We start from the raw sequence: 72,089 nt of genomic DNA on the forward strand, positions 1-72,089 counted from the left end.
CATGGAAACCTAAAATTTGGAATTAAGATTACTGATGGAGTGAAGGATTGAGGTAGTTTTGGTAATTCGTACTTATGAGTACGGAAAGTACTAAATGGTACTAAATTTGGTACAATTTAAATTTAGTTGAACGGATGGAGCTGCAATCCTGAAATTTTGATTTAAGATTACTATTGGGGTGTAGGATTGAGCAAGTTTTGGAAATTCATACTTGTGGGAACGGAAAGTACTAAATGTACTAAATTTGGTACAATTTATATTTGGGTGAACGGATAGAGTTGGAATCCTGAAATTTCGAATTAAGGCTACTGATGGAGTGTAGGATTAAGATAGTTTTGGAAATTTATACTTATGGGTACGGAAAGTACTAAATGTACTAAATTTGGTATAATTTATATTTGGGTGAACGTACAGAGTTGGAATCCTGAAATTTCGAATTATGGTTACTGTTGGAGTGTAGGATTGAGGAAGTTTTGGAAATTCGTACTTATGGGTACGAAAAGTACTAAATTTGGTACAATTTGGATGTGAGTGAACGCATAGAGATGGAATTCTGAAATTCAGAATTAAAACTACTTTTGAAGTGTAGGATTGAGGTAATTCTGAAATTCGTACTTTTAAGTACGGAAAATACTAAATTTGGTATAAATTGCATTTGGATGGAGAGATGGCGCTGGAATCCGGAAATTATAATAAATAGTAAATAATAAATCATAAATAATAAATAATAAATAATCTATATATATAAAAGAGCTTAGTGAGTGAGTGACTGAGTTACTGAGTGAGTGACTGACATATCATCGCCCAGACGAAACCGCTGAAGCTAGAAAGCTGAAATTTTGACTGTAGGTTGCTGTCGGTGTGTAGGGGTGAGATAAGGCTGGGTTTTTGGAAATTCGACCTAGAAGGGTACGAAAAGTACTAAAAGGTACTAAATATGGTACCCTTTGTATTAGGCAAACGGGAAGAGATTTGGGTGAACGGCTAGAGCTGGAATCCTGAAATTTGGAATTTAATTACTTTTGGAGTGTAGGATTGAGTTAGTCTTGGAAATTCATACATATGGGTACGAAAAGTACTAAATGGTACTAAATTTGGTACAATTTAAATTTAGTTGAACGGATAGAGTTGGAATCCTGAAATTTCGAATTAAGGTTGCTGATGCAGTGCAGGATTGAGGTAGTTTTGGAAATTTATACTTATGAGTACGGAAAGTACTAAATGTACTAAATTTGGTACAATTTATATTTGGGTGAACGGATAGAGTTGGAATCCTGAAATTTCCAATTAAGGTTACTGTTGGAGTGTAGGATTGAGGACGTTTTGGAAATTCGTACTTATGGGTACGAAAAGTACTACATTTGGTACAATTTCGAATTGGGGGAACGAATAGAGGTGGGATCCTGAAATTTGGAATTAAGATTACTATTGGACTGTAGGATTGACTTAGTCTTGGAAATTCGAACTTATGGGTACGGAAAGTACTAAATTTGGTACAATTTAAATTTAGGTGGACGGATAGAGCTGTAATCCCGAAATTGGGAATTAAGATTACTTATGGAGTGTAGGATTGAGGTAGTTTCGGAAATTCGTACTTATGGGTACGGAAAGTACTAAATGGTACTAAGTTTGGTACATTTTGGATTTGGGTGAACAGATAGAGCTGGAATCCTTAAATTTATAATTAAGATTACTTATAGAGTGTAGGATTTAGGAAGTTTTGGAAATTCATACTTATGAGTACGAAAAGTACTAAATGGTTCTAAATTTGGTACAATTTATATTTGGGTGAACGAATAGAGCTGGAATCCTGAAATTTCGAGTTAAGGTTACTGTTGGAGTGTAGGATTGAGGAAGTTTTGGAAATTCGTACTTATGGGTACGATAAGTACTAAATTTAGTATAATTTGGATTTTGGGGAACGAATAGAGCTAGAATCCTGAAATTTTGAATTAAGATTACTGTTGGACTGTAGGATTGACTTAGTCTTGGAAATTCGTACTTATGGGTACGAAAAGTACTAAATGGTACTAAGTTTGGTACATTTTGGATTTGGGTAAACAGATAGAGCTGGAATGCTGAAATGTATAATTAAGATTACTTATGGAGTGTAGCATTCAGGTAGTTTTGGAAATTCGTACTTATGGGTACGGAATGTACTAAATGGTACTAAATTTGGTACAATTTATATTTGGGTGAACGTATCGAGCTGGAATCCTGAAATTTCGAGTTAAGGTTACTGTAGGAGTGTGGGATTGAGGGATTGAGGAAGTTTTGGAAATTCGTACTTGTGGGTACGAAAAGTAATAAATGGTACTAAATTTGTTACAATTTAGATTTGGATGGACGGATAGAGGTGGAATCCTGAAATTCGCAATTACTGTTGGAGATAGTTAGTTACGAAAAGTATTAAAGTATTACGAAAAGTATTATGTGTGCAAGGCGGGTGTGCATACCATTGCACCACGGTGGCACCCAATACCGTTAATACTTTTAGTTAGTTACGAAAAGTATTAACGGTATTGGGTGCCACCGTGGTGCAATGGTATGCACACCCGCCTTGCACACATAAGGTCGTGGGTTCGATTCCCCGGCCAGGCAACATCAAAACACTTTTCAACGGTGGCAAAATACCCCTCAGTAATGTTGGCGACATTTCCTGAGTATTTCAGCCATGTAAAACTTCTCTACAAAAGTGGTGTCTTAGACACGCCGTTCGGACTCGGCGATAAACTGTAGGTCCCATATCATTGAGCTAATATGAATCGGAGTGCACTCATTGATATGAGAGAAGTCTCCCTTGTCCCTTATGGGATGTTTGTGGAACAATTATTATATTATTATTATTAACGGTATTATGAATAGAGGTGGAATTCGGAAATTTGGTATTATAGCCGCTGTTGGTGTGTGGGGTTGAGATATGGATGTGGTTGTGGATATATGTACGTACAAGAAGTGTACAAAAATTACTAAATGTCACAGAATTTGGTCCACACTGTTATTATGTAAAGGGGTAGAGCTAAAATTGTGAAATTCGGTATTAGTATAGCTGGAGATAGAGAGGAAGTTTTGGAAATTCGCATTAATGTAGATGAAAAATACTAAATCGAGGTTAAGATATAGTTTTGGATAAAAGAAAGTAATTTTTGAAACTTATATATGTATACTATAAGTACTAAATTTGGTACGAGTTTGGTGTTGCATGATGGGATATAGTTGGAATTTTGAATTGTTGTATGAGGGATTGTGTTGGTGTTTAGGTACGGATTTTTTGAAATGCATACAAATTCTAAAATTAGGCTGAGGGCTGGATGATTTATTGAGAAATACGAAATGTACTAAATGTTTGCGCTCATGCTCCCACTGAAGAAAAGGATGAACAGACCAAAGATATATTTTACGAGCGCTTAGAAGAAACATATGACCGTTGCCCTGCCCATGACATTAAAATCATTCTAGGCGATTTTAATGCCAAAATTGGAAAGGAGAATATCTTTGGCCCAACAGTCGGGAAATTCAGTCTCCACAGTGAAACATCTGACAATGGTATGAGGCTGATAGACTTTGCAGCTGCAAAAAACATGGTAGTTAGCAGTACCAGATTTAATCATCTCGATATTCATAAGGGCACCTGGCTGTCTCCAGATCAGAAAACAAGAAACCAAATTGATCATGTTGTGATAGATGGAAGACATTCATCGAGCGTGTTGGATGTACGATCGTTCCGAGGCGCAAACATTGATTCGGACCACTACCTTGTTGCAGCAAAGGTACGCACCCGCTTAAACGTAGCAAACAAAGTACGAACAGACACAACACGAAAGTTAGACATCGGTAAGCTGCAATCACAACAGATAGCCACAGCATATTCCACTCAACTAGCCCAATTGCTTAATCAAAGCCCTCCTCATCCCGATAACATATCAGCGCAATGGCAAAGCATTGCCCACTCCATGCAAACAGCCGCAAAATCCATACTTGGATACCAGAGACCTCCACCAAGGAATCCATGGTATGATGAGGAGTGTCGTGCTGCCACCGAAGAGAAAAATGCGGCATATAAGGCTACTTTACAATCCGTAGCAACGCGTAGCGCACGAGAGAGATACAGGGAGAAAAGGAGAGAGGAGAAACGTCTTTTCCGCAGGAAAAAGAGAGAGATGGAAAAGCGGGAGTGTGAAAAAATCGAGATGTACAGGAGCCAGAATGAAGTCCGAAAATTCTACCAAAGAGTCAAGCATCAAACTGATGGCTTTGGTACAGGCACATCCTCCTGTAGAGACCAGCAAGGTAATTTGGTAACTGATACAGATAGTGTACTCAGGATATGGAAAGAACATTTTTCAAATCTGTTGGTATCCAATAGCAGCGAAGACGACGAAGATACCACAGTCCCAATCCCAGAAGATGGTATTGAATGTATACCGCCCAGCCAAGATGAGGTAAAGACAGCAATAAATCGGCTGAAGAATAATAAGGCAGCAGGGGCCGATGGCTTACCAGCCGAGCTGTTCAAAACCGGAGGCGACACGCTGATAAGGCGTATTCATCAAAGCTCATCCGCAAAGCTCATCCGGCTTTGTAAAATGACTTTAACTGACACGAGGTCCTCAGTTAAAATAGGAAAGAACCTCTCCGAAGAGTTTGGTACCAAAAGAGGTTTCAGACAAGGAGACAGCCTTTCGTGTGACCTCTTCAACATCCTGCTAGAAAAGGTTATACGAGAGGCAAACGTCAAAAGAAGTGGCACAATCTACACCAATAGTCACATGTTACTTGCTTATGCTGATGATATAGACATCATGGGTCGATCAGTAAAAGAAGTAACTGATACCTTTATAAAAGTCGAAGGAGAATCTGCTAAAGTGGGTCTGGCGGTAAACGGTGAGAAGACCAAGTTGATGGTGTCGACGCGCAATGCGTCCATTGAGCTCGGACCGACTGTGGAAGTTGGTTCCTATAATATTGAGGTAGTAAAAGACTTCGTCTACCTCGGCACCTCCGTCAACACAACAAACGACATCAGTTGTGAAATAAAAAGAAGAATTATATTGGCCAACAGATGCTACTTTGGATTAAGTAAGCAGTTTAAAAACAAAGCCACATCTCGTCAAACAAAAATAACGCTCTACAAAACACTGATACTACCCGTGCTGATGTATGGCTCCGAAGCCTGGGTACTTGCGCAAGCAGACATGGCAGTGCTTGGTGTGTTTGAGAGAAAAATTCTTCGAAAGATCTACGGACCAATCTGCGTTGACGGTGAATATCGACGTCGCATGAACCACGAGCTGTGTCTGCTATACAACGACATCAATATTGTTAAACGTATCGAGATGCAGCGATTGCGTTGGCTAGGCCATATCAAAAGAATGAGCGATGATGAACCCACTAAAAAGGCGTATGAATACATGCCACATGGCGGTGCACGCAGAATTGGCAGGCCAAGGAATAGATGGCGCAAACAAGTGGATGATGAGATGACAAGGCGCGGTATTCCAGAGTGCAAAGCAACAAATAGAGAGGAATGGAGATCTCTTCTTAGTTCGGCCTATAGAACAAATGTTCTGTAATGGGCCAGCTAAGTAAGTAGTAAGTAAGTACTAAATGTTATTAAATTTGACGTTGGGTGTGGCAGTGAAGATGGAATTATATCATTAGTGCGTGAAAAGTACAAAATTGCAATAAATTTGGTACTGGGCTAAGAAATAGAAGTGAAATTCTGATATATTATTGAATATTTATTTAAATCCGCCTTTAAATGTATGAACGGTTTATACATGTAATACCATTGACATTAGATGAACAAATAGAGCTAAAACTATTACATTTGAGCTAAGATCTTGGATTTTAAAAATTGTACTGAACAATGTACTATTGCTTCTAGGTTAACAGGAATTCGGTTTCTAAAAAATGTACTAAAATCAAAAGAACAAACGTATGTACCTTTTCAACAAAATTGTTTTTATCTTTGTTGTCTTTTCTAAACGTTATAGTAAGTTCATTTGAAAAGGTAGATCTATGCGGCTAATGTTTTACAAGAAGGTTTTTACATCCTGAGAAAAAAAGGCCTAAAATAAAATGTCTCAAAAATTAACTGTTATATAGGATAACATCTTCTGTGGATAATATTTTCAAAATACCCATACCGTTCTAATAAAACATGGACTGAAATTTAAAATGTAGGCCGCTGTTGAAGTGTAGAGGTCTTTTTTTTAATTATAACAAAACGTATACGAGCAGTACTTGAAAGAAATTAAATATCAATTCATATAGGTATTAGTACATCAAAATTTTCTGTTTTCTCCATATTAAATATTTTTTATTTGTATATTATTCCTTTTTCGCTTACGAAGTAGCGGGCATTTTGCTAGTGCTTTATATTTTCAATTTGAATGATTCCTATCATTCCACTAAATGCATAATTTCTCGCAGAAAGTAGAATACTTGCAAAAATGTTTCGGGTCGCTGGTAATTCATTGAAAAAAGAGAAGCTGTTTCAAACGTTTGCTTTTGAAAACAAAAAAGCACATGTTTATTAGGGCTTTATTCTTCTCAAGTTTTACAAGTTTTGTACCGCCTCTATAAGCGGTGTTTAAGTGTGCGGCATGTCGTTCGGACCTGGAGGAGTTTACATGTCAATGATATGAAGCCGTCTTTATGGGAAATAGTTATTTTCTGATTAATAAATTTGTTCTTCAAAAATATATATCCCTAATATACATAAAATGTCGAATGGAATTTGACACTAACTCTACAACCCAGTTCAGTAAGCTGGGTATTGCTGCTACCTTTTCTTGTTCTACCATGAAAATCGCCAGTCAAAACTGATCGCGTGTACTCCGCTTAACTTTCGTTGGTCCCGGTCCACACTAGCGTGAATTTCATTAAAAATGTTCATGAAATTAGGTGTTCTTAAATCGAATTCCCCACTACAGCAATTTTATGATTTTACTCTACTATGGACGTCGATCTAGAGATGCATAATTTCATATCAAAATTTCAGTGAAATTACTGTAGTGTGGCCCGGGACTTGCTGAGTCCCGGTCCCCACTAGAGCGATTTCATTGATAAATTTCATGAAATTAGGCGTTTCTAAATCGCTACGGCAATTTCATGATATAAGACCCCCTGTAGAGAGTGAAATTAATTTCATGAAATTATGCGCTCTTAGATCGAGTTCCATACAAAAGTCACTTTATTATATTGCTTGTAGTGGGTAATTCGATCTAAAAACCCCTGTAAAATGTGAAAATTTTCAGTGTCAGTTTCACAGTCTGGCATTAGTCTATCTCTAATATGTCCCGGTCCACACTAGAGGGATTTCATTGAAAAAATTGCATGATATGTGTCTCTAGATCGACCTCCATAGTAGAGTAAAATCATAAAATTGCTGTAGTGGGGAATTCGATTTAAGAACACCTAATTTCATGAAACTTTTTAATGAAATTCACGTTAGTGTGGACCGGGACTATGGAACTCGATCTAGTGGCTCGTAATTTCATGCGTTTTTTTATGAAATCGACTTAGTCCCGGTCCACACTAGCGTGAATTTCATTAAAAATTTCATAAAATTAAGTGTTCTTAAATTGAATTCCCCACTACAGCAATTTTATGATTTTACTCTACTATGGACGTCGATCTAGAGACGCATAATTTTATATCAAAATTTCAGTGAAATTACTGTATTTTCTCACTACCGGTTATCGATTAAATCCAATGTGTCTGTTATCATATAAATGTGAATGAATAGCTGGTGTATATTAAGACGTCAAGTTTTTTTCGTGTCAAATCACAATAAAAACAAAAGTTTCAGTTTCCTTTTATAGAAAAGAAATTCCAAGAAATATATAAAAAAAAACTGAAATCATATTAAGAAAAAGATTTTTCTTGAATATTAAGTGAATCCTGGATGAAAGTTTCATATAAAACCTAAATGTTTACAACAAAATAGCAATTAAAGTACCAAAAAGACTAATCAGAAACACAAAGCCAAGAAGAATTGGGTACACAAAAAGATAGAGGAAGCCCGAAAGAGCAAGTTCACATTCAGTCTGTTGTTTTCAATGGGAGGAGGTTGTAAATGACATTTGGTGTAATTGTGTGCCGGTTTATCTTCATGTTGACATATTAACAAATAGTTGGTGTTGTTGCTCTTGTAACTAACGCAAAATATTAGAGGAAGAGAGAAAACATTCTAAACGAACTATACTTGGAAATAGACAATCTAACTAGATCCCGAAAAAATGAATTCTGTATTAAGACCATTTTGTAATTGCCGTAAATGTTGCGCTTTAAATGTCCATCAACGTATTGCCGTCATTAGGGAATACGAATCATCCCGCTCCAAAAAGCCTAGCATTAAAAGTTTGGCTTCCAAATTTGATTGCTGTTATTCAGAAGTTAAGAAAATTCTTCTTAATCGTTCATCCATAATTGCAGCCTACAAATCACTTAACAGCCAACAATCAAAACATTTTGAAAGGGGCGATCTATCAGATACTCGGGCTTTGGAACGTAGAGATAAAATTGCTTTTTTGGGTAAAGCCATGTATGAATACATTCAGCGTGTAATGTATGCCAACTATAGCATTGATGACGAAAAGGTTATACAAAAAGCTTGGGAATTTAAGTACCAAATAGATGTTGATTGTTTTGAACCGGATAAACGATGGCTTCTGAATTTCAAGCGTATGTATGGTATATGGTCTTTTGATTTGAGTACACTGCGAAAATGTATACGACTGAAGGAAGTAAAACAGCCACATTTAAGTGCTGTCGATATAATCGAATATGTTAGAAGCGGAACGGAATACAGTCGTAGTAATGGTAGTGGAACAACGAACATGACTGGACAGAGGAATAACAATCAGAGCAACACCTTCAGCCGTACTTTTGTTGAGGAACATATACTGCCTGATGATGATCATTCTGAAGTACCAAAGAACAACCATCACTATTCGTCCCAGGATGAAAGTTTGCATTTACTTGAACCAATAGATGCTGCACCAAGCAGTCCTTCGGAGCCAACAATAGTCTATGAAAATGCCCATGACGACGACGATGATGATGTTCAACATATTGATAATAATAACGGTAACAATGTGTCTCCAGAAGAAAATTTTAAGTCAAAAGTAAGTGAAAATGTGCAAACCCCTGTCAAGCGAACATCAAAACTGGACAGTATTGAATCTGTCGAGGAAGCCTTGGAACATTTAAAACTTCTAGAAGAATATGCCATGCTGCAAGACAATTTCCGTGCAATTGGTCTGCTAACACAGCTGGAACAGTGCTTTAATAAACAATCAAAAACGACATGAATTGTTGAACCCCAATGAATGAAGGGTGAACATTTTGTAAATTGTATATTTGCAGCTGGCTGCTTCAATGGAAAAATACGTACATTGAAATTGAGAATATGCCGTAGCATCCGCAGTATATTGTGGAAAACCTACATTTTAGATCATAATCTGATATATCCAAGTCTTCTAATCCTATTGCTGATGAACTTTTATTCTGTTCACTTGGAAAATAGAGTGGAAATAGTGAAACTTAATATGTATGTACTACAAGCTACATACGACATGTAAATATTCACATAATGATATTGATTTAGAGTATTTTTATAATTGTTAATTTTTAGTTATTTAATACAAATAAAAAAACATTCCCAACTAATTGCTGATCAGTTGTTTGAGAATAAAAATAATAGCAAAAAGAATTCAAAATAACATGGAACGTAAATTTTAGATCTATGATCCAATATTGGGAATAGCATATTTAAAAAGTATGAAACTACTGCAGAAGTTGGGTTAGGTTTAAGGATGGCCTACAAGAAGAAGATGAAGAACAGTAAGTTTCCGGAATATTGCTGTGATGTTGATCGATGGTTTTTGCTGGAAATAGAAGTAAATTGAGTAGGTATATGTATATTGTTGCCAAGCAATGATAGGTTTTTGGCAAATTTGAAAAGGATATCTATCTTGCATCTATGTTATAAGTCTCTCTTCTTGTGCATCTTCATATAGCTTATAGTAATCAATATTAGTGTCATCCCATTTTGAAGTTTGACATCTAATCCTGCAGCTACCCGTAATTAATCCAATAACGATTTGCATCCTTAATTTATCGAGTTAGATGAGCGGGGTCATTCTAAGACAGGTAGGATTACTATGGATGTTCTGAATCAGGTATACCGGTTCCAAGTAGATCTCACGAAGTTTGCCGATGTTGTAGCACATTGATGGCCGGACAGACTTGTTCTGAAACTGGATTTTTGGTCTATGTCCTCAACTTTCCCCAATTATTGCCCGAGTACAATGTAAGAAACTTTTTTCTTCGTCCGCTTCCCGATACTTCTTTTCCACCACTTATTTGGATTTCGGGGAAAGTACCAATGCAACCCCGTCCAAAAGTGGAGGCTGGAATTCGGGAATTTTTCGGGTTGACTCAAATGCCATTGTCTTGTGTCCAGTTTGCTAGTTGTGCCAGAAGACCTTGCATACGGTTAGTAAAAATTCATGACTTATCAGCACTAATACATCATCAGCATAAGTCACCACCTTAGTTTTCGCTGTGGTGACAGTTAATTCACGGCCCGACACATCCTTCAGGACTTCAGGTGCTTTCGCGAAGGCATCTAACACGTCATTCCATCGCACGTTAACCGATTTTCTATAGCGAACTCCATGAAGACCGTGAATCAACAGACGGCCTCCGAAGTCTTAAGCGCCTATAGGTGCCATAAAGTCCTAAATCGACATCTTCCAGCAATTTCGGAAAGATCACAGCAACTTCCCTGGCAAACACGTTCCATTTTGGCACATCGGTCCGGATAAGGCAGTGGTCTCAATTCCTATATTCACGTATTGATACCTTAAACAGGTGCTATTCCTGCCTTCAGAAAGCTCACGATACTTTGCATTTGTTTAATTACGCATCTAAACCAATGAATCTACGTTCCACAGATTTGTGGAATGAACCCTCGATTTTATCTTCCTGTAGATATGGGATTATTAGGTCTATCTTTCTCCCCATCTAGAGCAGGCACAGGCAGGCTCTCACACACACAACTTTATTCATCAAAAAACAATACACTCACACAATAACAACTACGCTCTTTCCGATTGTTATTGATCTATAGCAAGGGTGCTCAGAATAGTTTGTGTATTAGTAGTGGTTAGACACTCTCCCCATTACTAAGCAATGACAAATGAGAAATAAAGTGAGACTACGTGTGGTTTGTTTTTACGCTACCGTAAGGAAGTGATCACCAATGATCTATAGCATAGCTGAACAAGATGAGCTCTCGCCTTAACGCTTTCGTACAATTCATCATACAAATGCTCTCTTCGTGTTCATCGCTGATCTATAGACTCACTTGACATCACTGTTGTACTTATTGAAATAAACCTTGTAGGCATCCCAATCCGTACTGAGTTTTGTCTTACTTTATTACATTTACCTTTATTATAGTAGGAGATTCAACCCTACTTTACGAAGATTAGCTAACTGTTTATTCCACCAAACCGGTTGAGATTTTCTCCCGAATCCGCATAGCACGTCAGTGGTGTATTGGTTAGGGTATCCACAGGTCACTAGACTTCTTCAACTGTGTGAAAACCATTGTTTCCGCACAATTATGAAGACTTCGGGGCTTTTGAATTTACCCCAATTCCTTCTCTTGGGATTTCTGTGAGGACTCTGTTTACGTCGAAGTATAAAGATTTTAAACAGTATCATCCTGTGATGCAAGAAGAAACCCTTTTCTAATATCTCCATTTCTTTATATCAGTGTCGTCCATATTGGTGAGGGTTATATCAATTACATATTTCTCCCTTAATCTGTTTTGAAAATTACATATTAAATATTGTTAAATTATATTGTAAAATAAAATTGAATACGGACTCACCTCTGACATTTCTGTCACTAGTTACCCATTACCATTCGGAAACCAGTGGGGAGTGTAAACTCCCCCTTAGTTGTGTCTCTCTGCCGTTGTTGATATTCATGATCGGCCGGAATAGTTCCATTATTTTTGCTCGCCCCCAAATACGTAAATTGGTGTGACCTCTTAAATCCCACTAAACTTTGTTTTAGTGACTCAAGCTAGGCATACAGTCCACAGCAAACATAAGTCATTGGCTAATAAAAATTGCGAAAATCCAACATATTTTAAAGCATACTTTTCATATGACAATGAGCAAAAGTAGATACACACAAAAAACAGAAGTGACATTCAGAGAGAGTGAGAAAATATTCTCATTTTCATGCCACATTACTCTCCCATAGAGAGGATCATTCAAATTTACACAAAAAAATGAGAGTGAATAGCCCCGCTATGAGAAAAACACGTAAAAAATTTTAAGATTTTAAGATTGGCTCTCAGATGTGTGCGTTCTTCAGTTGCATTTTACCCACGACAACAGAAGGAAGAAGACATATTTCGGTGTTTTGGAATTTGTAAATATCTGGTCTGTTCCTTTACTTTTGAAAATGGTAAAACCGGCAAAAGTAGTAGAAGTTGTAAACTGCTCCCATATGAATGGTATGGAGTCTGAAGTAAAGGAACGCTTTTCGAGTAAAAAGTGGTAAAACTTGAAGATTCTTGCACGTAAAGGAACAGAGCTATCATTTGTATAATTTAAACGGAAATAAAACATTTTCAAATTGCCGTTCATCATATTAGTGTTGTTGTTGTTGTCAATATACGATTAACAAGAACAAAGCGAAACCCACTCAGCCCGACATTGTTCAGACTTTCAGCGTGCTTGAGACACTTGTGTGCCTGCGTTGTGACGTCAAGGTGCAACGATCGATTTTGGATTACACATCCTTTATCTCCCACTTCCACCATCTGAAGCGTTTTAGCAAAAACAAAATTGCCATTGATAAATAAGAAGACCTTATGGTCAACAAGTAAAAGCATATAACAAGCATTTGCCGGTTGTGTTCTATTTGTTGTTACCATCATCATTGCACAGATAACACCAGCGTGTGTGCCTCCAACAATTCATTGAATAAAAATAATAACAAAACAGCTGTTATAGCACTTTCCCAATGCAGCATTAGACCAGAAACCAAAAAGAGAATTATATACTACTAGGCCAAGCCGACAGTCCAATAGTCAGACAAATTGTAAGGTAATTTTCTTAATAAACTGGTTTAATCCGATGACACCCCTTCTCAGCCCACTTGCTATGCTTATTAACGAAACTGGTTTTCTACGTTTTTATTTCAGTTGATATGGTTTAACTCTGCTGGCCCGTAGTTTGGTGAACATGGACAACAAGAGGCAACGTGCTCGGTGCTACTTATTATTATTATTACTGCACAAAGTACTGGGTTAAGCGCGGCAGCGGCTCAGCAAATCTTTACGCCGATTCAAATTTGGATTTAGCAGCCAACCAGCCCACCGCTGCTGCTGCTGCCTTTGTCGTCATCTTCTCCAGTTGTTGTTAATGGCATATTTTGGAATTTGAAACTGGTTTTTTCGAAAACAAGTTAACCCGGTTTTTGCATATTCAACTTGGTAACTCACAGCTCTGTTTTAGTTAGACTTGTTTGAAATATCAACTTTTTATTCGATGTTAATGGTGATTGCTGTTGTTTTTGCCATCAACACGTCTTAACCACTTTGACCAACAGCAGCTGTAGACACTTTAGTCAGTCCGTACGTTCATCTAATATGGCTCAGGTGAGGAGTTTGTTATTTTTGTTATAAATTTATTAAATAATTTTATTTATTATGTAGATAATGTGTGTGTGTGTGCGCGGTATTGTGTTATGATGATTTCGGTATTTTATTAAACGGAAATAAACGAAGACGAAATAGTGTGAAGAATTTAAGTGATTCTCAGAGAGAAAGAAGAAATTTGAACATAACATTTCATAACGGTAATTTATTGAGGTTTCGTTTTGGGAACTTGACATTGATACATAATTGGAGATATGTATTGTTGACTGTATCTTGGCCTTAAGTGCAGGAAGGGTCTATCACTAACCCATTTTTGCTTAAGATTGGATTATCCAAAACTGGGTCAAAAGATTTTTTATCAATAACTTAAAATCATAGTGTTATACAGGTATGTGATGGAAACCTTTTTGGCTGGATTTGCCTAAAACGTAATCGTATATTTTAAAATTTTAATAATAATAATAATTTTTCCACAAACATCCCATATGGGACTAGGGAGACTTCCCTCATATCAATGAGTGCACCCCGATTCATATTAGCTCAATGACATGGGACCTACTGTTTATCGCCGAGTCGGAACGGCGTGTCTAAGACACCACTTTTGTAGAGAAGTTTTACATGGCTGAAATACTCAGGAAATGTCGCCAACATTACTGAGGGGTATTTTGCCACCGTTGAAAAGTGTTTCGATGTTGCCTGGAATCGAACCCACGACCTTATGTGTGCAAGGTGGGTGTGCATACCATTGCACCACGGTGGCACCCTATTTTAAATGTTTACATTTACGAAATCCAGTGAATTGTAGCTGTCAATTCCGTTGTATAAACGTCAAATAAACCCTCATCTGAAATGGAGTGGATGTTACTTGACGTATACGCAATGGAATTAACAGTTGAAATCCAATGTATTTCTTTAATGTGACCGGTTGTATCGGAGATTTGACCTCCACCTATATCGGTCCACGTTTTCATATTGCCACTACAGAACGGTACCTCCCAATTTTCGGTATTTTGAAGGTTAAAGCCTCATTATCTCACCGATATGACAGAAATTAGGTATTCGTTTTGGCTTCAAAAATGTATCCGGATCCACGTTCTAATATGACACCCATAAAACGGTACTGTCCAATTTTCCAGTATTTTTATGGTCGTAGCCGCTTTCTATTACCGAAATGCCTAAAATATGGTATATAGTTTTCCTATGGGTATAAAACATTCCCGCGGAGAATTGTCGGTGTAGGTCCGCTTTTTGATACAGTATCCATAGAACGCATAGAACGGTACCTTTCGATTTTGGAAATTTTGAACATTTAACTTTATCCAACCGAAATTGCTGAGATTTGGTATTTAGTCTTCGTTATGGGTATAAAACATTCCCGATGAGAGCGGTTGGAATTTTTTGTAGGTTCAGCCACATTATCCAACTGAAATGGAACACGACCTACCTGGTTTTCGGTATTTTAAACGTTTTAGTCACATTACCCAAACGAAATGGCTGAAGTCTAGTTTCAATATAATTTATGGTTGAGGGTGTAAAAAATTCGACCCGTTTTAACGCCTTTTCACTTGCTACAGTAAAGGCCTGCGTACATAAGCTGCTTTGCCTGATTGCCTTGCTTACCTGCTTCATTTCTGACGTAATAAAAATAATAGAATAAAGACGAAATTTCGAACTGGGTTGCCATCAGTTGGAAATTGGGTCGGCCTTCTTTGTTCTTTTATTTTTTTATTGAAGCAGCAAAGCAAGGCAATCAGGCAAAGCAGCTTATGTACGCAGGCCTTAAGTTTGATGTTCTCAGAAGATTTGTATACCAAAAATTTGTATAATAAATTCTTTTTGAAATTTAATTAAATTAAATCCTGTAGCACGTATGAATGAACTATTGCCTAGTAATCACTAAAACAACGTTTATTGCATTGAAATATAAAAAAGTCGATTTAAAATATTTTTTTTTTGAAAAAAATTATGAATGAAAACATTTTTTTTCAAAAATTATTTTCTGAATAAACTTAAGCCCAAGGTACATTTGTAGAAGGTAGAAGCGACAATCAGCTGTATTTTTACTTTTTTTGTAAATTTACCCCCAGTTTTTGTAAAAAATTTTATTCTTCTCACACGAATTGTCAAATTTTGTAGATCGATTTACTCGCTTTAGCGCAAATGTAGAGCTCTGATTTTTAAATGAGGAATCCTTAACGATATATGGAACGGATATACGAAAAATTAGATGTGTATGTCATCTGGGGGCTGAGCTATGAATGCCTAAATTATTACGAATATAGACGAACGAACAAAAATAAGTTACAAAAACTGGAGGTTAGTTTTCAAAATGTAATAGGGTCTACTCATGAAATTTGAAACATCGAAATTTGCCTCCATAAAATACTGTTTTTCTTCCTAAACTTGTAGTAAAAATGACCTACGACAGTTCTGAATGATTTATATTTACATTGTCATTCAAATTTGTTCTATTTTGGAGGATTTTCAAAATGTATTTATGTTTTTCCTGAGGAAATTTTTGGAACGACCCTATTATTCAATATTTTCTTTGAAAATTAATTTTCAATACCAACAATGTTGTTTTTGTAAATTTGTTAGTTGTTGTAATTCATGCACATACCTTCTATAAGTCCATATTTACATTAGGCAATTTTCCTTGCGGCAATTGTCAGTTTGAAGGAGAGAGAGGTGAATCATATGGTAACCCTTTGCCTCTCAACACCCTCTCTCACCCACAAACTGACAATTGCCGCAAGGAAAATTGCCTAATGTAAATATGGACTTAATTTACCTTGCTTAAGCCCATACCATGGCACAATTACCCAGGTAGTGGCATCGTAAAATTTTGAATATGTTATGTCAAAACTTTCTTTATGTTGTTGGGGAAATTACAACAAAAAAAAATTTTATAAAGGGATTTGACTTTTCATATTCGATAAGCTGGTGTGATACCACTACCTGGTAGTTCTGTCATGGCCCATACATGATACAATAAGAAGGTAGCAGCAACTGCCGTTTTTGGTAACATAAGATGTCAAAATTTGACATAAATTCAATGCATTATGTTACCATCAGCTGGGCTGATAATGCTACCTTCTTATTGTATCATGAGCCCATACTACCATTGGTCTGTTCCAGTACTGCAAGAATCTACTAATTCTTACTATTTTTTCCGATAACATAAAGGAAGAAATGTTATCGTAGTAAAAATAGTAGCTTCTTGCAGGTTCTGGAACAGAGGACATGCTTAAGCCTACTAATAATTAAAATATCCTTTATTCCATTCAAATATTGAAAAAGGTCATGCACAAACCATTTCGAAAATATTTTGATTTTTTCTTTAATGATGTCTTTGAAAAAAGATTTTACGACATTTTTATGATTGTCAGAGTTAAGAAAATTAGTGAGAACCAATTCCAGTTTGGCTGTCTCTTGTGGCTCTAAAGTTTATTTTGAATTATATATGTATCTGCTTACAGCGACTTCCAAAAAAAAATGCCCATAATTCTGATAAATTCAAATTTAGAATCATTTTGGGCGTGAGGGTTTTTCGCCGAATCAGCTTACAATTAATATTTTATATAATCTTATGTAGAAAGTCATCACGCTATGATACAGGGATATGAGGTTGTAAAAAAGTCATAACCCTAATGCACGTAACGTATGTGTAGAATATGCAAATATCCGCCACTAAATCTACGGACACTCTGTTTACCATATCGACGCCTCCAAACAATAGTATGCTAAGTCGACTTAGCATGTTTTCAAGTTCTTTACATTTTTATATGTAACGTCCTTTAACTTAAATTCTGTCAAATTTTGGTAATAATCGGACAATCCGAACAGAAGTTATAAACAAATATTTACTTAGCATAGTACTGAAGGTCAAAGAAATTTCCAAACTTTTAGAGCTTGTCCTGCAAAACTCACTGCTCAGAATTAGCAAACTATTATTTGGAGGTGTCGAACGTTTTTTAACTTAAATTCTGTCAAATTTTGGTAATGATCGGTCAATCCGAACATAAGTTATAAACAAATAATATTGACTTGGCATAGTACTGAAGTTCAAAAAAATGTCCAAACTTTGAGAGCTTCTCCTGCAAAACTCACTTTTTAGACTTAGCATACTATTATTTGGAGGTGTCGATATGGACTGCAGAAGTTAGCACTGAGTACAGTACAGTGTCTCATGGTCGATGATAGTAGTATTCCGACCAATTACGACCCCAAGATTCTAGGGGTCATATTCTATAGCATGCTCACGTCGTTGGCGCATATCACAACTATCTGCGACAAGCCCGTAGTCGGCAGCCTCTGAGGTGCACACAAATAAACCTTGTTGACTACATATGTATGTATAAAGTGATAGGTCGGTCTGTGGCAAGCCAATGTGGTCCCCAAATATATGTAAAACGGGATGTAAAAATATTCAATCCTGCCAGAATGCAGCCCATCATGCGCATGACACACTGGTCTTTTTCAACTGGTCTTTTACCAAGCCTACTCAACTAACGCCAGTAGCTTTGTGGTTACAACTTATCGAAAATTACTATGGAAACAAAGATCGCTCTACTGGTATGGGTTAACGTTAGACGATCGCCATAAAATTTCATATATAAGGTTTTAGGATCAAATGGAAAAAATTAGAGGTTATGCGTTCCAAAAAAAAGTCATTATTTGCGCCGCCCTAATGTTCACTACTACTTTTAGATAATTCTTGATCGAATTTATTTGCCAATCTCCACATAAAAGGTCAAAAGATCAATGAAATAGGCACTCATCCCATAGCGCATATTCTATCGGTATGGTATAGGCACATATTCCTGGATATACAGGCATGTGATGGAAAACGATTCGACCCATTTTCCATAAATCGATATCGTATATTTTGAATTTTGGTAAATATTTTATTGAAAATGGATTTTAAAAATGTTATTCAAATAAGTGGCGTTTGCGAAGACAAACTATCAGGGCAATCATGAATAAAAATTCCGTGCGGAATTTGTTCCCTTTCCCCAATTTCATAATTTTTTATTTCCGTATTTATGTCCAAAAAGGGAATATTTCTGTTGATTAGGCAAGAATATTCCATAATTATGAGATTCTAGCAGTTTTCCACGTTTTAAAATAATGATTTTTCAAGAATTTCACCTTTTTAAATTATTTTCCGTGCGGAAAAATTCCGAGGGAAATATTCATGATTGCCCTGTATGTATATCATCAAAGGCATCCCGAATATATACTATTTCGATTCTGCAAATCGAGTCGATTGGGTGTTCATCACATATCTGATAGTATAGGCACTTATTCCTACGCCTGTGTTGATGCCCTAATTATTTTCCCACAAACAAACCCGAAGGGACAAGAGAGACTCATATCAATGAGTGCACCTAGATTCATTATATGGGATCTACTTTTTATAGGCGATTCCGAAGGGTGTGTCTAACGACACCACTTGTATAGAAGTGCCCTACACTGCATTAATGTACTCATTATTTAGACATATTGCTATTAGAACGTTTTATAGTATGGAGGAGTATCGATATATTCAGAATGTAGTTGAGTACTTACTTGCCAAACTTTCAACAGTACATCGTACTTAAAGATTAAATCATAATAACTTATTTTTAAGATATTATTTTATAAATGTCATACAATATGCACTTTAATGTTAATTGCATTGAAATAAGGAATTTATTGTGCGTTTAAAAAATAGTTATATATCCAAATTTTGTTTTGTTTAACGGGTTAGTTGTGGCCAGGAATGGCAAGATCTCCCTCCACTGACATGACAAGAATTTACCAACATGAAACCCCCTCAAATATGTTTTCACCAAAAAAACTTTCAAAACAAAACATCCTTCCATTAAAAACTCAACAAAATTAGAGATTACTGGAATACTTTTTTATTGGATGATAATTTCGGCATTCAATGCGAAAAATACCATTTTAAAATACATACAATATATAAAAATAAAATTTAAGAATTTTCATAAAAAACTAGAACGCTCTTCAACGAACCTTCTTATGAACCACATGACATACAAGCATCCTTATTCTCCAATGAGCATACCATTTCAGCCATTCTCTTTTCCCTTTCAGCAGCATCCGCATCTTCTTTTTGTGGCGACGACGCAACTCCATTCTGTTTTTCAACTCCGTTTGTTGTGGCAACTGTAGCGGCAACACGGCTACGATCAACCGTAAATTGGATAGCATTTGCTGCTGGTTTTGTACGTAAATAATACATTCCTGTTTTGAGACCAGCTTTCCAGGAATAGAAATGTATAGAAGTTAATTTTCCATAATTCGGTTCGGCTACATGAATGTTAAACGATTGACTCTGATCGATGAATGCTCCACGATCGGCGGCCATTTTTATGGTTGTCTTTACAGAAATTTCCCATACCGTTTTATAGAGCTCCCTTATCTCCTTTGGAATCTCTTCAATATTTTGTATGGAACCACGGCTGGAGATAATTTTATTTTTCATATCTTCATCCCACAAATCAAGTTCGGTCAAATCTTTGAGCAAATGGTGATTTACAATGTTGAATTCACCAGATAGTACACGGCGTGTATAAATGTTGGATGTGTAGGGTTCAAACGACTCATTGTTACCCATAATCTGAGCGGTGGAAGCAGTGGGCATGGGGGCCAATAGTAAAGAATTGCGTACACCGTGTTTGGCAATTTTTTCCTTTAGGGCAGCCCAATCCCACAAGTCAGTGGGTACTTTGTTCCACATGTCATACTGAAGAATGCCTTTACTGACTGGACTGCCAGGATAGGTTTCATAGGGACCATCCTTTTCAGCCAATTCACAACTTGCTTCCAAGGCACCGTAGTATATAGTTTCAAAAAGTTGTTGGTTAAGTTTGGCTGCCTGTTCACTTTCGTAGGGGTAACGCATAAGAATGAGGGTGTCAGCAAATCCTTGCACACCAATACCAATGGGACGATGTCTCAAATTTGATTTCCTGGCCTCTGGCAAGGGATAGTAATTGATGTCAATGATTTTGTTAAGATTGCGAGTAACAACCTTGGCCACTTCCTTCAACCTCTTGAAATCGTATGTCTTCTCGGGAGTAACGAACATATTGAGGCAAATGGAGGCAAGATTACAAACTGCAATTTCATCTGGGGCCGAATACTCAACAATTTCGGTACACAGATTGCTGCATTTGATGGTGCCAATGTTTTGCTGATTGCTCTTGCGATTGCAGGCATCTTTGAACAACATATAAGGAGTACCTGTTTCTACTTGGGCTTCGATGATGGCAAACCACAGAGCCTGGGCCTTCACTGTCCTATTGGCTTTACCTTCCTTTTCATATTTTTCGTAAAGTTTTTCAAATTCTTCTCCCCAAACATCATGTAATCCGGGACATTTGTGTGGACACATTAGCGACCAATCACCATTCTCCTCCACACGTTTCATAAACAAATCGGGAATCCACAGGGCATAGAAAAGATCTCTGGCACGATGTTCTTCCTTGCCTGTATTTTTCTTCAAGTCTAAGAATTCAAAAATATCCGAATGCCATGGCTCCAAGTAGATGGCAAAGGCACCAGGACGTTTGCCGCCACCTTGATCAACATAACGGGCAACGTTATTGAACACCCTCAACATGGGCACCAAACCATTGGAAGTGCCATTAGTGCCCGCAATAGAAGTACCCTTGGCACGTATACAATGGACATTTATACCAATACCACCGGCCGATTTAGAAATCATGGCACACTGTTCCACAGACTTGAAAATGCCCTCAATGGAATCAGCCACCATGGTCAATAAGAAACAAGATGACAATTGGGGACGATTGGTGGCTGCAGCAAATAGCGTTGGTGAGGCATGGGTAAAGACACGCTCGGATAGCAAGTTGTATGTTTCGATGGCAGCATCAATATCTTCACCATGTATACCCACAGCTACGCGCATCAACATATGTTGTGGTCTTTCGGCAATTTTGCCCTTCATTTTCAGCAAATAGGATCGTTCCAATGTTTTGAAGCCAAAGTAATTGTAACCAAAATCACGATCATAAACAATGGCTGAATTAAGACGTTCTGAATTTTTCATTACAACATTATAATGGAATTCAGATATCATGGGTGCCGGCTTTCCGGTTTCTTCACTAATATAATGATGTAAATCGCTTATCACCTCCGAGAATACTTTCTTTGTCTCCTTATGTAAATTGGATACAGCAATGCGAGCTGCCAGCAGAGCATAATCAGCATGATTAGTTGTTAGAGTGGCAGCTGTCTCTGCGGCCAAATTATCCAATTGTTGAGTGGTCACACCACAATACAAACCATTGATGACCCTTAAGGTTATGGCAACCGGATCAACAAAATCCATATTCAGCCCATAGCAAAGTTTTTGAATGCGAGATGTGATCTTGTCGAAGTGTACTTCCTCTTTGCGGCCATCTCGCTTAACCACAAACAGCTTCTTCGATTTCATACTGTTAACCATGTTGGTCAGATTACAGAGCAAAATTTCTATCTATTTCACAAGGTTCTTGGAATGTAATTAATAATAAATTAAGAGAAAATTTGCAAAAGTTAAATCTGGTATAGTAGCGGTGTTGTGTTCACTACAGTACTGTGTGAATGTATTGAGCCGCCTAAAAAGAGAAATGCGCCAAAAAAAGCTTGAAATGTCGAATGTTGCCATAAGATTCTGTTTTGATTGTCAATTTGAATGCAGAGTTGTTATAAATGAAAAAGTTTGCAAGATTGTGTTTGTCGGACATCACAGGCATACATTTTTCGGTAAAATAAATTGAGTTTCTGTGAATAAGCTTAGCGAAAAGTCCTCCTCTATATACTTTAATACCCCCTAATTACAATAAACTCAATTTACTTTTCGGCAAACTTTGTACATGTGACTACTGACTTTGATTGGTGAGAAAAAATACGATATGGCAATATTGGATTTTTGCAAAACAAAAGACCGGCATATGTTTTGTACACACACATTCAAACATACATTTCAACGACATTTTGTATGATGTCTACCAACAAAATTGCTGTTTATACATACATAAATATAAATATGTTCATTTTATATGTTTGTTTAGCACATGAAATAATGAGCCAATTACAAGAATCCTAATTGAGACTTTGGTTATAAGTGTCAATCTTACTGGATTAACCCAGTGGGTTTGGGTTTCAAATGTCCATTCCATAGCGCAAACGTCAAATAAATCCTCATGAAGTGGGTTAACCCGGAAAAAAACTCTAATGTAACCGTACTATTAGCTGTAATCACAAGTTGATCAATTGATAAATAGTACGGAATTTATGGAGTTTTATCCGAGATCTTCAGAAGGAAAAAACACAATCCTAATGTCCTCTTTGGGTCCTCTTAAAATACGTTCAAAATATACCCATTGGGTTTCAAATGTCAATTCCATAGCGTATATATCAAATAAATCTTCATAAAGAAAGGATTTTATTGTCCTTTTTAGATCTATTCTTATATCCCATAAAAAATAATACCTACCTTTACTATCGTCTGCTCAAGTCAAGTTTCAACTTTTAATTTGTATAGGTGATTTAACCGCGTGTACGGTGTTGGATCCTATCCACAGACGAATGTCTGAAATTACTATTAATCTTAAAAGAGATATTTACTTTGAAACCCATTGCTTTTGTCACTCTAAAAATATAAAAACAAATCAGGGGGTACTTACCTTAAGAATCATGGACTTCCGCAAGATTGAATTTATGTTGTTGTACTCAGGTGCACAAGGAGTAGTATCTATCCCGGATATAAAAAATGTTCGGGTCCAGCCAGAATGCATGATGCTTATTAGCCTTTAGTCCTCATAAACAGCTTTTACACATCCAACCTAAATGGTAAAATGTAAGTTAGGTTATAGGATACGCAGCTGCCTTTGATTGTTGACAGCCACATCACTCCGAGACCAGCACTACATTGTGTTCATCCTGAAAAATGTATAAAAAAGTGATAGCAGGGGGAAGGAAGGGAGAAAGACAGGAAAGTAAAGTAAAAGGAGAGTAGATACATAGAACAGAGAGCTGGGAAGACAAGGTGGTAGTTAGTTGAACTTGTTTAGTCGTTTTCGTACGATTCTCCATACAAATGCTCTCTTCGTGTTCATCATTGGCCTGGGATGACCAGCAGCGCCAAATGTTGTTCAAAAGTAAATTAAATTAATGTCTTTGTTTTTTTTTTCATTACAGCTTCCCGAGGGCTTTATAGATGTTGATAGTACAGTCATTCAGCCAAGTCCCCAACGTGTACGCAATATTCTAACGCTCGAAGAAAGAGTTGCAGCAATTAAAGCCTATAACCAGCGACCCATGTACACCAAGGTTGCTCGCATGTTCAATTGTAGTTGGGAACAAATAAAGAATATTATCAGCAATCGTGATGCCATTATGGAGTTCTATGAAGCAACAACAAATCCAAAAGAACAACTACCATTGGATATAAGGCAGAGAAAGGTGAGGTTTTTAAACGAGTGTGTTTACGAGGCCATACAAAGAATACACTATCACATGAAATTACCCATAACCGAAGAGTTAATACGTCTGAAAGCGTTAGAGCTTCAAGATTATATAAAATTGGAAGATTTTTCACCAAACAAGAAATGGTTAATTACCTTCAAGTCCTTGTACGGTATTTCGTTATCGAATAAAATGTTGGCCTTAAATCGTATACCACCCGCCTCAATGGATTTGAAAGATGTAATGGCTTATTGTACAAAAAATCTTCAAAATTCCCCCACAAATGGTGTACGTATGAAAGTTCTTAAACAAAGGTATAGCAGTTATGATGCGAAAAACGTCGAGTATGAAAGTCGTCGAGTGAGAAAACTGCGTTTCTTAAAACGGGCCCTCAGTGAATATTTGCACAGGGCTAAATTTCATTACAAATCGATGACGTTTGACGACAATGCATTACAACAAGTGGCACACAAATTTAATGACATTTTAAAAGTACAGGATTTCAATCCCACTTTGTCGTGGATTAAAGAATTTCGACAACAATACGAAAGCGGTCAGGATAATAGTGGCATGGCAAATGGTAAACGACCTTTGCTTTCGTTGGACTTAAAGGACATACTTAGTTATTGTAGTCGCATGGATAATAAAACCAAAGCCTGTACCGTTACATTAGCACCAAAAGAACCACCCAATGTTGTTGCTCAGCAAATGCGTCTATTACCGAAATTTCCTCATACACCTACTGATTCAAAAATTAAACTAAAACAACAAAGTCCCATTATTTATTTGGACGAAGAAGAGGAAGATAATGATGTTAAACCAAATATTAATAATATAAAAATGGAACACAAGAACAAGGAACCAGAATCTTCACCTCCCTTAAAAATACGCAAAATAGAATCGATTAACAATGATCCAGTACTACAACATGAATTACATCATGAAAGGCACGTGGAAACACTTGAAAGGCAATCTGAAACGATTACAAATAATGAACAAATTACCATTAAATTAGAGTCAGAAGAGCGGGAAGAAGAAAGTGTTAACAATAACAGAGCGGCTGTGGTTTTATCTCCCCACAGATCGGTAATAACTTCAACAGCAAGTTTATTAACCCAACCAACTACATCAGCTATTCAACCTGCCACAAAAGTGTCTCCCACAAATATAAACACCACCCATCACGATGAGGACTCTGCGCTACCGCGTCAAATAAGCAATTTTAAAGATGTCTTACGTTTGCTTAAACCTCTAGAAGAATATGCAATGCTTAAGGAAAATTACCGGGCAATTGGTCTTATAACTCAGCTTGAAGAAGTTTTAAAGAATTCCGAAGACAATTCTACAGAAGAAGACTTCAATACGTAACATGAGAAAGTAAATAGAAAATGAAAGTTAAACTAAAAAAGCACTACCAAATTTTTGCGAATAAGAAACACCAACTTTAATTTAATAAGATGTACATAATTATGATAAGTCTAGAAATGAGTACCATTAAGGATAGTTCAAGTTCCTTTTTTGTAGCATTATAATAAAACTAATTATTCATATGTAAATAAATTAGTGAATACCATTGTTTAATCAGCTGTAGTTTTACTGGGAAATGGGAATAAAATGAAAATAACCAAACTATGGGACTACGGTGGTGGGGAGATAAGCCAAATAAATAGTCGAACTAAAGGATTTGGAGAGGTACACTATACAGTTAAATGGGTTATTCCATGGCATAATTACCAAGCTAGATGCATCGCGAAACAAACACAACAACAAATCTATTGCAGTACACTTCAAATCTTAAGGCCAGAACAGAATCAATCGTCGCGTTCCCTTTAGGGGGCTCTGGCATTTCTTTATAATTTGACATTTGGGAAGCAAGCAATGCAAGCGAAGATTGATTCTGTTCTGACCTTTATGGGTCTATTCCGTATTGCGGCAAGAGTCGAATTGCGTTGTCAGTTGTCTCTGCGACAAAATTTAAAATTTATATTACGTAAAGCGATTGAAAATAATTGCAAATAACGAGTTATCGGCGATGTAGAGGAGCGTTTTTTGTTTTGATTTGAATAAATGAGAAAAACGTAGCAGAACAAGTTGTACCCAAAGTTATCATTTTTCTAAAATGATAAGCTCAGTGGAACTATTTTTGGTGATTGTAATATTTGGTATTGTAACATTCATCAAAATAATTTTGAATTTTTTAGGTTTAAAGCCTTTTTTCGGGTTCCAAGAGATATGTACTGTTATAGTAGAGTCATTAAAAAATGACTTTAAAAAAGCCATAGGTCAGCAGCAGGCACTCCTTATAGTGTGTATTTGGAGAAGGAAGTTTTCGAAGATCCCATGGCAATGACTTTAACCAAGATATGGCTCAACCCACATTGTCAGTGGTATTGAGTGAAGTGTTGCAGTCAATAGAGGAATAATTGTGTAAAACTGGTGTTTTTGTAAAAATTTTTATTCTTTTCGCACGAATTGTTAAATTTTATAGATCGATTTACTCGCTTTAGCGCAATTTGGAGCACTGATTTTTAAATGAGGAATTCTTAACGACATATGGAACGGGTATACGACAAGTAAAAAAGTATCAGTCGGCTTTGCCGACAGAGATATACCCTCAGCCTGTGCAAATTGAAACCATAGCCGACCAAGAAGAGCGAGCGCTTAAATTGTTTATGTGTGGGTAAAATTACACTGACAGAACAGAACAGGGTGATGATTTTCATATTGAGTATGAAATGAAAAACACAGGAAAAAAGTTGTCACGGCGTGTTAGCGTTCAGAGCCAAACATAGTGGTGGGTGTGTGGGTTCGAATCGTTGGCTTTCCTTTTTCATTTGCATTATAGATCATAAAAAAGCTCGATTAATAAATTAAAAAAAAATTAATACTAAAAATGATCTTCGCCTAAAAAGGCAAAATTTTCAAATAGAAAAAATATATTGTTGGCGCGTTCGCTTTGTATGACTAAAATTAAAAATAATATGCAGTGAATCACAGTCAAAAGTATCCACTTCAGTTTCTTTTTTTAAAACTGCGATTGCTAAGAGTTGATTAATGATTGCGATTTCGTTCTTTTTATATTTGTACATTAGGGTCTTAACTTAAATATAATAAAATAAAATTAACGAAATTCGGGTAAATTTAGATAAAAAAATAAAAATTGTTAAACAACATCGATTTCAACCGCACAGTGAAAATTATCAACTCATATTATTTTTTTCGCACATTTCCCGTCATTAAATGATATTTTGTATGCGTATTATAATGACGCCTAAGGTAAGATGGATATATGTACATTTTTTATTGTTGCATTGCAGACGAGGCATTCTGCGTCATTAAAAATATTAATACAAAACAAAAAATCATTTTCAAATTCTTCCCTCCACATATTTGCTGTACAACTGCAAAATCTTTTCAGTGTACCCAAAAAAAACAAATAAAGCGGCATCAACCTGCTTGCATGACATTCAGTACAAAACTGAAGTAAAAAAATCAAAACATTTGCTCTCTTACTTTGCGTTCGGGTCGCGTGTGTGTGATTTGCCGAAAAACTTCGTAACCAAATTAATACCCACGAACGGCTTTGATTGAAACACTTTTTCCACAAAAAACTTATGTATTTAGGGGGTCGTATGAACCGACAAAAATGTCGATTAGGATTAAAGTTCAAAAATGTTGCGGAAAAGGTACTTAAAGGAATGGACCAACATAGACCATGGGGGTGCCATAGGGGGTTTTTACACCCTTCGGGCCTCATCGTAATTGAGGCAGCGAATGTAAGTTGCTTCAACGAAAATCAAAGTGATTCAATAGCAGGTCTTAAAGTGAACTTATCCAAAATTTTATGTGGGAGGTACGGGATGGAGTGGACAAATATAGTCCATATTCGAACCTGATCTATATCTGGTAGATTTTATGAGAATGTAAAGTATAGTGTAAAGTATGGACCAAATCGGTCACTCCCATCAATAGTTATCGTGCGCACAATTTTTCCGAATATTTTTGAACTTTTGTGGGGTAGATGCCTGAAGGAGTGGACCGATATGGCTTATCTACGAACTTAAAGTAAGTTTGGAAACAATATTACGAAGGCCAAATTTTGGCCGGAATCGGCATTTTCGTTCGAGAATTTTCTTGCTCTTCTCCCCTGAAACATGGTGTCATAGGGTTTGTTCTTCAACTTTCAGGCTATGTTTTCAGGTAGTATGGGCTTGCACCTGAGGAAACTTGTACCTTCGTATAGGGGACAGTGAATACAAGATGTTACAACAAAAACCAAGGCGATTCGAGAGAAGGTCCTAAACTGAACTTTTCCGAAATTTTGTGTGGGAGGTACACGAAGGAGTTTACCGATTGAGTCCATCAAAATAAATAAAAAATATTTAATATATTAATAAAATAATCAATAAATATAGCTGAATTGTATATTTATAGTATTTTTCCACAAAAATAAGATAAACATTGAGCAGCTGACAATTAGCAGATGATTAAAACACAGCTGATCGAACTTGCTAAATGTTGCTGGGAAAAATTCTTTCAGCAACTTTTAGCAATTTCTCAGCAAACTACTGTCAAAATTGTTCTCTCACTTCGCTCTCTTTTACTGAACTTTTGTGTAAAAAGACAACATTTAATAACATTTCGTAAAATTATTACTAATTATCACGTAAAAAGACAAACCTAATTTTATTGAGGAAATAACACAGTGGAGAACAAATTTGTAAAGTGGAAAGATACTTTTTTGTTTCATTTTCTTTTATATTTTTAATAAAATACAACGTGCTTGCTTCCTTTATTGGCGGACAAATTGTTCAGTTTTGGAAAGCCAGCTGATTGTTTGCTGACTTTTGCTGCGAAGGTGTCTGTTTACTTTTTACAATTTTCTAGCAAAAGAGAACAAAATCCCCTTACTCTCTGAGAAAGTACCCAGCATAAAAATTTGGAAGTTGTGCAATTGGAGTTATGATTTCACAACATCTTTCGATGTAGTCCAACAGAGTTATGAAAAATGCACTCCGTTCGATACATTTTATAAGCAGTTGCTGTAGAGATCCCTACAGAAAAAAAAACACACACATTTTTTTCAAAAGACAAACAAGAGTGTACACATTTCGGAGAATTTGTTATAAAATAAAGAAATAAAAACTTAAGTTGCGAACATTTTTGCGGTAATTCACGAGACGGAAATTTTTAATGGAGTGGAGCGGAGTTGGAGTCCATGTAGAAAGCTGAACTAGTGATGGGAAGTCAACATAAATAACCTTTAGTATGATGGAGCAAAATCAGATGCACTTGGATTAATTGGAGAACGGAGAAAGAAAACTCAAAGGTGATTGAATTTAATGGAAACTTTTTTAATTTGTGTTTAATAAAGTCCTTTGTATTCTTGTTTTACACAAATAATAAATGCATTTTATTTATTCTGGGATATTTCGCAATAGCTTGCATTTTCACTGCATCTTTGGATTGATTAAAAACACAATCCGAAGAGTGCCTTTAAATTCAATCCGAAATACTACATAAGTTGTGATTTGGATCGAAAAAGGAGTGCATCCTAGCTGCGCGCTCTCTTGTAAAATTCATAAGTGAATTCATAGGAAAAGATGTACTCCAACGGCAAATGTACTGTACACTTGTAGTGATTCAACTGCATCCGCGGATGCAAACTTTTTGCTGGGTACTTGCTGTACAATTCTTGCTGGGAAAGTAACCAGACAGACTTTATATCAGAAATAAAAATAATACATGTTTGCTTTTTACCTGCGTTGAAATAGCGTATTTTTGATGTTTTGAAACACGTAGCTTCGTAGTTGTTAATTGCAACGGCGTTAAGAACACAATACTTCGCACATTTTTAGTCGCTTGTAAAGCAACTGACGATACGGAAGTAATCCTTCCTTAACTCTTTAAAAGTAACCTGAGTTTCACCAAAAGTCTTACTCCACGAGCTACAGGTGCTCTTGAAACAAATTTAAATGGAAGGTGCTTACTTACACCCGGGAAGTTTTTGCGGATTCTGAAACTACAATGTTCGTAGATGAGAAAAATCAAAAAAATTATCTATAAACATTGCTGTTTCATAATCCGCAAAAACTTCATTGGTGTAAGCGGTTTTCATTTGAAGTTAGTTAAGGTGCACTGTGCATAACAATGTATGGCCTGTTCCTTTACTTTTGAAAATGGTAAAACCGGCAAAAGTAGTAAAAGTTGTAAAGTGCTCCCATATGAATTGTATGGTGTCTGAAGTAAAGGAACGCTTTTCGAGTAAAAAGTGGTAAAACTTGAAGATTCGTGCTCGTAAAGGAACAGACTTGTAATATAAGAATGCGATACAGTCAATCCATTGTCCTAATTTAAACTTCTATACCTCAATAACGGTAAAAACTATGAAGATATCATAAAACCCAATCTTGTAGAGAATTTTCATAGATACATAGATTCTTTAGTCCTATTTCGATAGGACCTGCAGTTTCCAAGCAAAATCGTGAAAGCCTAAAAACCCTTAAAAATGTAAATTTGAATCGCGATTTATTTAAAAAGCGCTCCGGTGATTTTTTGTTTTTTTTTTTTCTCCATGAACATTGTAGTTTCGGAATCCGCAAAAACTTCCCACGTGTAAGCACCTTCTATTTAAATTTGTTTCAAGAGCACCGTGGCTACGTTTGGATGGGGTTCCAGTTTTCCAACCAGCATTTCAAATTTCTGTTTTGTAGTAATTTTTACGATTATAGGTACTCAAACACCAAAAAACGTATGTAACATTAAACAAATTCACTTATAATGAATGAAACTGTTACTTACATATGTTTCAACTTCTTGTTATTCATGGCGACAGCTAATTTGTTGTCGCCCGAAAATGAACTTTACGTCGACAGAATTCGACGGCGTTGGGCGACTGTTTCCATCCGTAATGTAGAAATGGCAAATAGCAACCCGACTCGATGCTTGTCGCGATACGGAATAGACCCATTAACATTTGTTGTAGTTTTGTATGAGAATTGAATCAATTGGGCTGATGCATCTACCTAGGTAATCGGCCATGGGATATATAAATCATTGGTTAATAAAGTTGGCACAATTATGATGGAACTGAATAATTAAATATGATCACTATTATGTTAAATATGCATTAACCATGACGAAGTAAATCCCAATAACAGGAACATATTTTAAAGCATACTTTTCATATAACAGAGATCAAAAATACATACACACAAAAACAGAACAAAAGAGAAATTTGGAGAGTGAGAAAAATCCCATCTATGAGAGGAAACAACACGTTGTGGAATTTTGTCAAGTTTTTGTTGTGAAAATGGTTCTCAGTGGCATTTTATCCACACAAGTTGACAGAGTTGTGGTGTTATTGAATTTGATTAATTTTTATAATTTAAATAAAAGAAGTAAATAAAACATTTTCAAAGTGAAGATCATAAAATTGTTGTTGCCCATATACGGTTAACAAACCGGACACAGACGCTTTTGTTGTGACGTCACAGTGAAACGATCTATTAAACGCCCTTTTACCTCTCGCCTGAACGTTTCAGGCACAACATATCCATTGATAAACAAGATCAAACTAAACAAAACTTCTGCCGTTTGTGATTTGGCTATCTACAAAATCAAGATCTCTATTCTATTTGTTGTTATCACCATCAAGATAACTCGAACAAACGCACCTCCACTAAACTAATAATTTATTGAATTAAAATAATAACAAAAACAGCTGTTCCTTCGCAATTTAAAACTACAGTGGGACATAGAGATATAGACCATATCCAAAGTGAGAATTCTATCCAAGTTGACAGTCCAATAGACAGGAAAATTGTAAGGTAATTTCTTTAACAAACTGATTTATTCAAATGACGGCCGGTCCACTTGCAATGATTTACAAAATTGTCTTTCGTTTTTATATTACAGTTGAGTAGTTTGAGTATGTACTGGGTTTTGAGAGCTAGCATCGTAATCGGTTTTTGCATATCCAACTAGTATCACAGGTATATTTTAGTTAGACTTACTTTTTATATGATGTTAGCAGTGATTGCTATTGTTTTTACCAGTAATAATTCTTAACCACACTGTAGACCTATAGTCGGCCTGTACTTCATACAAAATGGATCAGGTGAGTATATCTTTAAATTCCATTGTAACCCATTATTTATTTAATTACCATATTTTATTACAGCTTTCCGATGTTGTATCCCAGCTTACCAATGGGTTTATAGATGTTGATAATACATTCCTTCAGCCGAGTCCAGATCGCGTGCGCAATATTCTAACACTCGAAGAACGAGTTGCAGCTATTAAATCCTATCACCACCGATCATATTACAACAAGATTGGTCGCATGTTCGACTGTAGTTGGCAACAAATTAAGAACATTATCGCCAATCGTGATGCCATCATGAAATTCTACGAAGCAAAAACAAATGCGAAAGAAACATCAATGGGTATAGAGCAGAGGAAGATACGATTTTTAAACGAATGTGTTTACGAGTCAATACAAAGGATAAACTATCACAAGAAAATACCCATAACCGAAGATCTAATACGCCGGAAAGCATTAGAGTTTCATGATTATATACAATTGGAAGATTTTCAACCAAATAAGAAATGGTTAATTGCCTTTAAATCCTCGTACGATATTTCGTTATCGAATAAAAATTTGGTCTTGAATCGTGTACCACCCGTCTCAATTAATTTAAAAGATGTGATGGCTTACTGTAAGAAAAGCTTTGAAAATCCCAACGCCAATGATGCACATATGGAAGTTCTTAGGCAAAAGTATAGCAGTTCTGATGAAGAAATAGTCGAATTTGAAATTCGACGAGCGAGGAAACTGCATTTTTTAAGGAGAGTCCTCAAAGAATATTTGCACAGGGCTAAATTTCATTACAAATCTATGACGTTGGACGATGATGCATTACAAAAAGTGGCACTAGAATTTGCAGACATTCTAAAACAACACGATTTTTACCCAACTTTGTCGTGGATAAAAGAGTTTAGACAACGCCATAGCGTCCAATATAATAGCATGGTAAATAGTAAACAGCCGTTGCTTTCGCTGGACTTGAAAGACATTATTAGCTATTGTAGTCGCATGGATAATAGCAAAGCCCGTACCGTCACATTAAAACCTAAAAAATATCCCCATGATGATGCTGAGCAGCTGCAGCATCAACTGCCGAAATTTCCTCATGTACCTGCAGATTCAAGAATTAAACTGAAACAAAGTCATATTATTTATTTAGACGAAGAAGAGGAAGAAAATGTGGTACAGAAGAAAAAGGCACCAGAATCTTCGTTTCCCCTAAAAATACGTAAAATAGAATCGATTAACAATGACTCATTACTACAACATGAATTAAATCAAGAAACTAGCGCGGAAACGCTTGAAATGGAATCTAAAGCCATTATAAATAATGAAGAAATTACCATCATAGTAGAATTAGAAGAAACGGAAGAAGCTCCGCACAAATCGGTAATTACTTCAACAGGAAGTTTATTAACTCAACCAACTACATCAGAGATTCAATTGACCATACCTTCCACAAAAGTGTCTCCCACAAATACAGACACAATCACACTAAAATCACCCCATCATGATGAGGACTCCGCGCTACCACGTCAAATAAACAATTTTAAAGATGTCTTACGTTTACTTAAACCTCTAGAAGAATATGCAATGCTTAGGGAAAATTACCGGGCAATTGGTCTTATAACTCAACTTGAGGAAGTTTTAAGGAATTCCGAAGACAGTCATCCGGAAGAAGACTTTACGTGAACAAATAATTAAAACTAAAAGAAGCACTACCAAATCTTGCGAATACGAAACACAATCTGTAATTTAGTAATATGTATGTAATTATTGTACATATGTTTAGAAATAAGTACAATTAAGGATAGAAGTTACTTTTTTGTAGCTTAATGTGAAAATCAATTATACGTACATAAATGAATTTGAATATACATTCTTGTGTTTTTTAGGGACGTGGGTTCAAAACCCAGCCTTGCTCAGCTGATTTTTGGTCTGTTCCAGAACTGCCAGAATCTACTAATTTTTACTATTTTTCCTACAACATAAAGGAAAAATGTTATCGTAGTAAAAAATAGTAGCTTCTTGCAGGTTCTGAAACAGAGCATTTATATTGGTCTGTTCCAGTACTGCAAGAATCTACTAATTTTTACTATTTTTTCCGATAACATAAAGGAAAAAATGCTATCGTAGTAAAAAATAGTAGCTTCTTGCATGTTCTGGAACAGAGCATTTATTTGAACATTTTGACTATACCTTTAAGTATAGTACACATTGACAAGCAAAACAGACAGTCATCGAGGTCTATTTCGTGAATATCAAAGCCTAACTGAAAAATTTCTTTTGTAATATCTAAATAATACCGTATATATGGTTTTTAAAAGGGTTTTCGCTAAATAAAAGTTCTTATTTGCCGGAAAATTGTCCTAAAGTGGAGTACACACGATCAGTTTTGACTGTCAGTTTTGCTCAAATAATCGGTTGTTTGCCAGTGTGGCCGTTCAATTTTGTCAGTCATCAGGCAACCACAAAATATTTTGTGGTTGCTGGACTGTTTGACAATTATCGATAATTCCGAAAAATCGACAGTCAAAACTGATCGTGTGTACCCCGCTTAAAAGTACGTTGGCTGTCATTTTTGATTGATAGTGTGTACTCCCCTTTATAGGTGTATACGATAACATTCCCAGCAATAATTACTCAGAAAGTTCCAGAAACCTCTCTCAATGAATTTTCCTCTCTCAAGCAAGAAAAATGCAGAGACTTATCGAACAACATTTTGTAAGAACTTGCAAGAAAGTCAGCTGTTTCCGAAAATGTATGAAAAATGGTTATTGTTTCTTTTCTTTAGATATTTTAAACCAAACGGAACAAAAACACAAATTTAAAAATTATATGTTACTTATTTAAAGCAATAATCCTACCGACAACGCTTTAGAATCTAAAAAACGTACAATTGTGATATATTCTTGGTCAAAAATGTTAACATTTCAAGTTACAGTAGAACTTCGATAACTCGTACCTCGATAATTCGTAATCTTCGATAATTCGTAACAAACTGCCGGTCCCTTGAAAAAATCGCGATATTTCGTAAAAATTACACGCATTTTGGTCCCCTCGATAATTCGTAATTTTTTCACCTCAAAACATTTTCAAATTTCATAAAAATTCTTGCGAAATTACACGATCACTAAGCGTTGTCAACGGCTTTTACCGTTGGGTAAACATAATCAAATCGTGTATTCAAAATTGCTCCCGAGCTTGCGGTTTTGTTAAGGACTTGATCTACAATTTATGCGATGAATCGATTGTAAATATCAATAACGAGTTTCAACGTATTCCTTTTAATTCCGAGAATGTCGTTACCTTTGAAGAATACGTAACTGTAGATAATGACGTTGGTGTTATTGGAAATTTGGGAGATGACGATATTTTGGAACAAGTTTCAGGGGAAAATGAAGAAAGTGATGACGTTGATGGTGACAATCACGAAGAAGTTGTGACATATAAAGATGCAAAATCATCAATTCAAAAACTACGCTCTTTTTTATCAAGTCATGACGAATCATTATTTAACTATTTAGTACATATAGAAAACTCAGTAGATAAAATACGAGAAAATATCCTTAAACAACCTCATATCACAGACTTTTTTCATGTTTAATTTCATTTATAGGCCGTTTATATATAACAAGGTTAACCCAGTGGGTCTGGGTTTCAAATGTCATTTCCATTGTATATACTTCAAATAAATCCTCATAAAGAAGGTTAACCCTGCAAAAAACTATAATATAAACGCCGTATTATTTTAGTTTTCAAATCAAGTGTACTTATTTAAGCTGTATGAATAACAGTTTTTGTTTTTTTTTCAGAATTTTTATATAACCTCGATAATTCGTATATTTTTATTTTAACCTCGTTAATTCGTAATCTCGATAAATCGTAATCTTCGATAATTCGTAAAAATTGGCTGGTCCCTTGAATTACGAATTATCGAAGTTCTACTGTATTTAAAAGTCAGCTTATCAGACTTGCAAATTTTTGCGGGACAAATTTGTTTATCGTACGGACCTATTTTCGCCATTTATTTCCAAATTAGGGGTTTTAACAACTCAACGGTAGTATCGATAGCTATTGATTTTTTGAAATGAAATATCGAAAGAGCTGGCCAGAGGTGATTCTCTGTCCTGACCACCATTTTAGGTTCAAAACAATGCGTTATTTGATATGGTTTGGTAACATTGACGTACATTTAACTCTTGAAAATTACTTATATTTTATTATTTATAATAAGATGGATTGTTTTTAGAGTTTTTCATTCATAATTTTATAAAATTAATTAATTATAATATTCGTCGCTAACTTTTTTCGTCAGCAGGGTTGCAAAAATAGTACTAAATGTGAATTTTTGACGTTCTGTGTCACCCTGTGAATTTCGATAACTCTGTGTTATCGAAAGTTGGCGACGTCGCTAACTTCACGCAGGTAAAAAAGATGGTACTGTCGATAAAATCGATTATTTTTTACAAATTTAATATCGATAGATAGTTTTGCCTATCGATATTATCGGAACAATAATCCGCAACCTAAAATTCATAGAAATAAATAGAAATTTCGCTGCTTTTCGGTTTTGTGTGTGGGAAAAAGTAAGTCCGTAGTTACACGTACACATTTTTTCGGAAATGTAAAATGCATTTTTTAATATTTTATAAAATAGAAGCAATTTGCTCTGTTCCAGAACCTGCAAGAAGCTACTAATTTCTACTACAATAACATTTTTTCCTTTATGTTATCGGAAAAAATAGTAAAAATTAGTAGATTCTTGCAGTTCTGGAACAGACCAATTGTTTATTCTGCTTTAAGCGGGGTACACACGATCAGTTTTGACTGTCAGTTTAGCTCAAATAATCGGTTGCTTGTCAGTGTGGACGTTCACTTTTGTCAGTCATCAGGCAACCACAAAATATTTTGTGGTTGCTGGACGGTTGGACAGTTATCGATAATTCCGAAAAATCGACAATCAAAACTGATCGTCTGTATTCCACTTTACATTGCTGTGAGCTACTTGTGCTAAATCTCAAGAAAAGCATTGACATTTCCGCCATTTTCAGTCGTGTTCCTTTACATTCCAGAGGTTGCCAGTTTTTACCACATTTTACCCGCAAAGTGTTCCCTTACTTTTAAAAGCATACAATTTATATGAGGACAGTTCACCACTTTTAAAAGTAGAGGAACCTACCATTCATCTCCAAATTAATGGCGATGACAACTTAACGATAATATCAATAGCAATCGATATTTTGAAACATTAGTTGTGTCTTTTTACTTTTTCAGTAATAATTATTCAGTAACTTGTTTTCAGAGAGTAAGAGAGATTTTACTCTTTGATACGAAAATAGAGAAAAAAGTAAAAAGACAGCATTTAGTAAACATTAGCAAGATAACAGTTGATGACCAAAACAAAAACATTGGCGCCAATGCATGACAGGAAAACTAACTCCAAAGCAATGAAAAAGTTCATCAACTTTAAGCAAAATAAATAAAAAATTATTAATATATTAATAAAATAATCAATAAATATATGTAGCTGAATTGTAATATTTATAGTATTTTTCCACAAAAATAAGGTAAACATTGAGCAGCTGACCATTAGCAGATGATTAAAAAACAGCTGATCGAACTTGCTAAATGTTGCTGGGAAAAATTCTTTCAGCAACTTTTAGCAATTTCTCAGCAAGCAACTGTCAAAATTGTTCTCTCACTTCGCTCTCTTTTACTGAACTTTTGTGTAAAAAGACAGCATTTAGTAACATTTCGTAATAATTATTACAAATTATCACGTAAAAAGACACAACTATTATATCGAAAATATCTAATGTTGGGAATATCGATGGTTTGCCAGCTCAAGAGCGGAGGCTGTTGAACGAGTTCAGTTGCTCTTCCAGTGAATCACCCAGCTGATTTCGTTTTCTTATGTCTCATTCGTAAACACAGTGCCAGTCATTCTTTATACTTCACATTCTTTCGTAAACAACATTTGTGTACCTTATTTGTATTTGCGGGACGTTCTGCCAAAGTTGTTTGTCAAGGACATTTTAATAGAAAATAGAATATTTAATATAAAAGCGCAGCTGAATGAAAACTTAAATACACATGAATATGGCGACTGATATGAAAAAGTTTTGGATAGAGTTTATAGAACTCTATAAATCTTTACCAGAATTATGGAGGAGAAGTTCCGATGAGTATTCCAATGGACATCTAAAAAAGAAGGCCTATGAAGTTCTTGTGGAGAAATACAAGGAAATTGATGTGAATGCCAATGTTTTTGCTGTTAAAAGAAAAATTAATAATATGCGAACATGTTACCGGCGTGAATTAGCTCGTGTCAAAAGAAGTGAACAAATGGCACTGACCCCGAAGGATGTATACGTTCCCAGATTATGGTACTATAAGCATTTGGATTTTTTAAAAGAAGAGGAAGAAGAAGCCAACTTGACGATCAAAAAGGAAACTATGGATGAAATAATTATGGCAGCTTTTGACGATGATGATGAAGGAGTTGAAGAAGGAGTAAGTCATAAAAATATGTATAAATGCCCTTTCCTGAATGTATTAGTCACTGTTTTTTAGATTTCCCAGTACGTGCAGCACCAAGGTTCATCTTCTCCTACACCAGTAACGAAGAGATTACCTGTGCCGCCGGAACAATGTCACAGCCGCCAACCTGAGGTTGTTACTACTGATAAAGCTAAGGCCCTTAGCATTTCATGGGAAGTTTTATATCGCGACTTAAATTCCCAACAGAAGCTCTATGCTAATCGTATGATTAATGAAATTTTATACCAAGCCGCATTGGGTAAACTTCAGGAAAGTTCTTACAAACTCTTGCAAAATGCTGTCGCCCATCCAAATGATATTAATAATTATAGCAACGAAAGGGACTCGGTAATACAATATTATTTGGATGATACATCAGCCGAAGAGGATGACCATAACAATCAGCAGGAACGTAAACGAATCAAAAGATCAAATCAAGTTTAGATATTATTATTAATGACCAAACAACTAGAATAGAAATTGCGAATTACTATATGTAAAATTCAGTCAAATTAAATACATAAACCCCCAAATGATGTACCCGTTTGTTGTAAATACGCTGCTATGGAAACGGGAAATTTTGGTAAGAGAAGCATAATTGTAAAAGCACGAACCGATATAGAGACCTAACTACCTATAGCCGAAAGCGTTTCGGCCAGCAGCTGTCAACCCAGCATCAAACCTATCCCAGCAAAAATTCGGATCCGTTAGTCATTACGTAACCCATTACAAAGTAATGTAAACAAGCTTCTTTTCGCATTACAGGTAATCAGAAAAGTAATGGGTTACTTTTTAAAAAAATTACATGGTAAACCTACTTACTTTACTCCTCACTAAGTAATGAGGACGGTGGCACAGTGTGTGTGTCCGACTATAAATCCTAGGGTTGTGGTTTGGTTTTTAATTAAAAAATAACAGTTCGTGGTGCACATGTGCACTGCACATTTAAGTTCTTAAGCTACCCTTAATATTCGTGTGTGTGGCACAGTGCGTAGAGTCTTTAGCTAGAAATCAGAGGGTTCGTGTGTTCAATTCAGCGAAATAAAATAAAGTAAAATAAAAGTAAGAAGAGTGATGGAATTAAAAACAAATTCTCTACATCAACTGTTCTAAAAATAGAATTTTTTTTCACCTTACTTTTCAACTTCTAGTGGCCACAGAATAGCTAGTTATTCTAGTGGTCATAAAATAACTAGAAATTGAGTGCGACATGCCCTTGTAAAAATAATGGGGAAGAAGGGGGTTTGTGAGTAGTTACGGCTGCCAAAAATCCCTTACAAAACCCATGATTTTGGGAGGACTTTTTTTGCTGGGATGCTGCTACAGCAACCCCAACCACAAAAGTTGCTCACGAACCCTTACCGAGGGAAACATCGCCATAAAACTGGTTTTCTGGAAAGAGCTTCACAATGTCCCCCGAATTTCCCAAGATCTCTCACAAATAGGCAGCCAAATGGAACTGAAGCAGGTGAACTCAAGCTCTGCATGCGAACAGGATTCTGCTGGGAAAGATACTCCTCAATAAGCTGCAATAAGAAAATCTTAGCAGGTACCACGGTACATTTATAGAAGGTAGAAGTGACAATCAGCTGTATTCTTACTTTTTTTTGTAAATTTAGTTTTCAAAATGTAATAGGGTCTACTCATGAAATTTGAAACTTCGAAATTTGCCTCAATAAAATACTGTTTTTCTTCCTAAACTTGTAGTAAAAATTACCTACCACAGTTCTGAATGCTTCATATTTACATTGTCATTCAAATTTGTTCTATTTTGGAGGATTTTCAAAATGTATTTATGTTTTTCCTGAGGAAATTTTTGGAACGACCCTATTATTCAATATTTTCTTTGACAATTAATTTTCAATACCAACAATGTTGTTTTTGTAAATTTGTTAGTTGTTGTAATTCATTCACATACCTTCTATAAATTTACATTGGCAGGTACCATGTCAGTTATAATTCAAGGGCCCAATTACGACATACGATTCAATCGAGTATTTGCTCGTGAATGAAAAAATCCAACTATGAAAACCTATTCGCGCCACCAACCGTACATTTACTAAGGTAAATACATTAAGCTGAAAACAGATACAACGTTTGATTAAAGTTTTGCGTTGGGCGTCGAGAAAAAAACAACAACAACAGGGCGACGACGATACGATAGTCCAGCGTTTATCTGTTTGTCGGCATATATTTCAAATGAATTTGAATTTTCGGCATCATGCCCAACAGTGTAAAAACGGCCAAAACGACACAAAACTTTACCCAAACGTTGTATGTGTTTCCAGCTTTAGCAATTTGTTACAACAATGTCGACAAGTATTACAAAAATAAACCATTTCTTAAGCTGAAAACAGATAAAACGTTTGATTAAAGTTTTGTGTCGTTTTGGCCGTTTTTACACTGTTGGGCATGATGCCGAAAAATTCAAATTCATTTGAAATATATGCCAACAAACAGATAAACGCTGGACTTTGGTATCGTCGTCGCCCTGTTGTTGTTGTTTTTTTCTCGACGCCCAACGCAAAACTTTAATCAAACGTTGTATCTGTTTTCAGCTTTACTGTTTTCTAGCACAACTTCATTTCGAAATTATTATTCAACGATTTCAACAAATATTTACATTTTTTCACTAATGATTTTGTTTTTGCTTTAAAATAAACGCATTTTTACCATCTACCTTCTTAATGTTCTTTGAAGAACACATAGGTTTTCATAGTTCGATATTTTAATTCACGAGCAAATACTCGATCAAATCGAATGTCGTAATTAGGCCCCAGGTCGAATCGGTCCGATATCTCTAGATACCTAAATAGCTACATCTCGTTTCTAAATCCCGATGTCTCAGACACATGTCCTAAATATTGTCAATCACTCGACACCTGCTTGCATGTCGTACAAACCCAACTGACTTTAGAACCACTATGGACACATTCATTCATTCTGCCCGCTTAATAGGACTGGACGAGAATGCTTAAATGTTCATGTATTAATTTCCGATGTCTTACATCTCATCTAAGTTGATAAATGTTGGATGCGAATCAAGAAAATGGAACATATCGAAGGTACTGGGTTTCTCTTAAACTCCGCTTCAAGTTACAAACCTCAAAAAAACCTTAAATCGGGACGTTGATTATTTAGGCTATATGGGGCCCATACCAAAACGTGGACCTACATATCGTCACCATAAATGCCGGAAGACGTAACCGACATGGAAATCGAAATTCGTTTTTTGATGGAATCTGATATATTAAGCTAAAATACATGCTCTGGCAAAATTTCAAGCTTCTACGTTTAAAAATAACGATCCTATGCAAAAAATGCCAATAGTCGTAACAGCATACTGTAATTTTCATAGAACACAAAAGGCGTAACCCACGTTATTTCAAAACTAAACAGCAGTACAAACAATGTATTCTTTGATTTTTGCAGCAATTATAATGCCAGAGGGAGGGCTTATTGAGTTAATGTATAATTTCCACGGAGGCGAATTCGGTTAACCGGTTATTTGACCCGAAAGTCCAGGTTCAAAACCCGGTTCTACTGAACCGATTTCTACAAAATGGGAAATGTATGAAAGCTTATGGAAATACCTATCACATAGTACAGTTACTTTAACAGTTTTGTCTCTAATTCGGGTTATTTCTCCATATGTGTAATTTGGTGACTCTTAGGTGACGATATCTCAAGAATAGTAGCTTTCTTCAAAAATCACAGAGACCATTTTTTAGTTAATTTTTAAAGCAATAACTTTAACTTTAGACGGTTTTTACTGGTCTTACAGAAAAAATCCATAATTGAAGATGATGACAGACGACATATGCCCTCATTTAAATAAACATCTAAAACGCACATTTGGAAAACAATATGTTAACCGGACAAAAGGAAGTGGTTATTCGCAAGGCAATGCTCGTCTCGATATCGTTCATTTTTCCAAGAGAAAGAACGAACAGAAATATTCAAAATTTGAGGCGTTGATACGAAAACGTGTATAAGCTCAAAATTCATTCTTTAAAGACGGATACCATTAGTCTGTAAGTTTGCAAAAGATGGTCTTGTCAACCAACCCATGGTTTAATAGAGATCAACTGATTGTAGTAATCAAATAGGTCCAGAGAAAAATGCAAATTTTTTGTATTGGTTTACTTATACAAAAAGACAGGAGATCCCACAGTCACTGATATCAAAGAGAACTACCATATTCTACCATAGAGAAGTTCCGGAAATTTTGAGGCAGTGGATCCTACTCAGATGTACACACAAAAGCTAAAAGTTTCAAAAAAGAAAATTCAACACCTGCAAGACTTAAAACGCTTAATTCCACGTGATAGTCTATACTTTTATGACAACATTCCTTATGACAAATCAAAGTTACATTTAAACTGTTGCAGATCACTTAATTTATATGTACTATATTTTGTCCATAAATTGACTTAAATACAACAATAAATATAATATTCCAGATTTAATATTGTCTAATACAATTGAAATTATAAGTAATTATAATGATGGTTGGAATAGACAGTTCACCTAATTGTGGTCCATTGAAATATCAACGTCAAGACTGGGAATTGAACCCAAAAACCGTCAGATTGCTAGTTTAAAGCTCGCTTAACCGCGTAGGCCAATAAACCAGTTCTAATTTGTTTATTATTTTTCATTTATACTAGTTTCTTCAAATAAATTGTGGGTTACGTTTTTTAGAATTTCAGAAAAATACAATACCAAAAGACGTAACCCACACAGCTTCTAACATTCTGGAAAAAATTTAATTTTTTTTCCAAAAATATATTTCTTCTCTGTCTTAAAACACGATACTAAAAATTTTCGATATTTTATAACACCGTTTTCATTTTATAACGTTTTTTGCTTCTCCTGTAAAGTTTAATTTTTGTGGGTTACGTCTTCCGGCATTTATGGTGACGATATATAGACAATTTTTGGTATTCAGTGGGTGAATGTGGCCAAGACCTTCAAAATTCCTTAAATCGGCGCGTTGCTTTATATGGGACCTATACCAAAACGTGGACCTATATAAAAAATTTTTGGTAGAAATGTTTTTAACATCTGGAAATCCAAAGTTACAACCTATTCGGTGGGCAAATGTGGCCCTGTTCCTCAAAATACCTTAAATCGGCATGTTGCTTTATATGGGGGCTCATACCAAAACGTGGACCTATATAGACATTTTTGGTAAAAATAATTTGTATCGTATAAAAGTACAAAATCTTAAGTTACAACCAATTCGCTGAACAAATGTGGCCAAGATCCTATATCAAAACGTGGTCCTGTGTAACCGATTTTAAGTAGAAATGTTCTTTTACCTTTACAAAAATAATAAAAATGGTAAAAATTTCAAAAAGTAGCAGATTCATGCAGGTACGGACAGACTAAGTGTTAATAAACTCATTAGCCAAATAAAACAGAAATTCATATGTAAAGGCATTTTATTTATTGGACCTTATATCTAGCTCTCATATTATTAAAAATAATATGTTACAAAAGTTAAATAATGAAGCTACAATTGTATTATATAAATATAAGATTCTTTAAATATTGTCATATATTATACAACATACCTATTGCTCTTAAATAAAAATTCGTCTACTATCAAGGTAATTAAATTATTTAATGTTTTTTTGTCTTTTGCGATCATTTTCCTTCTTAGCTATTAGCTGCTCTTCAGGTTCCGTTGATTCCGTCAAATAGTATTGATATTCTGATTCTCTGTCTGGACTGAATGTTATGTGTCCATTTGGTTCTTCGACAGCCATTTCCAACAGTTTATATGAATTTTCACGAAGTTTTCCTAATGCTGCTTGATACAATACTTCGTTAATCATACGATTAGCATAGAGCTGTTGTCGGGATTCTAAATCACGATAAAGAACTTCCCAAGAAGAACTTAAAGCACGAACTGGATCAAGGTTTGTGGACGATGATTGCTGAATCTCCTGTTGCTGCTGCGCCTGATGAGATATGTATTCGTAAGACTGTTGCTGTGATTGTTGTCTTTTTTGATCTGGTTGTATGGATATTTCCAATTTTCTTTTCTTTGGCTGAGGTGTAGATTGAATTTGGCTTTGATTGGTTGTGTACTAAAAGGGAGAAGAATATGAAGTATGTATTTATAAACAAAAAGGTGATTAATAATAAGCGGTGCATCCAAAAATCTATATCTATCCCAGCAAAATAAATTGGAAGTAGTGCAATGTAGACTGCTTCTATCACGGCATGTTTTGATGCCGTTCAAACGGAGTCGTGAAAAAGGCACTCCAATCCTCACATTTTAACCGCATTTGGATGCAATCCAAAGAATCACATCCACTTGTCACATTTTAACAACATCCGGATGCAGTTCAACGGAGTCGTGAAAAAGGCACTCCAATTCCTCACAATTTAACAGCATCCGGATGCAGTCCAAACGGAGTCGTGAAAAAGGCACTCCGTTCGCTACATTTTATTAGCAGTTGTTAGAGATCCCTATATGTACATAAATCAGATTGTACATCTCTACAGGCAGCGGCTTTCATTTTCCAAAAAGAGATAAGCGTGTTAACATGTCCAAACATTTGTTAATACAAACTAAATAATAATTAATATTTAAATAATATTTAATTTGTGAAGATTTTTCCGGCAACTCACCAGAAGAAAATTTCCGAATGGAGTGCTGTTGGAGTACGTGTCGAAATCTTAACTGGTGATGGGAAGACAACTCATTTAACAAATGAAGCAAAAACAGTTCAGCTTGGAACAAATGCAAGCGAAGGAAACACGCATGTTTGCGATTGAATTCAATGGAGAATTTTCATCATTTGTGTTAATGTAATAAAGTTGTTAATATTTTTGTTTTGCACAAATAATAAATGCATTTTATTTGTTCTGGCATATTTTGTAATGGCTTGCACAATTTCCGCAGAATGCCTGTACCAAACACGTGCTTTGGACTGCCTCCTATTCTACCCCAAAGGGTTAGTTAAAATGCAATGCCAAAGGGTCAGTTAAAATGCAGTGCCAGAGGGTCAGTTAAAATGCAGTGCAAAAGGGTTAGTTAAAATGCAATGCCAAAGGGTCAGTTGAAATGCAGTGCCAAAGGGTTAGTTAAAATGCAGTGCTTTGGAGTGCATCTTTCAGTAGTCACGCTCTTGTAAAAATCATCAGTGAAAATGCATAATTTGATGCACATCCAGATCACTTGTACATATCATTTAACTGCATCTTTGGAGGCAAACATTTTGCTGGGTATACCAGCGCTGCCCATACTCACACTATCGCACATAATTTCCTATACCCACGACCAGCTTAACCCTTTACCTGTCCAGTCGGTGTATTGGTCATTTGACAGTGGTCATAGAAAATAAGGTCTAACGGTGTTATTACGATCGACACTGATCTAAACTAATGTAAACCTGTCTTATAGAAAGATCCCTTTTAGCCAAAGCGAGTTGTTCTACAGACGCTACAACTGAAGATCGTTCGTGGAAGACCTCTTCCTTACCATAAATTTAAAGTGTTTTCATTCAAACTTACTTCATCATACATCATGTTGCTTTCATCCATAATTTCCATTTTTGTTGTTGCAGCATCCATATCTTCCTCATCGTCCATTTCATCAATTAAAAATTCCAAATTCGAGTAATACCACAGAGTTGGCGTGTAAACATCATTTGGACTCAGGGCAGTCTGTTCACTCTTGCGTACCTTATTCAGTTCCCGCCGAAATGCTGTCCTCATATTGTTGATTTTCTTCTTAACTGTATAAATATTGGCTTCCTTGTCAATTTCATTATATTTATCGACCATCACCTCATACGCCTTCTTGCGAATATGCCTGTTGCCATATTCCTCGGCATCTTTTTTCCACAGTTCTGGCAAAGATTTATATAAATCTATAAATTCGATCCAGAAATTTTTCAAAGTGGCCATTTTTGAAAAATCCGTTGATTTGATACTATTGTCTGTAGTAAATAAAAATTCTTCTGAAGGTATTTTTCTGAATGGAGATAATATATCGTACAATTAATTCGCCAAACACAACCAACTGAAGACAACGTCACACACGCTAATGAAAACGTGGAGAAAGAAGAATATTGAATAAAAAGAGGATGACCAAGTGCTGTTTTACATTTAAACGATTTCTCTTACGATTTTTTGTCTCCTCTTTGTGGTGGTTATTCTTGTTAAGCAGAGTTGCAAAACATAGTAAGAGAAATTGAAACAGAATTTAAGTTTTGCAATGAATTTGTGCATAAAAAATTATTTAACGCATAAAATGATTATTTTTTTATGAAATATTTTTTATAAAATACCTTCTTTTGACATAAAGAATTTTTAACAAAATGTGTACTTGGTACAATGTTACAAAAAAATGCAACCCTGTGTGAGAAATTTACGAAGATGAGCAAAGAGGAGACAAAAAATCGTAAGACAAATCGTTTAAATGTAAAACAGCACCAATAAATATCTTGGTAAAAGACGATTCGTTTATTACGAATGCCTAGGCAAAACAATATTCCGATAATTGAGACAAAATACACTGAAGTTTACTTTTTGGGGTCTATAAATCGAATGACGGCCAATCGACTTTTTGCTGACGACTGTTATGTCATGTTCACACGAGCGTTTCAATTACGTTGTTCGCCTGTCGAACGATGTACACGAATTAACCCGTTTCCACGACACCATTCGTAATTAACAGAAACATAAACAAAATTTCCTTCATTTTTGTTTCCTTGTTTTCACGAAAATTTGAACCGAAATCACATAAAATATACATTAAATGAATAGGAAAAACAGTAGACTTTCCTTCAAATGTATGTTTTATATTTATCTACACACATTTCATTCATTTTTTCCATAAATTCTGAATAATTTTGTATTTTCAATATATTTTTATATTTTTCTATTTTCAAGGTTAAAGAGAGAGAGACATGTCAAAACAATGTTTGTGTATACAGACTTTCAGTTATTTGTTTCCTTTTTGTTTCTGATTTTTTACGCGATTTTGAACTAATGGACAAGAAAGTGTGTGGAATTAAGAAGGAAACACAACCATCTTCCTTCTGCATCTATATAAAACGTTTAGTTCATTAATTTTCATTCATATTTTTCCTTTGTTCTAAAAGTTTTTGTGTTTTCAACAAATTTTTCAATTTTGAATTTAGACATGTCATAATTATTATTTTCGATAAATTCTCTCATTTGTTAGGGATGGGACATATTTTATCGTTGTTCGGAGAGTATTTCTACTTGAACAACGTAGAAAAATCTTCGTTCGTTCTCGAATTTTGTATGGGGAATCAAGTAATTTATTCATATTTGAGGGTCGAACGACGAATAGAGAACGAACGACGTACCGTGGAAACGGGCTATTAGTCCCAATTTACATTAGGCGAGTTTACTTGCGGCAATTGTCAGTTTGATGGAGAGGGAGTTGAGGTATATGGTAACCCTTTGCCTCTCAATACCCTCTCCCTGCGTTTACACATGACAGGAAAGTTGAGTACATGTATTGATTGTCAAAAACCCAAAACTTGCCTGTGTGACGTAGGCGTCCAGACAACTGCAAAAACAGTTGTAAAATTATGAATGAAAATCGTCGATTTCTTTTTGTTTTCCGTTCACGTATTTTGTTTTTGTTCATATTCTTTTATTTTCAACACATTTCAATTATCGTTTCATTTCTTTTTTACAAAAACGTCAAAAATTTGTTAAGCCTACTGTCTCTGAAAAAATGATGGACAGCTGGGAGACAAACGACAAATGTATGTATGTGTTAGTAAATCAGAGCTGTATTTGCAGACAGTCTGTCTTGTGTAAACGCCTAGTCTCTCACCCACAAACTGACAATTGCCGCAAGTAAACTCGCCTAATGTAAATTGGGACTAAACTAATAGCCCGTTTATGACATGTCTAAATTCAAAATTGAAAAATTTGTTGAAAACACAAAATTTTTTAGAAAAATGGAAAAAGATGAATGAAAATTAATGAACTAAACATTTTATTTAAATTCAGAAGGAAAATGGTTGTGTTTCCTTCTTAATTCCACACACATTTCTTTTCCATTAGTTCAAAATCGCGTAAAACAATCAGAAACAAAAAGGAAACGAATAACTGAAAGGCTGCATAAACAAATATTGTTTTGACATGTCTCTCTCTCTTTAATTTTGAAAATAGAAAGATATAAAAATATATTGAAAATACAAAATTATTCAGAATTAATGGAAAAAATTAATGAAATGTGTGTAGTTAAATATAGAAGATACATTTGAAGGAAAGTCTATTGCTTTTTCTATTCATTTAATGTATATTTTATGTGTTTTCGGTTAAATTTTTGGTGAAAACAGGGAAACAAAAATGAAGGAAATTTTGTTTACGTTTCTGTTAATTACGAATGGTGTCGTGGAAACGGGTTAATTCGTGTTCGTCGTTCGACAAGCGAACAACGTAATTGAAACGCTCGTGTGAACATGACATTAGACTCATGGTAGAACAAACCAGGAAAAGTAAGTACTACAACAAATACAACTCAACAACAACCACATAGAAATTTGTTTTTGTTTGTAAACGTTAGTGTCATCGTACATGTAAACAAAATAAGGAAATGTCCATGGTTTAATAAGAAAGGTTAGGTAAAGCTTCCTGTCAATTTAAATTTTTTCTTTCGACTGTTCCTAAAACGTCAAAACAACCAGCAAACCAACCGTACCGATATCTTAACGAAATCGGAACAAATTTCGGACGTTACGTCCGATATCTGATTCGAAATCGTAACGATATCTTAACGAAAGTTGTATGAAGTGGTTGACATAACTTCGGAACGAAATCGGATCGATTTCGGTCAGAATTCGCAACGAAATCGGAAGAAAATCCTTGGGAAATTCGGAATTCGAATTTCTTCCTCCGAATTTTCGTACAGATTTCTGAACGATTTCGGAATAATGTCGTATGAAAATCTGAGGTACCTTCCGAACTTTCGTAAAGATTTCTGAACAATTTTGGAATAATTTCGTATGATTATCGAAGGAAAAATTTTTCTCTGATGCCTCTTTTTTATTGATAAATTTTCATTGTTATGTTTTTTATTGGAAGATTATAATTTCAAAGATATCTAATGATTTTCACTGTTGTTATCATTTTATAGTTGTAGTAGAACAATGTAAACTTTGTGTACGAATATGTTGAGTGTATCAGCACTAGCTTGAATTATTATATGTTGCATTTATATTTAAAATATTTAAAAAATGTATATGCGAATTGTATAACCAACCATTTTGTTTTTCGACAACAAACTAAAATGTTGCTTGTTTGATATATACAAAACGTGGTTGTTGTGCGAAAGGAAATTTGTTTCCGACATATCGATCCGAATTCGTAACGAAATCGGAAGAAAAACATTAGCAAATTCGAAGGGAAATTTACTTCCGACATTTTCTCCGAAATCGGATCGAAATCTGAACGAATTCCCCTACGAAAAATCGTATAGAAATCGATCCGAAATCTGAACGATTTTGCTTCCGAAATTGTTTCGATATGTCGGACATCCGACATTTGGTTTGCTGGGAATATACACAATATTTGTATGTGTGTGTGTTGTTTGAATAATATTCCAAACAAATTTAAATGCAATCGAATTCAATGGTTTTTAAAACATTTGTATGGATAAAATTGTCAGTTTTTCATTGAAACAAACATTTTATCATATCCACAACTCGATTATGTGGAGAAACCTTGGCCCTTCATTCATTTTTCGTGTTTTTTTATAAAATGCTCAACATTGGTATTGTAAACAAACCCACTTGTTGCTTTTGTGTTTACTAATTTTGATGTTTTAGGAATTCAGGAAAAACAAGGGTTCTATAGATTTTTTCCATTTAAATCTACCTCTTTACTTATACCATGGAAATGTCTATAAATTATTGGAATTTAAAAAAAGCTAATAATTTTTAACATTTAATTGAATATTTTGAAAAGCATGAATGAAAATCGTTAGATTTTCAATTTGAATGTTTCCATATCATTCCACTAAATGCATAATTTTTCGCAGAAAGTAGAATTCTTGCAGAAATGTTTGGGGTCGCTGGTAATTCATTGAAAAAATAGAAGCTGTTTTAATCGTTTGCTTTTGAAAACAAAAAAGCACATGTTTATTAGGGCTTTATTCTTTTCAAGTTAAACAAAATACCACATATATTAACAAATGTTGTACCGCCTCCATAAGCGGTGTTATAGTGTGAGGCACGTCGTTCAGACTTGGAGGAGGATACATGTGATCGATACCAAGAAGTCTTTTTTTGGGAAATGTTTTTTCTGATTTTTTCCTTAAAAAATGTATATCCCTAATATACATCGAAAATATAAACAAATATACAAAATGTCGTACGGAATTTGATACTAACATTACAGCCCAGTTCAGTCAGCTGGGTATCTGCTACCTTTTCTTGTTCTACCATGGTTTAGACTATACCCTTATACGATGATTAAGGGCATTATCTCCACCCAAATCCACCCTGATTTACCATACAAAATTAAATCAACTCAAAACTTGGTTTGTTTTTAAATCAAATGTTAAATCGAAATATTTTGATATACAACACTGCTTCTTGCTCCTAAAAATGCAACTATTGCAGTATGTACAAAAATTGACAACTATTTTCATGTGTCGTTTATTTACTAGGTTTATGACTTGTTGACCTTTTTTCTCAAAAATGATTTCCTGTAGCGAGAGTGAATGAACTTTTGCCTATTAAAAATTTGCTCCAAAATGTTTTTCCTGTTGCACGAATAAGTGACATTTTGCCTATTAATGACTAAAATAATTTTTATTCCATTTAAATATTGAAAAAGGTCCCGCTCAAAGCACTTTCAATTTATGTGATACATGGAATATATATTATATAAAATGATATATATGTAATAATCACGGTGCTCTTGAAACAATTTTAAATGGAAGGTGCTTACACCTCGGAAGTTTTTGCGGATTCTGAAACTACAATGTATATAGATGTGAAAAATTAAAAAACAAAAAAATCGCCGGAGCGCTTTTTAAATAAATCGCGATTTAAGTTGAAATTTTTAGGGGTTTTCGCGATTTTGCTTAGAAACAGCAAATTCTATCAAAATGGGACTAAAACAAATGTTGTAGCTATGAAAATTCTCTACAAGATTGATCTTTATGGTATTCTCGTCGTTTTTACCGTTTTTGAGATATAGAAGTTCAAATTGGGACAATTCAAATTCAATTCAATTCTGTATCGCCCACTTATAAAACAATGTCATGCAGGGTGCGCCTTAACTAACTTTTGATGAAAACCTCTTATACAGAGAAAGTTTTTTGTGAATTCTGACACAGCTGTGTTCATAGATGAGAAAAATCCAAAAACAAGAAAAAATCGCTGTAGGCATTTTTAAATAAATCGCGGTCAAAATTCACATTGTTCCAATTTGAACTTTTATATCTCAAAAATGGTAAAAACTACAAAGATACCGTAAAGGTCGATCTTGTAGAGAATTTTCATAGCTACAACATTTTCTTCAGTCCCATTTTGATAGGACGTGCGGCTTCTAAGCAAAATCGTGAAAACATAAACAACCCCTAAAAATTTCAACTTAAATCGCGATTTATTTAAAAAGCGCTCCGGCGATTTTTTTGTTTTTTGATTTTTCTCATCTACGAACATTGTTGTTTCAGAATCCGCAAAAACCTCCAAGGTGTAAGCACCTTCCATTTAAAATTGTTTCAAGAGCACCGTGTAATATGACGATAAAAATGTTGAGAAACAAAAGCTAATGTCATTATGGACATGTCGTGTGGTTTTAACGATTGTTTTGAGTTATTTATGTGCTTAAAGTGACTCCAACATTTTTCCAAAAAGCTCATCTATAAAAACTTTAAAAGCTTTTTGTGCGTGTGTTTTTTTCTATCGAATCAACTTGTAATTAAGATTTTATCTAATCTTATGCAAAAGTTCATCAAAATGTGACAAAGGGATGTGAGGTTGTAAAAAAGTCATAACCCTATTATTTATATTTTTCAAATAACTGTAAACACAAACACACAAAAACAAACAGAAGCGGACAAATAGAAAAAATATTAAATAAAAAAAATGGATGTAGCTTTAATTTAATATAAATTGTAAACAAATATTTAATAGTAACTTGTCAGATTATTTTTTGAAGTATTCCATTTTTAATTTTCAAGCAATTCTTTTTGCAAATTCGCGTATGTATACGTAAACAAAGATCAGCTGACTGGCATCTTATATCATTTTAGAGTAGTCTAAACAACTAGGATTTGAAAGTTGGATTTAGAAATCGAGTCGATTTAAAATGACTAGTCTAAACGGGCTATAATACGCCAGTTACACTTAACCGGATTAATCCAGTGGGTTTGGATTTAAAATGTCAATTCCATAGCGCAAACGTCAAATAAAGCTTTGTTCCTTTACTTTTTTAATGGTAAGGGTGGTAAAAGAGAAAAGTGTCAAAATTGCTCTCTCATGAACATTTTTACCAGAAAAGTAAAGGAACGGAAAAATGGTAGATCTGGCAGCAATGTCAAAAATGGCAGCAATGTCATAAAAAAATCAATTTTCGTCTTTTATTTTACAGTTTTTAATTTAGTTTTGTCAGTGTTCGACTTTTTCTTCTATTTTTCGTCCATTTTCTTTTTCATTGTGAAACAATCGTCAAACAAAAGTCGAAAAATCAGTTCTGCCATTTTTTACCTGCAGAAATTTTGCTGGTAGCCCGTGGTTGAAGAGAAAGCCATTTTCGCTCTCTCTCCACTCTCACTCTCTCTCCACTCTCACTCTCTTAAAAATTGCTTCCAGTTTTGCCACTTTTCGGGGTTAAGGAACGCTTTGCAGGTTAAAAATGGTAACCTCAGGTAATTAAAGGAGCACAGCTTAAATCTTCTCTAAGTGGGTTAACCCGACAAAAAACTCTAGTGTAACCGTACTATAACAGCCTGTTTTTGTTAAAAGTTTTTACCCATTCGTTCGTCGATTTCATGAAGGAAAACACAATTTGGCTTTCATAGCGATTGAAGTTTGTATTCGTGTGACCATGGCACAATAATACAGGTGCAACGGGAAAAACAGCTGATTATCACACTAGTTGTCAAAATGCATTATTGTGAATAAAGTCACATACAAAAGGTAAACAAGCAATTCACAGCAATGCGTTATTGTAAAAAAATTGACGTTTGGTATGATTTGATGTAACACCTTCTTATTCCACCATGCGTGTGACAAACAAATGAAAGCTTTTTATTTTCGTAATTTTTTGGTTTTCGTAACAAAATCAGACGAACGAATACGTCAAAAATAAACGAATGGAAAAGGAAAGGAAATTACCAATAATGTTAACTTCTTTGTATGTTGTGGGACCAGGTTTAATGTTACTAATGCTATGTTTACATTTACGAAATCCACTCGATTTCATCTGTCAAATTCATAGGTTAAACGTCAAATGAAATCCAATGGATTTCAGATGAGATTTCATTTGACGTTTGAGCTATGGAATTGACAGATGAAATCGTGTGGATTTTGTAAATGTAAACTTAGCATAAGGCGCTCACTAAAGGATTTCGCTTGATCAATATTGATCTGTTCTTTGATAATTATTGATATTAGTTCAATTTGTTTGGAAATTAGTAAATGGTCAGGATGCCTACGGTTCAACGTTCGATGGTACATATTTTTTAAATCTCTTTGCCATCTATATTTTATTTTTAACATGTTTTTAACCTTGTCGGATGTAACAAATTTTTTTATTTTTGTATTCAAACTGTTCAGAATGAGCAGACGATACTAAATTAACTGAAGCTTCAAACTTCTTAATATAAAAATTGATCTCTTGATTGGACAAATTACGATTTTTTGGTGGGTTTTGCTCAGATATCGCACTGTAGATATCGTTTCTAAATACACTCCAGTTAGTGTTTTTAAATAAAGTTGCGTTTTTTGAACACTATATATAAATTAAAATTCAGGCAAACGTATGTTAATACTCAACGGCCGATGATCTGAGAATGTTGGCAAAGTGGATGTTTTATAATTTCTATGAGTATAATCAATTATATTACTACTTATTAATAAATAATCTAGATGAGAAGAACCCGAGGGAAAGGAGGGGTGAACATCACAGATTCTTAAAACGTTCAAGGATTCGCTCTGTAACCAATTCAAAAGAACGGCACCATTATAATTATTATCAATACCCCAGTCAATGTTATTCGCATTCAAATCTGCACCGAAAATAAATCCATCTTATCTCTCCGAATATCTTAAAATTGCCGTCAAACCATTTACTATTTCCAGCCTATTGTAATTACTAGGGAAGTAAATAGAACCAACAACAAATTGTTTATTAGTACCATTATGACCAACTTCGACTTCAGCAAATACGCTCAAAAAATTTTGACCGGGAATACAAATTCTTTTAAAAACTATATTTTTCTAAAAGCTATAGCAACTCCCAATGAGCTTTTATCATAAATCACGGAGAAGTTATCCAAAAAGAGACGCATATTGCTACGTAAATGCAGTTCTTGTGAAAAAGCTATATCAACTTTAAACTGCGTTAGTAACACATCTAACTTTACTTTTCTAGCATGATCTATTAAAGATCTAACATTAAATGTAATAGCTCATTTAGACTAACCATAAATCCTCGACTGGATTTAATAAATCCAGTACAAATCCTATTGCATTTAGATATACATTTTGGAGGATTTAAATGGCAGTCAGCTGATTTTTGTTCGTAGCACAATTACCAAGGTAGATGCATCAGCCCATCTGAACGAATTTGAAACGTCAAAAGAATTTTTTGTAAATTGAATTCATCTCAAAAAGCATACGTCAAATTATAAATTTATTGTTTAATACTGAAAATGTTAGCACATTATGCTACTAATGCTAACTAAAGAGCAAATAAAGAATTATTTTATCGCAGTTTGCCCGTCTAAAATAAATAAACGAATTTTTTTTTTTTTTTTTTGTTTAGACATCACAAATATTAGTCTTGGTTGATTAAAATCAACTTTGTACATCAAAACAAATTTAATTTTTCCGCCTTGTTTACAAATTTTTACATTTTAAATTATTTTTAGTGTAGCAATTCACCGATGCATCTACCTTGTTTATTGTGCCAGCTTGCAACTTTTTGTATTTTCTAGCAACATGTTGCAAAAAACAGAGTTGTATACGAGGATTTATGCCAGATTTAAAACAAATCCACTCAGTACGAGGACTTATTTTTGTATGGGAAATCTGGTAGATTTTGGCTGGATTTAGCAAATAAAACCTGATAAATCCGGCTAATGGTGTCATATCTAAATGGCATATAACTATATTAAGATTTCTACGAGCCATAAATATTTTGAATGTCCTTCAAAATACCTAAGCACTCAGTCTTTGCTTGATCATTGAACAAAGACTGATAATTCTTTAAGAATTTCATAATTCGTTCTTCTAAAGTTATTGGTTCTGGTTCAAGTAATTGTTTTGCAATATTTAAAAATTCAGCAATAATTGGTGGTTTCTTAGAACTGGATTGGGGTTTAAAAAAGCTAGCATATGATTGATTTGAAACCCTTTGGCAGACGAAATGCTGCCAGGCATGGCAGACCCCGGAGTATCCGTTCTGCAGAGAATATTGCTGCTGTAGCCGAGGATGTCATGGAAGACATAGACCAGACGACGTGCCACGCAAATGGGTATCAGTTGACGGTCTTTACAGCGAATTTTGGTACAAAATTTGAACATGATTCCGTACAAAGTCCAGGCGGTGCATCAGCTGTTAGATGCTGACCGCCAATCGCGTCTAACATACGATCAAGCCATCCTTAATCATTACCAAGAGGAAGATGATTTTTCATCAAAAATAACCATGAGTGATGAGGCGCTCCAGACTTCTTTTTGTGGGGCTTTTTGAAGTCGCGGGTTTATGTCAACAATCCTCAGACTCTTTCAGCTCTTAAAGACAATATCCGCCACGAATGTGAGGACCTATCGCCGGAAGTTTTGGCCAAAGTGATGGAAAATGCCATAAAAAGGGCTCAAATGACAATAAACTGTGGCGGCGGCCATTTATCTGATATCATATTCTCGACTTGATGTAAAATAAAAGAAAATTCGCCTTTGGTCCCATACATATTTGTATAGGGCCAAAGGCGAATTTTAAAGAAATCGCTCTACAGACCACATTTATTGTCCAATCGATAAAAATCGGGTCAGATTTTAGCGTTTCCGTACACAAAAAAGTTGTAAAATGTTCACTTCTCTTTAAACAAAAATGGCGCAGAATGACGCTCTCTTTAAAAACGTTTTACACGACAAATTTGGGCGAGTAAAAAAATAGTAACATGGTTGCCGGCGTCTGATTTGACATTTGTTCCAGTTTTGTTGACGTATTTTCCATTTTTCCGTTCCCGAACTATTTCAAAAAACGTGTGTGTGAGAACAAATTTTTTGCAGTTCTCTCTTTTACGAGTTTTACCATTAAAAAGTACGGGAACGAAGCTCTAGTTGTTTAGACTGGTCTAAAATGATATAAGATGCCAGTCAGCTGATCTTTGTTTACGTATACATACGCGAATTTGCAAAAAGAATTTCTTGAAAATTACAAATGGAATATAATGCTGCAAAATAATGTGACAAATTGCTATTAAATATGTTGTTTATAATTTATATTAAATTAAAGCTATATCCATTTTATTTTTATTTAATAGTACATTTATATATAGCCGGATTTAACAAACCCACTGGTTTTCAAATGTCAATTCCATTGCTTATATTTCAAATAAATCCTCATAAAGAAGGTTAACCCTACAAAAGGCTGTAATATAAACATGGCCTAATATTTTTCTATTGACGCTCTCTTTAAAAACGTTTTACACGACAAATTTGGGCGAGTAAAAAAATAGTAGCATGGTTGCCGGCGTCTGATTTGACATTTGTTCCAGTTTTGTTGACGTCGCATATCCAGAATGCCATACATAAGCTTTTGTTTCTCACCAATTTTATCGTCATATTATTAAATATACATATATCATTTTATATCATATATAGTTTTATTCCATGCATCACATAAATTGAAAGTGCTTTGTGCGGGATCTTTTTCAATATTTAAATGGAATAAAAATTATTTTAGTCATTAATAGGCAAAATGTCACTTATTCGTGCAACAGGAAAAAAATGTTGGAGCAAATTTTTAATAGGCAAAAGTTCATTCACTCTCGCTACAGGAAATAATTTTTGAGAAAAAAGGTCAAAAAGTCATAACCCTTGTAAATAAACGACACATAAACATAGTTCCCAATATTGGTACAGACTGCAATGGTTGTATTTTTAGGAGCAAAAAGCAGTGTTGTATATCAAAATATTTCGATTTAACATTTGATTTAAAACAAATCCAAGTTTTGAGTTGATTTAATTTTGTATGGTAAATCAAGGTGTACTTGGGTGGATTAAGCACTTACCCATGTAAAATAATTATATGTGCAAACTAATATTGTGATATTTATCGTCGAAAACAAAATATATTTCCAATATTATTTTTACATTGTAGTTAGTGCTTAAGATTGCTTTTAAAATATAAAAGAAAATTGCGTTCTTATTAATTTCATATTAGAGAAAAGTAATTTATAAAAAATTTGTCATAGAAAATAATTATATGTGCAATAACGAAAATTTTTAAAAAAATCATAATAATGAACAAAATTGTTGTACATTTAACGTGATATTGTATTGTCCTTGTGGATTAGGACTTGTTGTAGCGTTCGTCTCATAGAACCGACTAGGTTTCTTAAGGTGTTAGTGGTGATATACTCCCATTCCGCCAATAATGCACATTTCAATGCATTCAGCTTCGAGCACTCCTTTGACTTCGCGAAAACTTTGGCGGATAGTATGCCCCGAAGGTCTTCAATGGGTTTGTGGCCATGAGTTATAGCTGGCCACTCCAATAACCGTACATTTCGTGCCTTTAAAAACTCCTTTGTAGGTCCAACTGGGTGATTCGGGGCAATAGCCTGCTGGAAAGTCCAATTATATCCGTACAGTTCTCCAGCAATATCTATTAAGTTGTTCTCTAACAACTCAACATATGTTTCAACATTTATTTTTGTCGGAACAAAACTTAAATTAGACTTTCGTCCAGCTCTGAATGCAGCGCATACCATAAGAGATCCTCCTCGAAAACTTCCCAATTCTCAAATAAATTCTAACGGTATTAAATTTCAATTTTTTTTCTACATTTTGCTTATGTCCTCTCTCTTTTTGCTTTGTGGTAATACCTTAATTGGATTTAATTTGTAATCCCGTTAGTTGAAACATTCGATTTTAATTTACAAACCAATAAAAAATAATTATATGAGAATTATAAAACATTCGCGTCTGTCACGTCATAAAGGGAACACTTAACATCGACGAAAGTCTACTTTAAGTTTTGTTCCGACAAAAATGAGTACCGAAACATAAATTTAGTTGTTAGAGAACAACTTAATAGATTTTGCAGGAGAACTGTACGGATTAAATTGGACTTTCCAGCAGGATATTGCCCCGAATCACCCAGTTGGACCTACAAAGGAGTTTTTAAAGGCACGAAATGTACGGTTATTGGAGTGGCCAGCTATAATTCATGGCCACAAACCCATTGAAGACCTTCGGGGCATACTATCCGCCAAAGTTTTCGCGAAGTCAAAGGAGTGCTCGAAGCTGAAAGCATTGAAATGTGCATTATTGGCGGAATGGGAGTATATCACCACTAACACCTTAAGAAACCTAGTCGGTTCTATGAGACGAACGCTACAACAAGTCCTAATCCACAAGGACAATACAATATCACGTTAAATGTACAACAATTTTGTTCATTATTATGATTTTTTTAAAAATTTTCGTTATTGCACATATAATTATTTTCTATGACAAATTTTTTATAAATTACTTTTCTCTAATATGAAATTAATAAGAACGCAATTTTCTTTTATATTTTAAAAGCAATCGTAAGCACTAACTACAATGTAAAAATAATATTGGAAATATATTTTGTTTTCGACGATAAATATCACAATATTAGTTTGCACATATAATTATTTTACGTAGGTATGTAAATCGAGATAATGCCCTTAATCATCATATAAGGGTATAGTCTAAACGGGCTATAACGAGGCTATAGGTAGGGATACATATGTATATACTTTCATACGGCCAAAATGTGCCTCATCGAAATAATGGTTTTAGACCCCAAGTATGTTTGGCCGAAATGTCGTTTCAGACAATTTAGAGTTGATTTAGCCATGTCCGTCTGGCAGGAGCGCCGATAACGAACGGATCAGCTGCTTCGGTCCAAAATTGGGCCTTCGTAATATTTTGTGCAAACTTATGTAGTTTAAGTTCGAAGATGGGTCATATCGGGTACTCCCTCCGGGGTGCAGTTTAAGAGCTGCTCTCCAATCACTTTGATTTTCGTTGTAACAACTTCAATACTTCCTAAAAAAAGTTCACAAAAGTTCAAAACATTTCGCTAAATGATGCGAACGATAACTCTCGAAGGCAAAAACCGAGTTGGTCAATTCTTTTCACATCCAAATATTTCTGTGAAACTTAGATAAAGTTCTATATCGGTTCACTCCTTAGGATACCTCTCCCACAAAAGTTCAACATTCTTTAAGTGGAATTTAGGGCCTTTCGAAGATCTTTTGGAAATGTATACCGATGTTACTCCTTGTGGTCCTGTTTACAGCGATATTATGATTTTCGTGGGCAAGTCCATGCTTGTTATAATATGGTGAACAACTGAAATGACTGCAGGGCGCGCTATCTATACAAAATAAATTACTCCCAAAATAAGATCCACTTCCAAAATGAACTATGCCGATGTATTCCTTCAGGTACCTCCTCCGCAAAACTTTTGATCTTTAAACCAAATATATTTTATTTTTATTTTTTTTTTTTATTTTTGCCTTATTAAGGCGAAGGCCATTTATAGTGATATCACTGTGCAACAAAATGGAGCTGAAAGTTTTCGTTGTCGTTTTGTGCATTTACCCTGTTTTGGTTCAGAAAAAGACTTTATTTTGTTTTTTGTATATTCGTCACAGAACATACAAAAACACAAAACACAGTTTTTTTCTGAGCAAACAGGGGTAAATGTAAAAAATGACTATGAAAACGCGACAAAATCGATTTGTTGTCAATGAGAGCCGTACCTAAAATTTTCTGAGCGACATTTTTGCAGAACATTTCGAAGCTGAAAAACGTCATCTTATGGTACTTTTATAGCGGCTCTTAAAATAAAGGACGAAAAGGACATTGAAGGAAGCGAGATAGAAGGTCAAAATGCTCTACGAAAATAATCCTCATTTGATTTGGCTGAAGAAATGTGATCTCAAAAATAAGCTAAAACATCAGCGGACAAAGATATAACAATAATATCTGAGGGCTTATAGGGTCTCCAGCAAAATATTCATCCCGCCATATCTCAAAAGTTCGACTCACGGCGGATCTGTCCTTCTGGGTTCTGTATATACTCACCAAGAGCTTTCATCCCCAAAAGGAATTTTCCACCCCCCAAAATTTCGGTTCACAGTGTATTTAATTAATTCTCTTTCGAGTTGAGCTGTATCTCTAAAGACCTTACAGCTCAACTCGAAAGAGAATTAATTAAATATCACTATCAATGGCCTTCGCCTTAATAAGGCAAAAATAAAAAATAATTTCAGCATGAGCCAGGCTGCGATTCGCACCTGGGTCTCCGACAACTGAGTGTCAAGGTTGCCGGCGTCTTAGCGTTCTAAGCCACCATCAACTTGTCAAAACTTTAGTAGACAATAATTGATGATCAAATCAAAAAATAAAAAAAAATCTTCTGATATAGAAGAGCAATTACTAATGATGTAGGAATAAAACTTACCGTAGTATTTCTGAACATTGAAAAATGGGATTACCAAGCAAGACTATAGGAAAAGTTTGGAGTTTCAATTAACTGACATAATTTCGCATATACATTTATCTAATGAAGTGCGATATATATACTAGTTTCCAAGCTTTGCCTTCGTCTGCCACAACAACAACATCCTAATACACCTGAAGATCGGCTTTACCACCCGTGAAACGTAGTGTAATGGTTGGATGCATGGGACTTCGGTAGACTCCTAATCTTTCAATGTATCTCTAAAGGCCTTACAGCTCAACTCGAAAGAGAATTAATCAAATATATTTTTGTCGGCAAGTTTATACGTGCAAAAAGGGTCACAAAATCTGAAAACTTCGTAGCCGCTATACGATTCTATATTGTCAATATATGAAAGTTTCAATTCACACAGATTGAAGACATCTCTGTCGGCAAAGCCAACTGATACAACAATGACCCGGACATTCAGTATGGAAGGCGGTCGTGCTTCCATACTGAATGTCCGGGTTCTTTTCCCAGACCAGACAACATCCCGTTCTTCAGCGGTTTCAACAAACAAATCCTAAGTATTTCAGCCATGCAAAATTTTTCGATAAAAAGGTGGGAAACATTAATCTAATATAAATCGGAGTGGAAAAGTTCCTCAGGGGATGATAGAGGGAAATATCTGTATGTACGTTTGAACATACATTAGAATCTAACATCTGGAAATACACCCAATATCCTACGAAGAAGGGGAATGAGTGTTCACGTGTATAATGAAAATTAAATTCCAAGGGGTATTACTACCCTAAGGCACATCTTCTTTGGTTATCTGGTGAATTTGTTGGGATAGCCACATTTAGTATGACGAAGGCAACAACCCTTAATTTTATTTGGGTGATAAACATCGACAGGAGAAAAGATAGGTATCCCTTGGTGGTATAGAACAGCTCAATAGTATATATGTAAGTATGTATGTGTATGTTTTAGTGTGTTGGTTAGCATCGACAATAGCAACGAAGAAGGTATTAATATCCTTAATGAAATGTAATCCTTCAAAATCAACTGACAATTGTATCACTTTCAAAGCAAAGTATGGAAGACGGATTCTATGTAAAGGGGAGGTTGTAGTGGGGGGAGGTTCTACAATAAATCGTTAAAATGTTCTGAATTTGTTGTTGTTGTACAGACAGTTGAAGATGTATTCTTTACGTAACCTGCACCTGGGTTTTGTTTTTAACATGAACATCACACCCATATACTCGAAAAGCTACAAAAGACTTGAGATAAAAATATGTACATTTATAAGTCCTCACCATTCGGTTATCGTCAGCGTATAAGCGATATGTATACCGAACAAAATAGTCAAAGGGGGGATTACCTAATATCAAGAAATAAGACTACAAAGAAATACCAGAATAAAATTGATCACGATATACATTTGAAATTGGTCACGATATACATGGAAGACTAGTCAACTGGACTGAGTGACTCAACTTCAACTATGTACTTATACATATGGTGAAATTCTAAAGTGGCGGCAAAATTTTACAATTACAACTGCATACAATTGTACTATAAATGTGTTAATGTATGAATTTGATGTAAAAATTTCTAGACAACCGAATAAATGAATGAATGCTTATAATTGTTATACAACTACACTGCCCGTCACTTGAATATGATCCCCTGCCAATTTTTTTTTCCAACCTTAATTTTTTCCGGAATTATGCAAAATATGAAGTGTTGAAGATTTTTTATATTTAGTTTTAAGTGTTTGGAGTAGACTTAGTCATTCATTTGTATTCATATCTGATTTATATCTGGGTATACATAAAGATTGTAGTAGAATATCGATGCACATTCACTCTATATTAGAAACGAAATAATTTCGGTAATACTCAGTAAAAGTATATCCCTCCAGATTAAGGATGCACCCCTATATCCTGCTTTGGCAAGGAATCGCACAATTTCCTTTCATAATCACGTGTAATGCTTAACAATGCTTGCACTATTCCTTCAATAAGTTTATTTTTGGAAGTGTACTGTCTGTCAGAGTCGTAGATTTTACACAGAAGTCTGTCCTATACATTTTAGAGAATATTTACCACTACAAAATATGGCGGCCCTTCAGGATATCCGAATTTCTTCTGAGAAATGCTAGTATTCGCTGCTCGAAGTGTTTAAAATGGACCAATATCGTGATGTAATTACCACTCCGGACATCCGAAAATGCTTTCCACTACTGAAAAAGACTTTTTTAGAATTCCTTTGTAAAATATCGTACGCATTTAAGGTGAAAGGAATTGACGCCAAAAAACACAATGGATTTTTGTTGCTTATTTTTTCGGCCTCGCTTCAAAGCGCAAAAGTGAAATTGTACCGTTTCCAATAGGAAAGGCCACAACGAAGCGAGGCTTCAGGCCGCAAAGTTGAAAATTGTTGAACTTTTGAATTCTTCGCCTAGCTTCATTTTTGACATTTCGTTTCGACATTCAGTTTGATATAAACACGTGTTCAATCTGAAAAATAGAATTTGGCTGTAATTTTTATAATCGGTACTAATTACGAAGAATTCATATTAAAAAATTGAATTTTATTTGATATATTGAAATAATTATGTTTATAGCGCCCATGAATTTTACGCTTCGATGTGTGATACCAAGAAATAAGCAGCCTAGTGAAGAAATAAGCTAAGCAGGAAAATTAAGCTAAGAGCTGACTGTGTTCTCACCTTATAGCCCAATTTACATCTAATATATTTTACAAAACCTGCGTCATTTGAGCTGTCGATTCCATAGAATATCTGCCAAATAAATGACGTAAATTCCGAAAATATATGTTTTAAGGGCAAGTGTAAAGCGCGTTTAAGCATTTTTAATTCCATTTCATATACATTATATGCCCAAGGAATAATAGATGGTGTGTTCCAGTACTGCAAGAATCTACTAATTTTTACTATTTTTTCCGATAACATAAAGGAAAAAATGTTATCGTAGTAAAAAATAGTAGCTTCTTGCAGGTTCTGGAACAGAGCAAGAATATGAATATGAAAATAAGTAAAAAAGTATCAGTCGACTTTGCCGACAGAGATATACCCTCAGCCAATTTGAATTGAAACTTTCAAACAGATCGAATGTATTTAGGGTTTTTTCATAATCTTTTGAAAATTTCAACTTGCAAACAAAAATGTTGATTAGGATTAATTAATGTACCAATATAATCCATTACGGACTTTCGATAGATATGGCGCAATAGTCATTTTAGTGGGTCATCGTATAACTTTTGGACCAGTATGCCAGGAAGCATGGACTTGTACACGAAAAACATAACATCGTTGTAAACAGGACCACAACGAACAGTATCGGTACACATTTCCAAGGATCTTCGAACAGACCCTAAACTGCACTGAGACACAAATGTTGAACTTTTGTGAGAGAGGACCCAAAGGAGAGGACCGATATAGACCATTTTAGAAGTTAAACCAAATTTGGACATATTATTAGGAGATCCAAAGTTTGGACCAAATTGGTTGACCCGTTAAAGAGATATCGTGCATACCATTTTAGCGAAATTTTTTTTTTAAATATTGGGGGGAAGTATCAGAATTTTGGACAAAATATGACGAAGGCCAAATTTTGGATCAATTCGACCGAATCTCCAGCCACTACATATGGTGTCATGGGATTTTTTTTACACCTTTCGGGCTGTTTTCTCAAGAAGTATGGACTTGACCCTGAAAACAAACTTTTAGCGTCGTAATAGAGGCAGCGAACGCATGTTGCTTCAACAAAAAATCAACGTGATTCGAGAGCATGTCTTAAAGTGAACTTATCCGAAATTTTGTGTGGGAGGTACGCGAAGCAGTGAACAAATATAGTCCATATTCGAACCTGATGTATAGCTGGTAGATTATTAGGATGTGTAAAGTATGGACCAAATCGGTCACTCCCAATTTTTCCGTAGGCGTGGAGCGATATGGCTTATCTTCGAACTTAGCCTAACTTTTGACAAAATATTATTAAGGCCAAATTTTGGACCGAATCGACAGATCCGTTCGAGAGTTATCTTGCGCTCCAACCACTACACAGGGAGTCATAGGGTTTTGTTTGCACCTTTCAGGCTATTATCTCAGGAAGTATGAACTTGCCCCTGATGGAACTTGTACTGTCGTATGGGGGCAGCAAATACAAGTTGTTACAACAAAAATTCAAGAGCCGGTCCTAAACTGAACTTTTCAGAAATTTTGCATGGTAGGTACCCGAAGGAGTGGACCGATAGAGTCCATATTGGAACCTCATCTATGTCTGGTAGAAATTTTACGATGTGTGAAGTATGGACCAAATCGGTTACAACTTTTAAAAGTTATCTTTCGCACAAATTTTCCGAACATTTTCGAACTTTTGTGGGGGAGTGTTTGAAGGAGTGGGGGAGTAGTTGAAGGAGTGGGGGAGTATTTGAAGGAGTGGGGCGATATGACAAAATATTACGAAGACCAAATTTTGGACCAAATCGGTTCAGCCAGACAGACGGTCGAACGGACATTGCTAAATCAACTCCAAATTGGGGTTGTTTAGGTTATCACGATATTGCTTAGAAACCGCAAGTCCTATCAAAATGGTACTAGAAAAACTGTTGTTGCTATGAAAATTCTCTACAAGATTGACCTTTATGCTGTTTTCGTAGGTTTTACCATTATAAAAAAGGGTGCGCCTTAACTAACTTTTAATGAAAACCGCTTACACAGGGGAAGTTTTTGTGAATTCTGAAACAGCAATGTTCATAGATGAGAAAAATCCAAAAAAAAACCGCAGGGATTTTTAAATAAATCGCTGTCAAAATTCACATTTTTAGGTGTGTTTTTAGGTTTTTTTTACGATTTTGCTTGGAAACCGCAAGTCCAATCGAAATGGAGCTAAAGAAAATGTTGTAGCTGTGAAAATTCTCTAAAGGATTGACGTTTATGATTTGTTGCCAGGCTGTACCCTTTTTGAGATAAAGAAGCTCAGTTTACATTTTTAGGTTTTTTTGTTAGGGTTTCGCGATTTTGCTTGAATACGGCAAGTCTTATCGATATGGGACCTGAGAAAATCTTAAAGCTGTGAAAATTCTCCACAAGACTGGCTTAAGTAACTTATCCTAGGTTGTACCATTTTTTAGATATATAAGTTTAAGTTGGGAATTTGCAGTCATGACATTGTTTTATAAGGGGGCGATACAGAATTGAATTGTCCCAATTTGAACTTCTATATCTCAAAAACGGTAAAACCGACGAGAATACCATATAGGTCAATCTTGTAGAGAATTTTCATAGCTACAACATTTTCTTTAGCCCCATTTTGATAGGACTTGCGGTTTCTAAGCAAAATCGTGAATCCCTAAAAACTCCTTAAAACTGCCAACTTAAATCTCGATTTATTTAAAAAGCGCTCTGGCGATTTTTTGTTTGTTTTTTTTTTATTTTTCTCTTCAGAATCCGCAAAAACTTCCCAGGTGTAAGCACCTTCCGTTTAAATTTGCTTCAAAAGCACCGTGTACCTCGTTAGCATAAATGCTGAGGGTATAAAAAATACAACAACTTTATTCAGACGGTGCCGACTATTTGATACCACCACTTTTGGGCATTAACTTTACGCGGAATAAATTCCTTTATAAACAAGTAAAAAAGTATCAGACAGAGGTATACCCTCAGCCTGTGTGAATTGAAACACCTTTTTCCAAAAACCGTATGTATTTAGGGGGTCTTCAGAATTTTGGGCCTAAGGTACCCTGGCAGGGAGGTACCTAAAGGAATGAACCGATATAGTCCATTTTGGAAGTGTGTCTTATTTTGGGAATCATTCCTCTCTATAGGAGCATTATATCAGGAAACATGGACTTGCCCATGAAAAACATCATATCGCTGTAAACAAGGCTACTAGGAGTACCTTCGGTAAACATTTCCAAAGGATTCTCGCACAGACCATTAACCACACTAAAACAAAAAATCTTGATCATTTGTGTGGGTGGTACCCTAAGGTATGGATAGGGCCCACTTTTGACCATAAACTAAGTTTGGACAAAATATTTCGAGATTCAAAGTTTGGACCAAATCGGTTGCTCCGTCTATGAGATATTGCGCTTATTATTTTAGCGAATATCTTCGAACTTTTGTGGGGGAGGTACCGAAAGTTCTGGACTTATAAGCACCATCTTCAAATTTCATCTAATATACGAAGAAATATTACGATATGCAACGTGTGGACCAACCCAGTATTCGGTTCGGAAGTTTTTGTGTGCACCAGCCACTACATATGCTGGCCGTAGTGTTTTTTTACATTTTCGAGTCATTATCTAAAGTCTATACTTGTCACTCAAAAAACTTGTACCATAGTAATAGGGACCATGAGCGATGCGAGAAGAGGTCCTTAATTGCACTTTTTGTGTGTGAGGTACGAACTTGATCTATGTCTCGTAGAACAAGTAAAAAAGTGTCAGCCGGCTTTGCCGACAGACATATACCCTCAGCCAATGTGAAGTGAAACTTTCACTTACGGATAGATTTAAGGTCTCTTCAGAATTTGGTGGCCCTTTTTGGACATTTGAACTTGCCGACAAACATGTGGATTAGGAATTAACTGCACTAAGGCACAAATGTTGAACCTTTGTGGGGGAGGTACCCTTAACACCTTTCGGGCTGTTTTTCTAAGAAATATGGACTTGCCCCTGAAAAAAACCTTTACCGTCGTAATGGAGGTAGCGAATGCAAATTGCTTAAACAAAAATCAAAGTGATTCGAGAGCAGGTCTTATAGTGAACTTATCCGAAATTGTGTGTGAGAGTTACCAGAAGGAGTAGACAAATATTGTCCATATTCGAACCTGATCTATATCTGGTAGATATATAAGGATGTGCAAAGTATGGATTACATCGGTCACTCCCTTCAAGAGTTATCGTGCGCACAATTTGTCCGAACATTTTCGAACTTTTGTGGGGGAGGTACCTGAAGGAGTGGAACGATATGGCTTATCTTCGAATTTAAACTATGTTTGGACAAAATATTACGAAGGCCAAATTTTGGACCGAATCGGCAGATCCGTTCGAGAGTTTTCTTGCGCTCCATCCACTACACACGGTGTTATAGGGGCTTTTTGCATCTTTCAGGATATTTTCTCAGGATGTATGGACTTGCCCCTGATGAAACTTGTACCGTCGTATGGGGGCAATGAATACAATTTGTTGCAACAAAAAGCAAAGCGATTCGAGAGCTGGTCCTAATCTGAACTTATCCGACATTTTGTGTGGGAGGTACCCGAAGGAGTTGACCGATTGAGTTCATTTTGGAAACTCATCTAAGTTTAGTAGAAATTTCAGGATGTGAAAAGTATGGGCCAAATCGGTTACTTCCTTCAAGAGTTATCGTGCGCAAAAATTTTCCGAACATTTTCGAACTTTTGTGGGGTAGGTACCGGAAGGAGTGGACCGATATAGCCCATCTTCGAACTTAAACTAAGTTTGGACAAAATATTACGAAAGCCAAAGTTTGGATCGAATCGGTTGATCCGTTCGAGAGTTATCGTGCGCACCAGCCAGCCAGACAGACGGACAGACAGACAGACGGACATTGCTCAATCGACTCCAAATTGTCTGAAACATATTTGGTCCAACATACTTAGGGTCTAAAACCATTATTTCGATGAGGCACATTTTGCCCGTATGAAAGTGTATATACCCTCGTTAGCATAAATGCTGAGGGTATAAAAATATTACAATGTGCGAAGTATGGACCAAATCGGTTACGGCCTTCGAGAGTTATCGTGCGCACCGTTTTAGCGAAAGTTTTGAATTTTTGCGAGGGAGATACCCAAAGGAGTGGATTGATAAGGCCCATCTTAGAACTTGATTTAACTTTGGGCAAATTAATACGATTGCCAAATTTTGGATCGAATCGGTTTTTCCGTTAGAGAGTTACCGCACGCTCCATCCACAACACATGGTGCCATAGCGGGTTTTTTTTACAGCTTTCAGACCATTTGCTAGGAATTATTAACTTGCCCCTGAAAAAAACTTGGACCGTCGTAATCGGGGCAGAGTATACAAATTGTTACAACAGGATTCGAGAAGAGGTCTTAAACTGAATTTTTCCGAAATTTTGTGTGTGAGGTACCGGAAAGAAAGAACCGATATAGTCCATATTCGAACTTTATCTATATCTGGTAGAAATATTACGATGTGCAATGTGTGGACCAAATCGGTTAGTCCCTTCAAGAGTTACCGTTCGCATTATTTTTGGAAAAAAATGATTTTTTTTGGGGGGAGGTACCCGAGGAAGTGGGCCGATATGGCCCATTTTCGAACTCAAACTAAGTTTGCACAAAATATTATGAAAACCAAATTTTTAACCAAATCGGTTAATCCGTTCGAGAGTTATCGTGCTCTCTAGCAAGCCCGGGATGGGAGTAAAAAGAGGTCAAAAGACCTCTGTCCACTATACTTCAAAATAAGCCACCATCGGTGGTAACCCCTTGTGATAGGAGTTATATTGCTGCGCCAGATCAACTCTCAGCGTGTCTCCAACTTCGTCGTCGTATTTTATCGTCGTCATCGGAATACGAGAAACCCCCCCAATCTTCTCAATAACAACAAACGCAGTGTCTAACAACACATGTTGTGGTTTACCGACCCGGAAATGCATCGTCAACGAAATTGTAGAATTTATGAGTCGTAATAACATCATGGTCGCCACTGGAAACAAATCTCACCGTCACCTCTGTCTTGCAAGATTGCGATGGTTATAACATTTTGCGAAAGCGGAGGAATTGCCTTCCTTATACACTAGTCCCAGGTCAGGCAATTAGGCGCCCGTGTGCGCTCATTTAGCGTTGCTCTCTCCACACACACAATTCAACCCATTGAAAAAGCATGCACTCACACAATGACGCCCCGTAAAGCATGCGATAGAAAAGTATGGTGCCTGACCTGGCACTAGTCTGTCCAGTATAGACATATCTCGCTTGAACTTGACTCTATAACCCTTATATGGAATGTATGGGAGTAGTAGTAAAGTGTGGGACTGCCAAGGTAGAGTTGTTTAAGGTGTACATACCGGCTATGAATACACGCAGAAAAATTTATGTTAGAAATATGTTTGGATCCAAACAAATATATGTTTGGGACCGGTTGCAATATATGTTTGGATCCAAACATAATATGTTTGCAACATTTTGTAACATATCTCAATTTGATATGTTTGGGTAAAACATATTTTTTTATGTTAGAACATTTTTTTCATGGATGGAGAGTGGATGTTTGTCAACGATAGTAATAACAGTGCTCTCGCGGCTGTGGAATGCTGTTTTATAATGAAGAGTTGTGAGTATTGTATAATAGAAGACGTAGAAGCGAAGAAGGGGGCTTTGGTGGCATGTATGCGACAAACACGTGTGTTTCTTGTTTTGTTGTTGTTAACCAACTTAGCAGACGAAGAAGAAAAGAAGAAATGATGTGAATTATATTTTTTTTCTTCAGTGTTTGTAGAGTCAAGACGGCAAAGTGAGTGAATAAATCAGTGTTTTGCGTTTTCTTAAAGAAATTGTGCTTTTTAGTAAATTAAATGCCCAATACATTTTATAATTGAATCGGAAAGTTGAATGGAATTATTTTATTGGACAAGGAAGAAATCGCATTTAATATTGGTAATTACATACATACTTATGTATATTTGAAATATGGCATATCCATATTTATTTATTACATTACATAATCATTTGATTCTAGATGCCGATTCCCCGCTGATGATTTCAACTATGAGGATAATTTGTTTTATTTCACAACTAAGGAGAAGCGTTCAACTACGTTTCTATATATTTTTCCTTTTTAAAAGTGTGACTATTTACAAATTATTTCAATCAGTTTTTCTTTTATTAAAGTGTGTTATGTATTTCTTTGGAATTTTGTATGTACCTATGTGTTTGTTGTTCTTTTGCCTTTCAATAAACAACCTCAACATTTGTGTGTATACCAGCCAAGATCACCCATATACGTTAACGTATGTCAGAATAACAATCAGTCGTCGTTGAGCAGCCGACAAGTAAACATGTGCGTGGATATACGCATAATTTTAGTGGGGACACTGAACAAAACCGCACACACCCGCCACATGTTTACTGGTCACAGGTCTAGCAACCACTAAATGTTGATACAAATTTTCTTGTGATTCTCTCACTACTTTACTCTCTTTTTTATTTTGAGCATCAATGGTGTATACTATAGAGCAATGGTGGGCAAATTGCGAGAGACTCATGTATTTTTTACACTTTTGTGTATGAGGCCGAGCATTTCTGCTATAGAGATAACCAGTGAGTTCTTACTGAGAGCAAGTGAGCACACATTTCAAA

At 35.4% G+C, this 72,089-nt stretch overlaps 5 protein-coding genes across 12 annotated transcripts; 3 read left to right on the forward strand and 2 right to left on the reverse strand.

The window, feature by feature from the left end:
- The first annotated feature begins 9,774 nt into the window (after positions 1 to 9,774).
- Positions 9,775 to 25,763, forward strand: LOC141403865 (uncharacterized). Of its 4 annotated transcripts, XM_073986909.1 has the most exons (4): positions 9,775 to 13,143; positions 13,242 to 13,697; positions 13,755 to 13,897; positions 23,916 to 25,763. In XM_073986909.1, exon 4 carries the CDS (start codon positions 24,036 to 24,038, stop codon positions 25,548 to 25,550), a length of 1,515 nt encoding a protein of 504 aa, XP_073843010.1. In that variant the 5' UTR covers positions 9,775 to 13,143; positions 13,242 to 13,697; positions 13,755 to 13,897; positions 23,916 to 24,035; the 3' UTR covers positions 25,551 to 25,763. The 4 variants fall into 4 exon arrangements, with proteins under 4 accessions (XP_073843010.1, XP_073843009.1, XP_073843011.1 ...); XM_073986908.1 differs by lacking the exon at positions 13,755 to 13,897 and having other exon boundaries at positions 11,846 to 13,143; XM_073986910.1 differs by lacking the exons at positions 9,775 to 13,143; positions 13,242 to 13,697; positions 13,755 to 13,897 and adding an exon at positions 13,931 to 14,085.
- On the reverse strand, positions 19,581 to 22,190 carry RnrL (Ribonucleoside diphosphate reductase large subunit). Its single transcript, XM_073986907.1, has one exon. It carries the CDS (start codon positions 22,177 to 22,179, stop codon positions 19,723 to 19,725), a length of 2,457 nt encoding a protein of 818 aa, XP_073843008.1. The 5' UTR covers positions 22,180 to 22,190; the 3' UTR covers positions 19,581 to 19,722.
- A 3,014-nt stretch (positions 25,764 to 28,777) lies between the features above and the next one.
- Positions 28,778 to 34,148, forward strand: LOC141403866 (uncharacterized). Of its 5 annotated transcripts, none has more exons than XM_073986914.1 (4): positions 28,779 to 32,011; positions 32,100 to 32,176; positions 32,240 to 32,301; positions 32,365 to 34,148. In XM_073986914.1, exons 3-4 carry the CDS (start codon positions 32,293 to 32,295, stop codon positions 33,961 to 33,963), a joined length of 1,608 nt encoding a protein of 535 aa, XP_073843015.1. In that variant the 5' UTR covers positions 28,779 to 32,011; positions 32,100 to 32,176; positions 32,240 to 32,292; the 3' UTR covers positions 33,964 to 34,148. The 5 variants fall into 5 exon arrangements, with proteins under 5 accessions (XP_073843017.1, XP_073843018.1, XP_073843015.1 ...); XM_073986915.1 differs by having other exon boundaries at positions 32,264 to 32,301; XM_073986916.1 differs by lacking the exon at positions 32,240 to 32,301 and having other exon boundaries at positions 28,778 to 32,011.
- A 3,707-nt stretch (positions 34,149 to 37,855) lies between these two features.
- LOC141402063 (uncharacterized) lies at positions 37,856 to 39,347 on the forward strand. The gene is made up of 2 exons (XM_073982691.1): positions 37,856 to 38,787; positions 38,848 to 39,347. Exons 1-2 carry the CDS (start codon positions 38,368 to 38,370, stop codon positions 39,256 to 39,258), a joined length of 831 nt encoding a protein of 276 aa, XP_073838792.1. The 5' UTR covers positions 37,856 to 38,367; the 3' UTR covers positions 39,259 to 39,347.
- Positions 39,348 to 44,249: 4,902 nt separating this feature from the next.
- On the reverse strand, positions 44,250 to 46,941 carry LOC141402062 (uncharacterized). The gene is made up of 3 exons (XM_073982690.1): positions 46,832 to 46,941; positions 46,345 to 46,772; positions 44,250 to 44,912 (listed from the first exon to the last, which is right to left on the reverse strand). The coding sequence occupies exons 2-3, from the start codon at positions 46,738 to 46,740 to the stop codon at positions 44,439 to 44,441; spliced, it is 870 nt and encodes a 289-aa protein (XP_073838791.1). The 5' UTR covers positions 46,741 to 46,772; positions 46,832 to 46,941; the 3' UTR covers positions 44,250 to 44,438.
- Positions 46,942 to 72,089: the final 25,148 nt, after the last annotated feature.

This window comes from Musca autumnalis, unplaced genomic scaffold (genome assembly GCF_047663935.1).
Source record: "Musca autumnalis isolate F117 unplaced genomic scaffold, ASM4766393v1 scaffold_4, whole genome shotgun sequence".
Classification (NCBI taxonomy): Eukaryota; Metazoa; Arthropoda; class Insecta; order Diptera; family Muscidae; genus Musca; species Musca autumnalis.

Excerpts from the sequence above, each read along its gene's own strand:
- RnrL (XM_073986907.1), bottom strand. The coding sequence starts at position 22,179 with ATGGTTAACAGTATGAAATCGAAGAAGCTGTTTGTGGTTAAGCGAGAT.
- LOC141402063 (XM_073982691.1), top strand. The coding sequence starts at position 38,368 with ATGAATATGGCGACTGATATGAAAAAGTTTTGGATAGAGTTTATAGAA. Across the intron at positions 38,788-38,847 it reads ATGAAGGAGTTGAAGAAGGA|ATTTCCCAGTACGTGCAGCA; the intron begins GTAAGTCATAAA and ends ACTGTTTTTTAG.
- LOC141402062 (XM_073982690.1), bottom strand. The coding sequence starts at position 46,740 with ATGGCCACTTTGAAAAATTTCTGGATCGAATTTATAGATTTATATAAA. Across the intron at positions 44,913-46,344 it reads GCAACATGATGTATGATGAA|TACACAACCAATCAAAGCCA; the intron begins GTAAGTTTGAAT and ends TCTCCCTTTTAG.